Raw genomic sequence first — 72,089 nt, 5'->3', positions numbered from 1 at the left:
CATCCGACTGCGGTGCCCCATAAAGTCAGTGATGCGGCTGACTGTTATTTGTCCAAACACACAGAAGTTACACAGAGATCGTTGTATTCTTTATATAATATTGGCTACATGTTTTGTCTATCAATATTTTCCATGAAGTCATTGGCTGATGGAGGAACGAGCGAGCGATTGGTAACATCTCTTAAGGACTTCACGTTTTCGACGGTGCTGTTTTTGGATTATCTATTTTAAATACAAACTTTGAAGGCGGGTTCATGTGTTTAACGGAACGTAAATACCGGAGTGTAATCTGATATACCCTTACATGTTACGATGTAAATAGTCCTCAGATTGTATATTATATTGTATTACCAGAAGTTCATGCGAAATAGACTATATATCTATATTTCACGGATTATACGCATTTGTGGACAAAATCATTGGATGATTCACACATCTGAAACACACTGGATTCGACTTGTGATCCCCGTAAAGGTAACGTTAAAAGTCCTGTTTATTTTTGCATTTTGTCATTAATTCGGACTTCTGTAATAAAATACTACATATGATGGTAGAACCTCTGTATCTCAAAACGGCTTTACAGGGGTATGGCTTAGCTTAATGAGATGTAAATGAGCCCTATTGTCTCTCCAGCCAGGGAAAAGGGAAAGTGTTAACTTTTTTCTTTCTCAAATTTCTCAGCATTCTCTTTCTTGAATGTGTTACATTCAAATGGCCACAACTTTTTCAAATCTTATCAGATTTCCATGTGTTACACATCGTTGGAAAGCTTAGAATCTGCACTTTCAGAATCTATGAATAACTCAAAATGCCCCAGATCCGACTTGTGTCCCTACTTTCCGTGACTGGTCACATATGTGTCAATGAAATCAGCAACCACAGGATCATTAGCTTCATCATCATCATTAAGCTTTGGAGCATTTTCTACCCAAAACAGACAGTGAACATGAGGAGAACCACGTTGTTGGAATTCAACACGATAAAAATAATCTTTTATTTTACCAATAGGTTCAGCTGGAGACATAATGACATGTTTCAGAAAACAATGCCATCTGTGATCAAACATCCTCGCTGCAGTGACAGGATTTCGTCTCAAAAATGCACATTTTTCAGACCACTCAAGCTCTTCAACAATGATTTGTTTACCCTCTTGTTTAATAATGGTGTTCATCATTTCAGGCCATCTTAGATCCGCAGAACTAAAAGATGCAAAGAAAGTCGGTATGCCAAGTTGTCTAATCAGTGCAAAGAGATATAGGTGAATAGGGAGGTGTCCCTCTGACAGGTCTCAAAAACTTATATCCTTCATTATACTTCAGTATTTTTTGTAAGTTATCAGAATTTGTCAGCATATCTGGTGTTACCTTTGATAACTCATCTTTCTCATAACCTTTGCGTAATGCAATTGAGACATTAGATACAATTTGATCAACTTCTGATATATATTGTGCATAAAAAAATGAAGTCTGTGTTCTGTGCAAAACGTCTATCAGCATTTAGTATCCGTGCATTCAGGTATCTTGTCAATGTAATTTTTTCTGGTCTGGCATCATGAAATGTTGGACCACCAGTCGGATAAAGAACAGGAAAGCACTTTGCCTCATTTGTTTTATCTGATAACAACCTAACAGGACTGTTACCTTCAGCTGGTGCTACATTTAGTACATCATGAAAATGCTGATCAATAACTTCTGAACCAATATCAACAGGCTGTAGTGATGTGTCTGACAAAAGACCATTTTGCTCTGCAATAAAACTCAAATCTTCTTCTGGCTGAATTTCCAATTCTTCACCTTTTTCAACTTCATTACCACTTTTATCTGATACATTATCATCATCCATTTCATCAATAGCATTACTTTGTATATCATCTGGCTCACTCAATGAGTTGACCCACTGCTCATTAAACTCCACATCGTTATACCATTTATTGTGTTTTACGAGATACCATAAAGCATTTCTTACATGATCTGTGTGGACATATTTATATTCATAATGGCCTTTGTATGTTAATTTTCGTTTCAGTTTAATCTTTATCATATGGTCATTACATTCATTTCGTGGAAGAATGTTGGTCATCTTAGTAGTATTTACTGGAACACAGACAACAGGCCCATGAACACCTCGCTGTTGACCCCGAGGCAGACAAAGAAGACGTAAGAAAGGAATATTGAGTGCTATTAGATGTTGTTCCAATGAATTTAAACATTTTAATTCTTTTGGAATCTCCACCAAATGCATATTGTTCGCAACACTCTCTTCAGGTAGTTTTCCTCTAAGGATTTTTCGATGGCATGTATAGCAAATCCACAATTTACATGACAAATTGCCAGATAAATATCAATTAGACTTACATTCATTGTTACATGCATGGAAATACTTGAGTGTGATACATCTTTTGCTTAAATCAGCTATTTTGTGTCCTTTTTGTTCATAACAATCTCTTATACATTCAATAACCTGTTTTCTGAACAATAAACGATGACATACACAACAAACACATTCTGGGCCTCTACTGACTTCTTGATGAAACAGATTAATAGTGAAATCAATATCATTGTGTCTTTCCTTCTGTTTTGCATACATTGCACATCCTTTCTGTATTTTACTCATGCGAAACTTTTCATCAGTATAGTATTTATGCTTGGAATATTCACAAACAGTCGTTTTAAATGTTAAGTTTCCATGATATTTTTTATGAGAATACTGACATACCTTTGCTTTAAATGTTGGGTTTTCATGATACTTTTTATGAGAATACTGGAGTAGCTTTGCTTTAAATGTTGGGTTTTCATGATACTTTTTATGAGAATACTGGAGTAGCTTTGCTTTAAATGTTGGGTTTTCATGATACTTTTTATAAGAATACTGGCGTAGCTTTGCTTTAAATATTAGATTTCTGTAATACTTTTGTTTGGAATACTCACACAACTTTGATCTAAAGGCTTCATTTGATTTATACTTGGTCTTAGAATACAGCTTAACATATTTTTGAAAATTAATATTTGTGGAATACTTCATCTTAGATTTTTCACACTTTGATTGATGTACATTTAAATCAGTCTTATATTTATCTCTGAAATTTTTAAGTTTCTTTTCTCAATAGTCACTGTTTTCATACTTCTTTTTGGCGTTGTCAATCTTATTCTGTCTGTATTGACTATTTTCCAAGTATTTAGTTTTAAACTTGTCAATCTTATTCTGTCTGTATTGACTATTTTCCAAGTATTTCGTTTTGGAGTTGTTAATCTTACTCTGTCTGTATAAATCATCTTCAGCATATTTAGATTTTTGGTTATGTATTTTTCTTTGTCTGAATTCATTATCACTATTGTATCTTACACGTTCTCTCTTATTTTTGAGGTGCTCAATTGGTTCATTTGACTTTCTTTTTCGTAAACACTGTTTAATGCTATTATCATCTCCTACACTTTTGCATGCTTCTGCACAAACATTGTCCTGATTTTTAACACATGTAACAACTTCATAGTGATTACTGTTGCAGTGGTTCAGATAAATTGCATTATTTGTAAATGACTGACCAGTTGGTGCATGCACATTCCATCTGCCATTATTGAAGGTGAATATATTTATTTTCAACAAATCAGCCGTACAAAAAATGTCAATTTCTGTGGCCCAAGATCCGGAGTAATACATTTTACACTGTGTCACATAATCTTTTACTGATCTGTACTCTTCTCTTAAATACCTCACAAACTTAGAACTGTTAGCTTCAAGATGTTTCACAACTGCACGTCTTATTTTAAGGTGTTTCTCTTCATTGCCACATACTGCATGTGCTACTGATCGATAAAAACAGTTACCGTCTGCCTTGATGCTTTTTGTTTTACACGGTATTCTTAAGAAACACAAAGTTCTACCTTGTACACCATTGTATTCATTAGTCAGTTGTAAACGTTTACACAAATCATCCTGATCTGTGGAAATTAAAGGTTTGAAATTGAACTCTGTATTTACAGTTTCTAAAATAATGACATCATCCATTGATAAATTATCACACAACTTGCTCACATGTGTAAGCTTTGGTTCAGCCTGTAGTTTACTCTTCTTATTGGAATCCCCGTACGTCTGATTCAGTTTGCACAATGTTACTGGCCTGTCTGAACACGTTTGTTTACCATTACCTTTAATACACTTACTATTGTCACCAGTTGCTTTAGGCAAAACTTGACAAACGCCGCTTTGTTGACCAGACTCACAAGAAGTTCTCTCAGCAGTTGAATCCTTACCAATTACAGATGCTTTCACACCAGTCACTTCAAATGGGGTTCCCTGAGCATTCAGTGACATTGCAAGATTATTAACATGATTAAATAACACATATATGTCATCACAGTATACTACTACACTTGTTCCGTTATATTGTACCATACCTTTACTATTACGAGAATGAGAATCAACTACAGCATATATGGTACCTGCCTTTATAATGGCACAAATATAGTCTTTAATATTTAACAAACATGCATCATCATTTAACAGTGTCCTCTGAAGCGCTTCATCTAATGGCATACATACGTTTTGTATAGCTTCATCATAAAGATCAACACCAATAACACCTGAGAAAGATTCAGCACGGTTTATTGAAAATATTGTGTTGTACAGTGTGTGCACGGTTGGCAATTCAGCAATAGAAACATGTCCCCGGCCGGCAGTGATGCCACAGTTACTTTGAAAAAGTAATCTGATTACTGATTACTGATTACTCCTTTAAAAAGTAACTAAGTTACTTTACAGATTACTTGATTTTAAAAGTAACTAAGTTAGATTACAAGTTACTTTGTTAGTTACATTCCAGTAGCTGCCAACACCCCCACTGCCTCAACATTAAAAATGACAACCGGTTTTGCCAACACTCACTTTATTGGAAGTGCATTTTTAACAGTAACGTCAACAATGTATCTCCTGACATTATAAGTTGAACTGTTGTGTTTTAAAAAACTAATATATATATATATATGAGTCTTTCTTGACTTCACTTAACATAAATAGGGAAGAGCAGGGGCCATTTTCAGAAAAACTTAATTTTAAAAGCTAATGTTTTAGACAGAGATATATTTTTGCTGTGGTCAATAACTCACAAGTGTGGTCTATCAAAACCAGCTGGAATTTTGAACAAATGTAAAACGACTTCTGTATAATTTCACTTTAAACAAGAGTAGTGAATTGTTACACAATAGATTTTTTTGTTACACTTGTTTTTATTAAATATATATGATTATGACCTCTTTAATGTGTAACTGCAAACTTATTTTGTCATTTATCTTTGTAAAAAATAATTAAATTACATTTTTATTTTAAATTTCAGTTTTATCAAATGTTTCAAAAGCAACCAACAGTACAAACTTAAATTGCTGAGACAAAAAAAAATTCAATAGTTTGAACACTATGAAAATAAAATTAAATCAAATTAGAATAATATAAATTTTTTTTTAACATATTATACACAGTATTAGCAGCGGGACAAAACTAACAAGTGTTCCTTTTGACCCGACAGGATCTACTCACAAAATAAAAGTAAGTCGAGTTTAAACTCGACTTACTTTTATTTTGAAAAACTGAGAAGTCTTCAGGATGTTATATAGTAAATACCTTGTAGATTTATCAGTATTGTAACACATGAAACGAGAAACACAACGCGTTGTAAGAAAAAAAGACCGCTTTTGGAATTTACTTATGATGGTTGAAAACACAGTTCCGGATCTACACGTGGAAATTGGTGAGTAAATAACGCGATATTTGTCAACTCTTTCAGAGGTTATGTGCTAATATGATGTCATAATGAGACGCAGATGTTATCAGGGCTCGGAGAAAATCGCTTTGTTACTTTCGTTCTTCAACTCTCCCACACTTACTGGTTTTGCACTGAAGTCCAGCTTTTGTTGTTTGGGTAGTGGATGACCTCCTGCTCACTGCTTTGCACCACCGGGTGGGACTTGCTCTTAGTTTGACTGTCTGTGCCGTGCCGCGACTCCAAATGTTTTTTTTTTTAATATGACGTAGTGTTTTTGTAGCTGCATCTCTCTTCTCTCTCTATTGTACGTTGTTTACGTTTGTGTCGCTTACACGTAACCTGAATTGTCCTCGTGCTGAAAACGTGACTTGTCGAACACCTGACTTCACTTCCCGAGACGCAAGAACAAATATACAAGAAAATATACATTTAACTAAGGAAAATTTCAAAAATAGTAACGCACAGTGAATTGGATAAGTAACTTTAATCTGATTACTGGTTTGGAAATATTAACGCGTTAGATTACTCGTTACTAAAAAAAGTGGTCAAATTAGAGTAACGCGTTACCGGCATCACTGCCGGCCGGTGTCATCATTGATCTTCCCCTGCTGTTTCATAGATGTGTACAGCTCATCTCCATGTAACAGAACAGCATTCAGGTCTTCTGTTGTCCAGGTCAGCACATCCTTCATCACACTCATCATGACAGCTGTGACACTGTTTACTGCACACTGTCTGCCACTGTTGAAACCAAAGCGGGAATCACCCTGATGGAAGGAACCCTGTATGACTTTCAGTGGAAAAGGATCAGAGTTAATGACATGCAAATCACTGTTAATATCACTCCAACTTTGACAAGCTTCAGCAGCCTTTGAGCCACTATAACAATTATTTGGTGCCTTGTGGGAGGAGTTTTGGCAAGTATTTGGTGCCTCAGGGCAGTTTTGGCAAGCATTTGGAGCCTCACGGCAGTTTTGGCAAGCATTTGGAGCCTCACGGCAGTTTTGGCAAGCATTTGGAGCCTCACGGCAGTTTTGGCAAGCATTTGGAGCCTCACGGCAGTTTGGACAATTCTCTACAGAGCTGTGGGGTGCCTTTTTTTTCAGAGGAGGCACAACCTCTTCTAAGTCCAAGAAGGACCTGAGCAAATGACGCTCAGCATTTCTCCTCTTCGCCGCCTGGGCCCGACGGGAACCCTTTCCGCGTGGCATCTGCAAATACATAAAAAGACACAAAGAAAAAAAGTTTAGCACAGTGCTTTCTTATTTCATTTTACTCCCTAGCCTGTAATATTTAATTTATAACATTAATCAAATTCATTTAAACAAACAAAAACCTTTGCAAATAAATTGATGTGTGCCCTTAAAGGCACACTTCACCCATTTGCATTAAGCTTTGTATAGTTAGAACCCCAGTCATGTTTTTGAATGGTCGTGCATCATTTCCTCGGTTTCCGCTGAGACAGGAGAAATACAGATTTTAGTGTTGCACTTCCTTCTTTCAATGATGTAAAAATCATCATTTTGCATCATTGAAAGCAGGCAGTCCAATATCTTTGTTGAGGGGGTGAGGCTACAAACACCCCTTTTCTTGGTCAAATAGGCACCAAATTTGAAATGTATGTTACATTTCCACTACAAATATGACGCACTTTCAATAAAGATTAATGTTTCTACGGGTGAAATGCTCCTTTAACAATTTGCATATCATTTCATCTAAAACCTCCTGAACAAATTAATTTTTTCCAACTGTATCTCAAAAGAAGCTAATAATTATTTAGTCGCAAGTAAATATTGACACAAATTTTATTTTAAACTAAATAACTCAATTGAGTGATTACCAGAATTTATTTAATTGAATTAGAACCATTACTAATACACATCCACTAAACACGTCTAAAATTAAATTTCACCACTAGAGTTCACTTATTCAAAACAAGGGCACAGTTTGATGAAAATGCCATATTACCGTTATTAAAAATAAAGTTATTTCTTCTTATGCCATGTTACACAGTTGAAATTTGTGTTGTCTCTGAGGCACAATACAAATACGTTATTCAAACAATAAGATAATCCATGTTGTTCAGCTATATAAACATAATTAGATTTCTGTCAATAAATAATGTATTTAAACACAGCTGTTTACTGGTCTAATAAAAACAAGCTTGGTTTTACAGACATGGCTTACATTAAGTCAGCATTATATCTTAGTTCAATTAAGGCATTAAACTAGCTTTAATAACCAAGCCTCAAGAAAAAAAGAAAAAAACTACTTCTAGAATAGCTTAAGATAAAACAATGGCACTTCCATATTATAAGACATGTCTGTGAAACCAGGGATAACATTAAAGCATCTTTGGTGTTTCTATGCTTTCTATAGCAATAAAACCAGAAATCAAGAGTAGCATGCTTTCATGTAAGGCTGTGTGATATAGCAAAAAAATGACCCTGATAAATGTTTAATATCGTTTGGTTTAAATCATTATTGACAAAGTTTTTTTGTTTCGAAACTAGGGTTAATTTTTGAAGGATGAGCAAATAATACTTTGGTCAATACAGTATATAATAACATTTAAATTGGATAATATTTGATTAATATTTTGCAGTGCTGGAAAAAGTTGTTTCACATTTTGAAAGCATTTTACAATTACTGCTTAACTTCCATGGTTACAGTTAGTGTCACTAAAATAAATAAATGGTGAATTTTGCTGATCTGAGAACTTAAAGGTGCAGTGTGTAAATTTTAACGGCATCTAGTGGTGAGGTTGTGAATTACAACCAACGGCTCAGTCCACAGCTCCCCTCTTGCTTTTGAAACACATATTAGAGAAGCTATGTTAGACACAAAATAAACTTCAGTAATTATAACGTTTTGTCTTTATTTTTCCTCCGATAACATCCGCTCCCACACGAGCTCAAAAACAACAACCGGCTTTCCGCCCGGGCTTCATAATAAAAGTCCCCTTTTAGCTTCGGTAAAAGGTTATGTGAAATAATAAACAATATTTAGCATGGAGCTATAATATACATAAACACATTTTAATGTCTTAAACTTAACAGCTACGGTATCCGCCACCTGGACAAACATGTCATCATTGGAGACAACTCAGTAAAAAAGTGTGTCTGTTAAGGGCTTCTGTAGAAACATGGCTGCACAAAACGGCGGCTTTCATGTAAGGGGACCCTCTGTGTATGTAGATTCTAAGGCAATGAACACATAACGGTTCATTATGAAAGGTCTTTATACACCCCTGATAATTTAGTTTTGTATATTATTTTGCATTTCTGTCAAGAGATCCTTCTAAAAAATACACACTGCACCTTTAAAACCTATAATAACTAGTACATTAAAGGAATAGTCTACCCTTTTGTCATGTTAAACTATGTTATTACCTCAACCTAGATGAATTAATACATACCTATCTTTTTTCAATGCATGCACTGTACAGCACGTTGTGAATGTGTTAGCATTAAGCCAAGACCCATTCATTTCTATGGTACCAAAAAAAAGTTTTATTTTGTGGCACCATACTGGTATAACTCCTCATGTAACAGTCTTTAAATAGGGAAAACACAGAAGTGTTTGGTGGCTTCCCTGTTTGGTACCATAGGAATGAATGGGTCTAGGCTAAATGCTAACACATTTGGTTTTTAAACAACCAAAACAAATAATGCATAACGAAAATGACGTGGCTGTGAAATGTTCAAGCATTTGGCTTTTATTAAAAAAAAGAGGTATTTGGCTCCAAAAAATAAGCCTATTTATTTCAATTTTTACCCATTTAGTGTTTATAAGTGCCAGTGCCGACAATTAAACACTTTAATTTATTAATATGCACAACAGGTTTCATGCTGTAATCTAGCCCTGACATCAAAGTAAATATCTGGTTTATGTACATTTCTACACTTGCAGCATTTACCATTAGGCTACTAACATATATATCATTTCTGAGGTGGCCCTATTTGCTATGTTAACAACCTGTGTGTGTGCGCGCACGCGTGCTGTGCGTGAGGAAGAGTGACACCCTAGTCAGATGTTCAGTTGCTTCATTGCATTTTGGTACGGCAGAAATACATACATTCATTTTCAATAGAACGCTGCATTTGGTGTATTTTATGTTAAGAATCCGTTTGAAAAATCACAACATCACGTCCCGCTGTATACAGTGAATGCATGCTGAAAGCATTGTTATTATTTTCTTGTTGTGAGAACTTTCTCTCTCTCTATGATATGGTGTGCACGTACACATGCCGTTTCTCTCTCTCTATGATATGGTGTGCACGTACACATGCACGTAGTTGTCTGTGTAAAAACATTTTCTCTCATATTTAAAATAAAATAATAACATGATGAGAAGAGCAACAGCAGTAAGGCTTTTATGTAAATGTATCGTGATTTGTCAGAAGGTGCCGCGTTTATAAATCAGGATTTTAGCAGCACTTAAAGGGATAGTTCACCAAAAAATGAAAATTCTGTCATAATTTTCTCACCCTAATGTTGTAACAAACCTGTATACATTTCGTTGTTCTGATGAAAACAAAAGAATATATTTTAAGAGATGTTTGTAACTAAACCATTCGTAGACCCCATTTACTTACATAGTATTCTTTTTTCCTACTATAGAATTGAATGGGGTCCACGAACGTTTTGGTTTATCAAAATATTTTCCTTTGCGTTTATCAGAACAAAGACATTTATACAGGTTTGTAACAACAAGAGGGTGAGAAAATTATGACAGAATTTTCATTTTTGGGTGAACTATCCCTTTAAAGGAACAGCTGGTTCAGTCTTTGGATTAAACATGAGATGTTACTGGGTCATGTTTAGTCTCTAATTTACAGTCTACTCGTTTTATGTCTGAAAACAAAGCGGATAATATGAAAAATGTGACCGTTCAAAGAGTAAAAGTGAAACTTATTTCAGGTGCCAACACTGGATGAAACGCAAACACTTGATGACTTCAAATATATATGCTAAATAGCTTGTGATGTCATCACCACCACAAGTCTCTCTAAATCCTGTGGGAAACACTGCATGACTTACCTTAAATCAGTTCTGAATGTCTTCTGAAAAACACAACAAAAAGATAAAATTCAGTTTACCAAAAAATGTACATGCTATTAAACAGTCACAATACAATATTACTCCAATAATTCAAAACCTATGGTAAAAGGTTAACAAACATTTTCTGGTGATTAAAATGCTAAATATGTAACTACATTGAGGGTGGAAAATTAAGCTTGAACTTGGGGCTGGAAACCTAATACACAGAACAATTTAGACATGTGATTATCGGTTCACCTCCCGCTTAGAGCAACTTTTAGTTGTTAAGTAAATTCACAATGGATGTATTACAAAGAAAGTTAAAGGTTTGCTAATATTATCACTAATACTTATTTGTGTTTCATGACATATTACTGAGTAAGCTATTAAACTTCTGACATCTATTTGAAGTAAACAGATTAAATTGCAATTTTAGACTACACAATACAACATGTCACATTTAAAACGATCAAATTTAACTTATAAAACATCTTACATTTTGAGATTTAAGACTACTGTAACCTGTAAGGTTATCCTAACTTTAAGATGTTATTTAAGACTTTTTTTATTTTTCAAGAATTGGAATTCTTCTGAAGTGTTTTCTTAAGAACATACTTAAGGAAAAAATAAGAACTTTCTTAAGAAGCTTTTTTTGAGAATACAAAATATTCTTAACTTTTTCTTAACCTTGAATTTAAGATAAAAATGGCAGTTAAGAAGATTTTTCTTCTTAAGAATGTTTTGTGAATCCGGCCCCAGAATTACAATATTCATGACTCTGAACCTGGAGATGCAAACTTATTTTAGACTAATAAAGCCATAACTCGTTGGCTAACTATATGCATAATAATGCAAAACACGTTTTAATGGTATCTGCAGGTATCATCGGCACTGAAAAGCGGAACACAATAGAAATATTTACATCACAGAACAAAATGCACTCATATCTGCCACTTTTCCAGTTGTTTTCTTATCAATCATACCTTTTCAAAATAGTTACAGCACACGTCAGTGGCATTTCAACATTGTAGTTAACGCGTCTAAAGACAATTAACATTACTATCAGTTAAATTATTCCCTGACCCCAGCTGAATTTCGCCCATCATCAGAATCACATGATTGCAAAAACCTAGCGTGAATCTCATAAAACGGTGAAAATGTAAATATGAAAATCAGAGTACAATCCGCAACACAATCTGATAAACATGTAAATCTGTATATGCTTACATGAACGCAATACTAGTGATGTCCGAATCGTCTTTTGAACCGGACGAAAAAATGCACCAAATGGACTGAATCGATCTTTGCGAGATCCCGAAGCGCAGATGTGTCGAAACACTGATCCGAAGCGTGATTCAAAACACCCATGTCACGTGACTATGACCAAATGAAGCCTGGAAGTGTTTAACTAAGTGTTTCATCAGGTGTGGTCTGCCGAATCAGCGTTTGATTGGCACGGTCGGGAACAGACAACACAATCGCACATCTGTATAAAAGTGAAATAAACGCATATTGACCTTGTGGGTTTTTGTGAGAGGAGTTTTTTAAAGGCTGGAGGTTATCTGTAAAAAAAGAAGTAGGCTAATTCCTTCCACACACAGCAGATATTTATATGTGACATGGTGGCTTGATATATTTTATTAATTTATTATTGTTTATGTTGTATTTATCTCTATTCAATTTATTTATTAAATAGACCCTCTTATAGTTATTGACAATGATGAGCCTAAAAGCTCATGTAGTTGCCAAACAGATGTTAAAACAACAACAAAAAATGTGTAACTTCATTGTGACGACAGTAATATTAACGCTTTGCGCGGGGTTTGATCCAAAGGTTGTTTGCATGAGAGTCGAGGACACTGTCCACTCTCCCAACTGAACACTTGTCAATCAACATGTGGGATACAATTTGTCAGCGCTCGTTTAAAACCTTGTCAAGGCTGCTCTATGGTAATACGTGCAAATGACCACTAGGTGTCACTGCGGAGGGGGTTTCGAACGATGTTTCGAAACCTCGACACAATTGATTCAACTGTTTCAGTAGCTGTGTCCCAATTCAGGGGCTGCGACCTTATAAGCATGCGACCTTAAATATGAGCACTCGGTCTTTCAAGGTGGCAGCCTCAGAAATTCGCGAAGAGAACTGAAATGAGACGGTCTAACCTTCGGATGACCCATAATTGGCGTCACCTGCTGCGCCTGTTAGCAGGACATAGCGGAAACGTTTCTGACTTATTAAAATAAATATGAAATCAGCAAAATATTAATTAAAGGGGACAGAGAATGAAAAACCATTTTTACCTTGTCTTTGTTGAATAATGGTAGTCTACCCGCATTCACAAACATACAAAAAGTTTTAGACATTCTAAACATCTCAGTCTCATAGAAATTCCTCTTTTAGAAATGTCAGCCAGAAAACAGCCCAATCTGAAAAACTGATGCTTATGACATCACATGCATCTAACTGACCCTTCACTTTAAAATAATTGGCTACATTTTTAGAGTGGCAGCAAAGTCAGCCAATCAGTAATGAGATTGCAAGTTAAGCCATTAGGGGGAGCCAAATAGGTGCAAAACCACTCGTTTAAATTCCCCATCCTAATAGAGCTATTTGAGAGAGGTTTTTAGGAAGCTTCTAAGGCATTACAGACCCAAACAAAAACATTTTTGTCTACATGTCACACCACAGAACAAGGATAAATACCCCGTTCAATCATTCTATGTCACCTTTAAGTTTATAAAATATGACACGTTGATGTAGATTAAACTATTCAACAGTATATTAAATTTAATAAATCAACCTTAGAAATATATGCATCATAAAAATAATAATATTAACACAAAACATAACTTATAATACTAAAACAGTGACAAACTTTTTTTGATAAATACACACTTTTATTTAATGAAGGTTTTAATTGTTTATTTTATAATATCCAGCCGCCGTTGCAGGCGCGCAATGAATCTTGGGATATCCTCGGCTGTTAAGGATCCATTCGTTCTATCCTTAACAGCGCGGAGAAATGAGGACGCATTTTGAGGTTTCATTCTAAGCATCCTTCGAATTGGGACGGCCTTACCAGCCTGAAGTCGCGCTGCTGTGACGCAATCTGTCTTAAAATACGTCCTTAGAAGGTCGCAGCCCCTGAATTGGGACACAGCTAGAGTTTCACGAAGCCTCGCTCTGCCCATCACTAACGGATTCTACCATAATGCTGCCTTTAGGCCTACGTGCATTCGAAATGTCGTACATACGAGTTTCTTAGGTTAAAAAAAGTGCACATCGACGCCCTCCTATTTTTTTTTTACTTAAATGCATAAGATCGTAATCAATTACAACTTCAGAAATGGAAATTACATTTCTGATAGCACGTCCAGGCAACAAAATTACCAATACACACTCAAGCTGCAAGAAAGCATCATAATGACACAGATTATAACAGCAGACTCAATCAGATTTAAACTCGACTAATAAAAACATACAGCTAGTTAACAATAAAAGAAAGATCATTCGCACAACTGTCACATTTACGTTACCCCACAGAAGAAAATGCAGTTACATCTGTGGATTTTCCAGTTTTGTTTTTATGAATAATACCTTCTCAAAACAGTATAAACACTTCACGTACTATTATACAATTAAATGATGTCCTTAAAGAGCACATGTCATCATTCGATACTAACATTTCCGGTAAATAATAAATTACATATAGATCCTTTTCAGCAAACCCTAATATCAGGGTTTCTGCAGGTTTCAGCAAGTCTAATTTAAGACTTTTTAAGACCTTTTTAAGGCCATAATGAATGAAATTTAAGACCTATATCACGTCAATGAAGTACAATTTTGTAGTCCAGTGTACATGTATCCATGTGGGTTTTTTTTAGAAACTTTTATCTTTCATGACAAAAAACAAGATGTATTTTCTACAGGTGTGACAAGACAAGATGAAACGAGATTGGGTACACGAGAATAAGATCAGACAAGATTTTTACACTTTGCTGATATTGAGGTGAAGTTTTTCACCTTAAACGTCATACAAGGTTTTAAGAAATCAGCATTTTAATGAACTAAAATCACATTATATTAAAATGTTTTAACCAATCCCTGGGTGTTTTACTAAGTTATTTTGGTAAATGATGATGATCAAGTAATATGATATTTTTTGGTAATAAAAATAGAGCTAAATGGGAAAAAGCATTTACGATGACAATAATGAGAGAATAAAAATTAGTTCAAATAATGTATCAAAAATGAACACATGGTTTTATGTACAACAATGTTAAAATATTAGGTCTGGTTTCCCAGATAAAGTTTAGATTAATCCAGGACTATAGTCTTATTTATATTAGGACGTTTAAGGAGTTTTAATATATAACCTACAAAATACACTACTGTGGCTGGTTGCATAAACATTGCCGTGACGTTAAGACTGCGTCTTAAGAATGATTCTGACTGAATAGCAATTAGTTAGGGCTAATCAGTCTTATTATTTGAATTTAAATTAGACTGATCTACCTTTCTTTGTAACTTACTTAAAACGGTTATGATCAGCCTTAAAGAGAAAAATTCATGACTAACTTTTAAGACTAGTCTTAAGTTTTATGCAACCGGCCACAGGTGTGCATCTTGAGACAAAACAATAGCAGGGAAATATTTTAATGGCAAAAATAGAAATAGTTAAATTGATGAGATATTGGGGCGTCTAATGCACAGGATATGCAAGCAGTGGGCTTTCATGCATCACAGAGTGAAAGACCACACCATTAAATTCTTATATATCATATAATACTTAGATATTTACATAGAGTAAACAACTTAGAATTAAACAAAGCTTTTAATGTTTTAATTCAGAACTGTTAGAATTGATCAGCAAAGTATTACCTTTGTACAAACGGGACAGGCTTCGTTTTATTTGAATACAATTTTTGTGTGTATTCGGGTTAATGTGGTTTTACTTATTTATTTGTATAATCGAGAATGAAACCAGGAGTAAAAGGGAAATAGAGTGTAGTAGACCCATTATCAGATCCACCCTCCGGAACAAAGGGGGCGCTAATGCACCTATAAGCTGGATGTCAACCGCCGTTAAAAGAGAAGAACAAGACAGGCTTCGTTTGTCGGGCACGGGCACTCGGGCAGTGGAGCTAAACGTTTATCGGATGTCTGACAGAGCAGAAGCCGCGGTGCTTAAAACTGCATATTCAGATGTTTAGCATGTCGTGTTGCTCTTTAGGGCTACTCTGCTGTAGGCACAACAGAAATGAGAGGTGCTGGGTGTAACCGACAGGTTTCTGCAGCCGGTTTATGTTTATTACATTGCATGTTTGACACTAAAGCATTGATGCCCACTGTTCCGAGTTTTAAAACTTTCTTGCAAAATAAACAACGGACCCCGTACGCTAACTGGTCTTTACCACGGAGCAAGATCAGGATTAAGTAACCAAATTTCTTTAAATGTGCACTTCCCCATAGCTAAAACTCACACTTTTCTCCATTTGCTTATACCCGGTCCACGCACTTTAGCGAACTCCCCGCGAACTTGTGCTTTAGTGGATTCCACCAATTCAGTTTTGCCTCTTGGCAGTGTTGGTTGGACAACATTTTAAGACCTTTGACATGCAGATTTAAGACATTTTAATGCTAATTAAGGCCTTATTTTCATACTACAGAATTTAAGACGTTTTAAGACTTTTTAAGGATCCGCGGACACCCTGAATATACTTTCACAACAATTAAAATAAATAGTGTAACACATATCGTAAAAAATACTTTAAGGTACCTCTGATTCCTTTTATTAAGGCCATTCAACTTTACAACGACGAAAGGGTAAGCAACCGTGGTTATTTATTTAAAAAAACAATGCATATATACCTGCTTGTCAAAGAAAACCATACAAACATATCATCCTACATCTAATTAATTAAAGTAATTTCAAATATGTTATAAATGGCGACAAATTAAGCACGGATTAATCAGATTAAATAGAAAGTAGAAGGACACGTTTCTTACCTTCAAAATGTACAAAACAAAATGGCTACCTCTGCAAGTGACGTCAGTTACAATCGACACTAATAAACCGGAAATACATTTCCAGCAACAGTTCGTTCGCCTTGTCAGACACACCCTTGTATAAAATAAATATAGAATAATGAAATTTATTTGAAATACATTTATTTTATGGTAAGTATAACCTACTACACAAACATTTATGTATTTATGTAGCCTATAAAAATACCCTGCTTGTAATACTAAATTGACATATTTAAAATTTGCTAAATTGGAATTAAAATGTAAAAAATAAATTGGAATTAATTTAGTAGTTTGATTAATGCACTTTAATTGTCCGTAAATATTGCTAGTAAAAACAATATATAGACATGTAATTTAATGCTAGAACTACATTTGATTTTGCGAAACCATTTTGCAAGGCCTATCAAACAGAGATCATACTATCCTTACTAATAGTGATATTAAAACACATTTTATGCTTAACATAAAAAAATCTGAATTGGGCAATAAAGACGTTCTCAAAATAATGTTTCATTATTAAGTCTCATAAAGAATGATGAGGTTGTAGTACCTAGTATATTTTAAATACATTTTGGTATAGGTTATTTTTACTAACGAAAAAGCTGTGACAGTTAATCCGTTTTTTAGTAGAAATTTGTGCTCACTGGCAGATTGGTTTCTACGCCTAGAGAATATTGTATATCTACAATAATTCTATTGGCTGGTCTGTATTATTATTATTATTATTATTATTATTATTATTATTATTATTATTATTATAAATTACAATACTTTTGGTCTGCTTTTCTTTTCTAAGTAAATGAGCGTGATATTTACATTTTATTCCACCATTATTATAATTACGTTATTTTGACACCTAAATAAATTGTCTTAAAAAATTTCCATTTTGGTCTGTTTTTGTAGTAAACAGACGTGATATTTACGTTTTTTATTACTTTTTTGAAACACCAGTGAAGCACCTGTGTAGAACTAAATAGTGCTATGTAGAACCATATGTGGTGCTATATGGCCCCTATTTGGTTCTACACAGGTGCTTCACCGGTGCTATATGGCACTATAACCGGTTCTTCTATGATTACGAGCAAAGAACCTTTTTTGGTGCTATATAGCACCGTTTGTTTTTAGAGTGCATGGTTGTCTCAAATTGCCTCCATCTAAATCACTAAAATATTCCATTGCTAAAACTTACCAAACTACCTGCATACATGGCTATATCGCTTTCTAACTGTTTTCTTTTGTTTGTAGGGTATGCATTTTGTTGTTTGTTTTGTATAAGCTATATTTGTTTTTAACTTTAATTATTTCTCAATAAAAATAAATCTGTTTAGTAGCCAAATAGGCCAGTGAGTCAAAAAGTTAATGTCAAACCCTGACGGATTTATATGTGTGAATATTCCACAATACAGTTTAGCCATATTATGACAAAAGAAATACAATCTATTGATCATTGTGATTACATAGAGCAAGGGGCTCCAACCCTTCTCATGGAGAGCTACTGTCCTAATTTTAGCTCCAACCCCAATCAAACACACCTGGACCAGCTAATCAAGCTATTTAGGGTTACATGATAATTATAGGCAAGTGTGTTGGAACAGGGTTGGAACTAAAGTGTTCAGGACAGATAGCTCTCCAGGAGCATGGTTGGAGATCCCTTTATTAGAGGTAAACTGGTGTATAGTTGTAGAAAACTTAGTACAGCACTGGGTAAAGTAATTTGTTAATTTTACTGTAGTTGTTATAGGTTATTACTATACAACAACTACAGAATTACCACAACAAATCAATGTATTTTACTATGGTATGGTTCAGAAGAATAGAATTTACAATAAATTACTATTTTATTATAGGTCAAATTAATTAAATTAACTACATAAGAGTTTAAAAAAACACTCAAAAATACGTGGCCACTACGGTTCTGTAATTAACCCTCTAAATGTATTAATCATACCACTCACAAATGATAAAATTGTTCCCTTGATTTAACAAATTATACCCAGAAAATATAAGTAATTTATTAAATTTTTCCCGGACCATATTAAAGTACTTTAATCTTGTTATGGTAATTTGTTGTATTAAAACGTCAACTCTAGTAATTAACAAATTACTTTACCCAATAGTCTGTTCTCAGTTTAGGGTATTTAATAATAAAATGCACTTACTGTATAAAAAGTAGGCCTATTAGTATATATTGCAAGTGACGTCAGAGACTGCAGCTGTCTATTTGGAGGAGTGGCAATCGGGACTTTTCCCCGGTGTGACCCGTTTTGATTATAGTTATACATTGCAAGTTAACACCTTCTGGCGGCCTGATGTGCGGCCGCTTCCCGGTGGTCAAACTGCGAAGCCTCTCTGCTCATTAAAGTAAAAGTCCTCAACCCGTTCGGCAAGTCCAACCATGTCCAGGATTTACAAAAATACGGTGATCAGTGATAGATTAATAGGTGTGGATTAAGGATGTTTAAAATCTCTAACCTGGTGTCACATCTCACATGGCAAGATCCTCACAACATTATTATTTCTCTATGCTATTCACATAACGACAATGAACGTCTCAAATGTACATAACTTAACAGCATGAATAAACAGAGAAGAAAACAGGATTAACCTGTTAATTGTATTATTATTACCGAAAAAATAGCAATATTACTGAAATAAACAGAGGTAAATGCGCCAAACACGCTTTTAAAACCCATAGCCTAGCCGTGTGACCAACCTTGATATCTTTTGGAAAAAAATTAAATGTTTATTGTACGTTTATTGTAACTTTATTTTTTATTCATATTTTCTATTAAGGTTTGGCTACTTGAATTGGTAAGTAAAATACTTTAGTTTAACTTATTTAATAGGCTACATTTAACGTAGGCTAATAATTGAAATAATTTGGATAATACCGCTGTTTTTATATGACTATTTAAATTTGTTATTTAAATAACTTCTGCGAAATTAAACTGAAAGGCAAGCTTGATAAAGAATAAAGGAAACAATAAATTTTTATTACATACAAACTCATTTATTAAAGACCAAACAACTTATTGGCAATTAAAAAAAAAGTAAGCCTAGCCTACTAATGACAAAGTGAATCACAAACCCTAACCTTGTTTTAAATTTTAAAAGCACATTTAAATACAGGTTCAAACCGTAGAACAAAAAAAATCCAACAACATTGGATTATAACAGTATTGGGTATTGGATAATAATACCGATGCTTTTTAAATGAGCATTTAAATTTGCTAGTTATTAAGTTAGTAATTGTTTGAAGGATCAAATCTAACTTCTGCGAAATTAAACTGAAAGGAAAACCTGCTACAGAATAATAGAAACAAAAAAATTTCATTACACACAAACTCATTTATTAACAAAAGACCAAACAACTTATTGGCAATTTAAAAAAAGTAGTCCTAGCCTAATGAAAAAGTGAATCACAAACCTTGTTTTAAATTTAAAAAGCACTTTTAAATACAGTACAAACCATAGAACAAAAAAAAATCAACAACACAGAACAATTAAGTGCATACAACATACATACATGCATGCAACTTGGGTGAGTAGCCTACAATATAAAAATACAATAACATATAACAATATAATTAATTTAACTATAAATGTGCATTTTAACTAGCCTTATATATATTTTTAACATTAGCTACTTATTAGCCTATAGCCTACTGGCGTCCTGAAGAACTTGACTTGAAGGAAGATGACCGTTGGAGTAGTTTGCACGCTTCACATCTGTGCATAATAGATTTGGGGATAATATTATTCTGCAGGCTGTGGCACTTCGGGCAGCGATGTCGGGCTATAATTTTAATACCGGAGACGACACCGCGCAAGGTCGCGGAGGAAGCGCTGTCGACAGGATCGTCGTCTCTATCAGGTACGTTCAGTGGCGGGATTTCTTTAATTTTGCTGGATGGAGTTGTCGTTAGACGAATTTCTCCTTTTAGCTCTCGTGTAGACAAATTCGAAAACAAATATGATTTCGATATTTGAGCTTCAGAAATGAGGCTGTCCCAGAGTGTGAGTTTCATTTCTCCGGTCCCGTCGCTGACCCATATCTCCTTCAGTTCGCACTCCTCTTTGTTCACTAGCACGATTTTGCTAAGCGCTGCACGGGACATCACTTTTGCTTCCAGCTCGCCTACCTGCAAATATATAAAAAATTGTTTCATAAAATAAGTCTCTTTGTCAATAGCATATATTAATTTAAAACAAGATATAGAATAGGCTACTTACATTTTGTCTGGGTCCCAGAGCTTTAACATCGGCTACACTCAGCCTTGTACTGCTTGGAGGTGCGATGCGGGAGAACGGAACGCTCACAACATCAAGAGATGTGGTTCTATTACAGATCACATCGAATCCATTTGGATCGGAGTAGCCTGCAGGAAAACAACAAAAGATATTCGGTAAGCTGTAGCCTAAAATCAACCCCATTTGCGCCCAATCACTATAAAAAAATTATTTCAGAATTCTTATCTATAAATATCTTTTTTAACAGTGCATTCGTTTAAAGCAGTGTTTCTCAAACTTTTTCAGCCCAAGGACCACTTTATCTTCCAATTTTTTTCTGAGGACCACCTAACAGAATCCCACTCTTAACACGCCCCCCAATAAAAACAACAAAATAGGAAGGATAAGCTAAATATAAGTTTAATATGCAACTGTTTCAAGTCAAAAACTAATTTTTAAAACACAAATGCAATGCTATGTTCAGAAATGATTATATTAATTTTATTTCATTTGAACAAGTAAATGTGAAATGAGTTACAGCTTAATATGAACAACAAACTGCACATATGAAAAAAAACTGCAATTAAACATACTATAACAGCCAAGGTCCCACTTAATGTCATTCCAAAGAGCCCTTAGTTTAAAACTGAGGTGGTGGGTATATGAAGTCTATGGTTGTAACTATGGTAACAATAAAATGTTGAAAAATTTCCCCCTTAATGTCCAAAATCACTGAAATTACAGGGATTTTACACATGAAACAAAAACTACATCCATTACAAAACTAATAGATCTGTTTAGCTGTTTAATTTTATTTTAGTTGCTTTAAGTTGACGCTTGATTCTTCTTTTGATTCCTCTTTGGTTTAGCCAACCGATCCATTTTTACGTTATTAAAACAGAATGGCAAGAACTGATATCACAGTTTTGCAAGTGCATTAAAAATCTACTTAAATAAGTGATGATTGTATAAACACTTTCATAGTTTAGGTCATCTTTTGGCGGACCACTGGGGGGGTTTGGCGGACCACTAGTGGTCCGCGGACCACACTTTGAGAATTACTGGTTTAAAGAATAACATAAAGCAAATTATAAAATAGGCAACTTTAAAAAATAGATAGCCTACGGAAAACAACTTAAAATGGATACTCTATTTTTAGGTTACTTATTTGTGCACTTACTGAGAGACCGCCGTACGTTCTTAAGTTTCACTGCTGCCCCGGTCTTTGAAGCGTGAGAAAACGGAGATAGTTTTTCCATCGAAAAACTCACAACCTTGTGAAAATCCCTTCTCCCGGTCTGAATCACAGCAGTAAAATACTTGTGGTTCTTTTTGGAGTTTTTCGCAGGAGAAACGTTGTGTAGATACCCTTCTACGTCCCAATCCTCCTCTTTACGTTTCGCAGGGCTGGCCATCGTTACCGCAACTATAGCCTACTTCTCTCTCCAGCGTTCGATCGACAATGGTTCGGAAACTCAGCCAGCAAAGTATAATATGACCCGATGCTATTGGTTAATTACTTTGAACCTACATTTCATCAAAGGCATGTTTTATTTTACCCTAACATGAAAGGCCCGCAGAAGTTCCAAACACACTCTCGTACCTATAACATTTGTGAATGTTGAACAAAATATCCATTGAAATTAGGTTCTCATTGCAGAACGAGCAGACTTGTTATGTCTGATTCTAGTCGCTTTGATGTTAGATATTAAATCGTAGATTTAAGGCCTAGCCTATATATTAGAGCTATAATTTGTCATTAAACTACATGGAAGTGGTTTCTTTTAATAAATTCAAATTTATTACGTTTAAAATTTGTCTTTGTTTGGTTCGTATAATTTAGTCCAGATTTAGCCGATCTGCATCAATGTATACCAGGAACAATATTGAGCACACTGAACAATAATGTAACAATGCTTTAATTAAAGTATATTAATATTTGTGTTTATTTTAATCAAACAAATATACTATGTTATATGGGCTCTAAACAGGTCATTTCGGTCCGGTACAGCACTGGAAGAAGCACTTCACTTTCATCTTTTAACAGGGGCGGAGCGTAATCAATCTGCAAAAAAAAAAAAAAATTAAAAGGGAGTAACTATACAAAATGATACCTGTTTGAAAGATGGGGATGCGCACCTGGCAATCAGCTATTACATAACAGAGCGAGGCCAGAAACGAACGTGCTCTTGAATAGGGAATAATATATGGAATAATTCATCTTTGAATAACTGTAAGAATATATTTAAAGTATAATTTTTGTCATATAAAGTTTTAAGAAATAAAAATGTTTTTCCACTTTTATTGCTTATTTAGACTTGTTAGTGCGGTTAACAGTGTGTTTTGAGCAGGGGCGGAGCGAGGGCTTTTGGGGCACAAGCCCCTAATGTTTTGTCAAAAGCACCAAATGATTATTTTAAGGTCTGTAAACTGAATTCATCCACTACGCTAGATGGCAGCATTCAGCTCTAACCTCTCCGGTCCCCCACTCCAGGGAAAACGAATGAGAGATGCGAGTAGAAGGTTAATCTCCCCACAGTAAATGCAATGTTTTAAAGTGTTTATTATTACAGTGCCTTCGTTATTACGGTAAGTGTATATTTATAGTTATGTGATGTAAATACAATTAAATACCGTCAACTGATATATTATTATCTGCATGGATAACGGCTACTGTCAGCGCTCTGATCTAGTCTGCCTGCTCTGCAACACACTGTCGTTGGTTGTTTCTAAATTAGATTTAATTACAGTAAATTAAAACTTTGAAAAAAACTTGCTCATTGCACATATCCCTTTTTTATAGATGGATATACGATTTTTTTTAAGACGTCAGAATTAAGAAGGTAAGAAAGTATATATTTACATAGGCAGCTTATGTTTTGTCCATATGCATTTAACTGAAATTCGCAATTATTTCACCGCAGAAATACATTGATAGACAGTTATAAAATGTGAATTCTCAATCTCTTACATTAACATATTTTTATGTGTGATAACTGTCAGTGCAAATAGGGAGAGAGGAGGGTGGAGAGAGAGATCACATACAGAGAGAGAGAGAGAGAGAGAGAGAGAGAGAGAGAGCGAGCCAGAAAGAAAGAAAGAAAGAAAGAAAGAGAACACTTCCATAAGCAGGTAAGAAATTGTTCTGTCACTGAAGTCAAAATTGTTATTCTTTATTATATAGCTTTATAGTTACTGGATTAGGGAACAGCAAACATATTATTATTATGAGAAGTTCAAATGTAATTTTCAAAATTTCGTTATGTTACAGTTTCATGACAACACAGAGAACATAAAAAATAGTTTATAAAGCTTCTGTAAATGGAGACAAAATATCAGCAGGGGACCATACTTTGAAACCCCTAGATTTGGGCTAAGCACCCAATGTCTACAGTGTCTGGCTCCGCCCCTGCATACAAGACGTTCATTGCCGTTATATGAATACTCTCGTCTAATATTCAAATCATATGCGGAATAATGTGTGCATCTTTAAATAACTGTAAGAATATTGTTCCTTTGAAAATAATTTTTGTAAAAGTTTTGAGAAATAATAATGTTGTGAGGATATTTATTGCCATATGAGACATTTATTGCCGTTGAATACTGTCGTCTATAGTCTGTAAATCACGTAGTAGGAAATATATAACGTGGTATACTGCAAATTACCCTACTAATTATTATCTATGATATATGTGGAGATAAATAATGCTTTGCAAATCTGCTGATTGGATCCATTCATGTCCTGACCACCAGGCTTGTGATTTTAAACATCCTTAATCCACACTTAACTTACTAATCTAACAAATAATATCTGAAGTATATTGTTTTGTCAAAAAATAATGCTTTATTATATTGTTTATGTGCTTTTCCGTATGTGTGAAAGTGCAACGGGTGCTTGACGGATCCAACCGCATACGTAGCCTACTGCAATAACCAGGCATTCAGCGGCTTTATACATCATAAGCCAACAGTTTATGCCATTTAGGTAGAAGCCGCTTACAGATCTTTTCAGAAAGAAAATTAAAATGTTCTTTTCTTTTGGTCTGTCCTCATTTATTGGCCTTTTAGTAACACAGGAAAACACTCATAAACATATTTAAGCTGATCTGAACAATGTTGGTCTTGCATTTAGGTAAATAAACTTTAAAATAATTTTAGGCTATTTTTATTGAATCATGCTTTAACAGAGCAGCATAATAATGCATCATATCCTTGAATGATTGCAAAGCTCTTTTCAATAAGGCTATATAAAGTCCAACTCAAAAATGAAACAAAAACAACACTAGAGAACATTTTAAAATCTTTATTTGAACATGCAGTAAGCTTCATTTGCATTTTATTGCAGTGCATGTAATTAATGCAGCAAAATACTGCTAAACAAGACATCAACTATGGACAAGATACAACAAAAACAAGGAGGAGAAATATGTTCTCAATTCGTGCTCTACTTTGGTGTTTAGCATTATAAATGTAGGCTAAATAGTAAAACAATATTGTTTAGGCATGAAAAAGTGTTCTTACAAAATGCACACACAAAGCATAATGTAAACAATTGTACAACAAGGCATATGAGCTTTTGCCTTTATTACCTTATAGAAATATCAAAAAAGAAATGGAAAACAAACAACAATTTGCAATCCAATCGCTTTTTCCAACGCTGAGCGAACCTATGAATATGCATGAATGCCCCGCCCATTGGAACAGTTTTAACGGGAACTGAATTTCACACAACACGAGCAAGCTGACTACTGATTTAGGTCCACCTGGACAAATCGGGTGAATCTAAATAACCAAAATTATGTTAAAATGTTTTCCATTTTTGCCCACGCAAACTTGTGGGATGCATGACATCATCAAATTCAACTAAACATCTGAATTAGCATTATTTTTGCTGTCAGTCATGCATAACATTTAAATATTATTTGAACGATTTCAAAGTTAAACAAAATGCAGTTACAACTCCTAACCACTAGATGGCATGACACAGACATGACAATCTCGCATGGTACACAGACATGACAATCTCGCGAGAATCACTATTTTTGAAAATCAACATCAGCGAGTACAATAAGGTTGAGCTGCAGCAGCCAGGAGGAAATTAACCTAAAAACTACCACACTAGTCTGGTCTTGTAAGTGTATTTGATTCTTTTTTACTTAATGTATTGTAGGAACCGTGACATTCTTGCAGGTAACTTAACAGTATAGAATAAAACCCAAAACAGTATAAACTGAACCAGAAGCTGGTGCATGTATATCTCATTCACCAACAAGAAAACTTTGCAGCACAATGTTATTAACATTTCCAAAATAACCAACATGAACATGTTTTAAATCAGAATTAGATACAGCATGTTTTAGATGGTGTAGATATAGTAGTTGCTTGTTATTTTAAAAACATAAATATTGTTACGCTATTCATAAAGGAACACAAACTACATAAGCAACACAATGTTTAATCAAAATACAATATGAATCCATCAAAGTAGAATCACACCGCGTACCTACCTTTCCAAAAGAAACACTGCAACGACCCTTTAAGACCAGCAGCTCTTTCCATCTCGTGGGAAAGCAGTAAAGTTACCGATATTAATTTGGGTTTTTTCTCTTTACTGATCCAGACTTTTTTGTAGTTTCAAAAGATGTCTTTCTTTTTGTGGTTCTTCTGCAAGTTGTCAATTCAGCAATAAAGTTTTGAATGCACTGATGACGTATGATGTCTGCGTGAACAGGGTATGCAGTGGCATGCAAAACACATTCACCGAAGAGGAGCAAAAATGTAATGGGTAAAATTATACCTTATTTACACTGTCAGTCCATATCTGATTATGGTGCATATCCAATTTGACAGACTCACTGTCCATATTGTGTATCATAACTGTTCAGATCCAATCTGTATGTCCTGTAGCATTCTTCCTTGTTCTGGATTATCTGCATGATTCTATGGCAATGACGTTTCACTTGCACGACAATCTGCCCCGACGTCTGACGTGCTGTCCTTTTACAGAACACGACAGCATGATGTAACCTAAAAGCTACACAAATGCAATTAGAGCAGTCAGACTGAATTGGATTCCCAGAAATGCGATTTGAAAAGGATCTCAAACCACCTCTGGATGTAGCCTGAAACGGGTTAGAAAAAAACAGATTTCATGTGTTTTTTGGTCGTTTACACATTCTGAATCTAATTGTATTCCAATCGCATATGCATCAAAATCAGATTTCAACTGATAGTGTAAACAAGGTCTTATTGCATTTGGTCAGAGTTCAATAATTATTTTAAACAATTTTTGGTCCTACACCTTTTACAGATGACACATATTTATACAAATACATTTAGACAACTTAACATAGTCATTGCTACCAAGATGTAAGGAGACTTTCAACCAGCATAACTAAAACTGGATCAAATCAAATACCCTTCCTTTAAGCCTCTGTTGCTAGTTAGAGGTCAAGCCCGAAGGGGCGTAGAACCCTATTGTTATCGTTAGTATTATTGTTATTCCTCCTTTTTCTTCTTCTTCAGCCATTGCATCTATGGCAGTTTATACCAGCATACATAGTAATAAAGTTATATATTTTTGCACACTGATAAAGGATAGTCCAAAAAGTTCCCACAGAGTCTCTATATCAAACTCGCCAATGCCACCAACAGTCCAAATTTGCACTTGGGGTTTGCTTATAACTTCTGAGCCAAAAATCCTAGAAACAAAATTATTATTTCCTTGGATTCCTCTGCTAAAGCCGATACGATTGGACCATATGACGTAATTTTCCATCATAAAACATTTTAGACATTTTTGAATTATTTGTAAAACCTACTTTTTTAACTCATCCTAGAGCTTTTATCCGATTGCAACAAAAATTGGTATATAGACAGTCATGAAAAAAGTTATCAAAAGAATTTTAATACCCTAATCCATTGTCGTAAACCACGTCAACAAATTTTAAGTAGAGTGCAAAACAACAGATTTTAGGCTGTATCTTTACCAAACTTATGTCTATTGACACAACACTTGGTAGTTTTGATGCCAGTCAGGAACTAAGGGTGCATGAAGATTTTCGTCACAGTGGTCAGATGAATGAATTACACACATTTATACCATGGTCTGTTTAAATGCTTGATTCTGATTGGCTGGAAGGTGTGCATTAAAACCGTTTAATGCACAGGTAGTTCCAGTCAGTTTGATTACAGTTAGAAATTAATCCGCTACTATAAACATTGGCAACCATAGTAACACAGTTACACTTGCAAACTGAGTGAGAGACACATATGAAAATGTTTATTTAGGTAGACTAAATGGATGATTTTTGCATATCGTTTAATTTTTACGGTGAATATGGCAATTTTGAAACATGGGCCCAGGCACAAGACGAAATAAAATACTCTCTCTTTTAATAATGAATTTAAATAAATTTGATAATTAATTTAAATAAAAGCAAATATGATGGCACTACTTTATTTAAAGCGGATGGAGTTGGACCCTTAGATTAAGAAAATTATCACCGTCTGTTAAAAAATTACACTGTAAACATTAATTAAAACCCTTTCCTGCATGGCTAGCTGTAGATTATCCCTTACATAACTTTGGCTGCGATCGAAGTATTTTAATGTGACTTCTTTCCTTGGAGTCCTGAATAGTTGCCAAGTCCAACGATTCCAAACATGCCAGAATTTGCCTTACTGTTATCCCTGCGCAGCAAAAAAGCACTCCGATCCACTCAAAACCACAATAGTAAGATCATTACAATACCTTCTAAACAAAAATCTCTATTGGCATTATATTTAAATTTTCCAAAAATTGAAAAAAAAATCGAAAAATTACATTTTCAATTTTATGTTTTTTTTACACATAAATGGTTATAACAAAATGTAATTTTTAAACCAAATCTGATATATAAGCAGAATCTGAGGCCACAAAAAATTGTCTTCTTGCACCACCAATTGGCCTTGTAATTGAACAAAATCTTTGATATCAAGCAAGCCAATGTAACATTTTGTGACTCGAGTTTTGCCACTGCAAATACCACTCATTCCTTCAGTGTTTTAGTTTTTGCTGATAAATTTTATATTCTTTGTCTGAAATCGAAAGGTTTTCCTATGTTCTTTAATCGTCTCATCCAAACTCAACTTTACACCCTTCTGTGCCCTTTTCGGCTTGACCCTGGTGTTGCTGCTTGCAGCTATATTTATTAGGGGTCAAGCCACGAAGTGGCGTAGACACCTATTCTGCCCTACAAAGCGAAAGCGCAGTAACTACGCATTTGGTCAAAATTGAGTTAAGGGTTAAAATGGGCTTTGTGAGATCTGTTGTGTCTTGTGACAAAGTCTCCTGGTTAAATTTTGTCCCATTTCAGAGAAATGTGTGTGCCAAAATTGCAGTAAGATGTTTGACTGGCTGGTGTAAAAAACTTTAAAGCCATTTTTCTCAGTTTCAGTGTTTGCGTAGATACTGCACTTAGCCTTTGTAGGGCAGTATTGTTATTGTTAGTTTTCTTATTAGGGGTCAAGCCCCGAAGGGGCGAAGACCCCTATTGTATCCGTTAGTTTTCTTTTTATAATAATAATAATTAGGGGTCAAGCCCCGAAGGGGCGAAGACCCCTATTGTATTTGTTAGTTTTCTTTTTATAATAATTATTAGGGGTCAAGCCACGAAGTGGCGTAGACACCTATTGTTATTGTTAGTTTTCTTATTATTATTATTATTATTTATCTTCCTCGTTCTTCCGCCGAAAGTCAATGGCAGCCCATAGAACCGTACATAGGAAAGTTATGAAATTTGGCACACATGTAGAGGACAGTCTCAGAAGTTACTATAGCAACATTGGTGTGTCTGACTCAAACCCTCTAGCGCCACCAACAGTCCAAAAATCCACTTATGTTCATGCTCATAACTTCTGACCCGTGAGTCCTAGAAACTAAATTCTTGTTTCCTCTGAATCCTTTGCTCATGATGATTCAAATGCACACATTGATGACATTTGTGTCATGCAAATCTTTCCGCCATTTTGAATTTTCCGTAAAACCTACTTTTTCGAACTCCTCCTAGAGCGTTCGTCCGATTTGCATGTCCTTTGGTATATAGCATCTAGAGACACCCCAGACAAAAAGTTATCAAAAGCTTTTTGATAGACCAATGCGTTCTCGTATACAGTGACAACATACAAGGCGGCGAGCACGCTAAAATGGACGTAAGGCCGTATCTTCGCAAAACTTTATTGTATCGACACGAAACTTGGTATATGTCATTACAGTCATGACCTGAGGGTGTCTGCAACGTTTCGTCACAGCGCCACCTAGTGGTCACGAAATTCGAAAAATGCCTATTTTCGCTTAAAACTACTTCAAACTTGAGTCTAAAATCATGAAGGTGGTCTTGTTAGATTCCTTGAGGCATGCAGAGTCAAACGATGCCAAACGGTTTTCGGTCGGCCATTTTGGGTGTCGGACATTTTGAATTTTCTCATTAAGTTCAGTATTTCACAAACAGAATGGCCTATCGCTACAAAATTTGGCATGGTTCATCAGTGACATGTTCTGAGCGCACCTATAAATCTTTAGAACGGCGCCACCTAGTGGTCAGGATATGTAAAGAAATTGTTTCAAATCTTTATATCATTTGATTAAATTGCCACTATGACATAAGACTTCACTCTATTGATTCCTTGGCTCATGCTGAGTCAGACTGTACCAAATATGTCTGAGTCAAACCTACTTCCTGTCGGCCATTTTGAATTATATTGAACACCTACTTTTTCGAACTCCTCCTAGAGTGCTCGTGTGATTGGCTTGATTTTTGGTATGCATCATCTAGAGACACTCTAGACTAAAAGTTATCAAAAGCTTTTCGGTAGACCTATCCGTTGTCGTATAACGCATCAAAGAATGCGAGGGCGAGCACGCCAAAATGTGTTTGAGCCTGTATCTTCGCAATACTTTTGCGTATTAATATGAGACTTGGTATATGTCATAATAGTGATGACCTGAGGGTGCATGCACCATTTCGTCACACTGCCCCCTACTGGTCACGAGATATAAAATATGTCTATTTTTGCTTATAACTACTGCAAACTTGAATGTAAAATTATGAGACTGGTCTTGTTAGATTTCGTGAGGCATGCCGAGTCAAACCATACCAAATGGTTTTTGGTCGGCCATTTTGTGTGTCGGCCATTTTGAATTTTTTCTTTAATTTCAAGTATTTCAGAAACGCAATTGCGTATTGTTATGAAACTTGGTATGGTTCATCAGCAACATGTTCTGAGAGGACTTGTAAAATTTTCGGCGCCCCCTAGTGGTCAAAAGAGATTTGAAGCTATATCTCTGCATCTCTTTATCGTATTTACACCAAATTTGGTGGGTGTCATCACAATCAAGACCTGAGTCACAATTTATTGTTTGGTCAGTGCCCCCTAGTGGTCAAGTCATTTAAGGCTATATCTTCGTATCGCTTTATCGTATTTACACTAAATTTGGTATGTGTCATCACAGTCATGACCTGAGGCACCATCTATTGTTTCGGTACAGCGCCACCTAGTGGTCTCAAGATACAAAAAAATTGCTATTTTTTCATAAAACTAATGCAAACTTAGATCTTAAATCATGACAGTCATCACGTATGAATAATTTTTGCCATGTTTGGTTGACCCCGGTATTGCTGCTTGCAGCTATATTTATTATTAGTTATTCTTCTTCCGCCATTGCGGTCTATGGCAGCCCATAGAACCGTACGTAGGAAAGTTATGAAATTTGGCACACTGATAAAGGACAGTCCAATGTGTCCCCACAGCAAATTTGGAGTCTCTATCTCTAACCCGCTAGCGCCACCAACAGTCCATAATTGCACTTATGTTTTTGCTTATAACTTCTGATCCGTAAGTCCTAGAAACACAATTCTTGCTTTCTCTTATTCATTGGCTCAAGACGATTCGATTGGGCCCTATGCCGTCATTTTCCGTCATGAAAATTTTCCGCCATTTTTAATTATTCGTAAACCCTACTTTTTCGAACTCGTCCTAGGGCTTTTGTCCGATTGCCACAAAAATTGGTATGTATCATCTAGAGACACTCATGGCAAAAAGTTATCAAAAGAATTTCGATACATCAATCCGTTCTCGTAAACCGCCTTAACGAATTTTATGTAGAGCGCAAAAAAACAGATTTTAGGCTGTATTTTCGTCAAACTTGGGCCTATTGACATGACACTTGGTACTTGTAATGCCAGTCAGGAACTAAGGGTGCATGCAGAGTTTCGTCACAGCGCCACCTAGTGGTCAGACATATGCTTTACACGCCTATAACTTTGGCTCTGATTGAAGTGTTTTCACGGGACTTGTTTCTTTGGAGTTCTGAATAGTTGCCGAGTCCAACGATACTAAACATGCCAGAATTCGCCTTACGGTTAACCCTGCACAGTAAAATAGCGCTTAAAAAACACGCGTGAATATCTCTGCGAGCGTTTATCCGATCGACTCGAAAACACCATAGGAAGAAACTAACCTTACCCGCCGAACAAAAAGTTCTATTGGCGTTATATTAAAATTTTCATCAGAAATGGCCGAAAATTGCAAAAAACGAAAAATTACATTCAAATTTTGTGTTTTTTACACATAAATGGTTGTAACTTCGTAACGTAAATATATTTTTTCACCAGATTTGATACGCTGATGCATGAGCACATTCTGAGGCTACACAAAAAAAATTGTGTGCTTGCACCACTAGATGGCCTTATAATTGAACAAAACCTTTGATAACAAGCCAGCCTTATGGTCATACAACTGTTTCTTAACTAAACTAAAGTGTATTGTCATAAAACTAGCTAGATGTAACACAATCATGACCTGATGTTGCATGCACAATTTTTTCATTGCGCCACCTACTGGTTTTGAGATAGAATATGGTATTTTTGCCTAAAACTACTGCAACAACACATCTAAAACCATGAGTCATTATGGATTATTCCTTTCATGGCTTTGACTATGATCACTGGTGGTTGCCAATTTACTCCCTAGCAACCATTGAGAACACCTTATCAACCGTTTTTGCAAAAGCTATATCTCTGCATCAGAACATTGTAAAGACACGGGGATACTCTTTTGAGTTATTAAACTTGTTATAACATGATGTGACCCATGTTTTGCCACTGCAAACACCACTCACATGTCCATCAGTGCTCTAATGTTTCATGATTGTCAATAACAGAAGGACGATTGCAGTAGACAAGAACTTAGATTATTTTTGTTGATAACTTTTTTGTGTTTTCATCTAAAATTATTAGGTTTACCTAGGTTCTTCAATCTGCTTATCCAATCTCAATTTTACATCCTTTTGTGCCCTTTTCGGCTTGACCCCGGCATTGCTGCTTGCAGCTATATTTATTAGGGGTCAAGCCCCGAAGGGGCGAAGACCCCTATTGTATTTGTTAGTTTTCTTATTATTAGTTAGGGGTCAAGCCCAGAATGGGCGAAGACCCCTATTGTATCTGTTAGTTTTCTTATTATAATAATTATTATTCTGCTTCTTCTTCTTCTTCTTCTTCTTCCGCCATTGCGGTCTATGGTAGCCCATAGAACCGTACGTAGGAAAGTTATGAAATTTGGCACACTGATAAAGGACAGTCCAATGTGTCCCCATAGCAAATTTGGAGTCTCTATGTCTAACCCTCTAGCGCCACCAACAGTCCAAATTTGCACTTACGTTTTTGCTTATAACTTCTGACCCGTACGTCCTAGAAATTAAATTCTTGTTTCCTCTTATTCCTTGGCTCAAGACAATTCGATTGGACCCTATGACGTAATTTTCCGTCATGAAAATTTTTCCGCCATTTTGAATTATTCGTAAAACCTACTTTTGCGAACTCGTCCTAGAGCATTTGGCCGATTTCCACGAAAATCGGTATGTAGCATCTACAGACCCTCACGGCAAAAAGTTATGGAATTCATGTCAATTTGTCAATCCGTTTCCGTAAACCGCGTCAACAAATTTTACGTAGAGCGCAAAAAAACGGATTTGAGGCTGTATCTTCGGCAAACTTAAGCCTATTGACACTATACTTGGTACTTGTAATGCCAGTCAGGAACTACGGGTGCCTGCAGAGTTTCGTCAGAGCGCCACCTAGTGGTCAGACTTATGCTTTACACGCCTATAACTTTGGCTCCGATTGACGTATTTTCACTGGACTTGTTTCTTTGGAGTTCTGAATAGTTGCCGAGTCCAACGATACCAAACATGCCAGAATTCGCTTTACGGTTAACCCTGCGCAGCAAAATAGCGATTAAAAAACACGCATGAATATCTCCGCAAGCGTTTTTCCGATCGACTCGAAAACACCATAGGAAGAAACTAACCTTACCTTCTGAACAAAAAGTTCTATTGACGTTATATTAAAATTTTCATCAGAAATGGCCGAAAATTGCAAAAAACGAAAAATTACCTTCAAATTTTGTGTTTTTTACACATAAATGGTTGTAACTTTGTAACGAAAAGAGATGTTTTCACCAAATTTGATACGCTGATGCATGAGCACATTCTGAGGCTACACAAAAAAAATGGTATGCTTGCACCACTGGATGGCCTTATAATTGAACAAAACCTTTGATAACAAGCCAGCCTTATGGTCATACAACTGTTTCTTAACTAAACTAAAGTGTATAGTCATAAAACTAGCTAGATGTAACACAATCATGACCTGATGTTGCATGCACAATTTTGTCTTTGCACCACCTACTGGTTTTGAGATAGAATATGGTATTTTTGCCTAAAACTACTGCAACAATACATCTAAAACCATGAGTCTTCATGGATTATTCCTTTCATGGCTTTGACTATAATCACTGGATGTTGCCAATTAACTCCCTAGCAACCATTGAGAATACCTTATCAACCGTTTTTGCAAAAGCAATATCTCTGCATCAGAACATCGTAGAGACACGGGGATGGTCTCTTTTGACTAATTAAACTTGTTATAACATGATGTTTTCCCACTGCAAACACCACTCACATGTCCTTCAGTGCTCTAATGTTCCATGATTGTCGATAACAGAAGGACGATTGCAGTAGACAAGAACTTAGATTATTTTTGTTGATAACTTTTTTGTTTTTTCATCTAAAATTATTAGGTTTACCTAGGTTCTTCAATCTGCTAATCCAATCTCAATTTTACATCCTTTGTGCCCTTTTCGGCTTGACCCCGGTATCGCTGCTTGCAGCTATATTTATTCTTCCGTTTCTTCTTCCGCCATTGCGGTCTATGGCAGCCCATAGAACCGTACGTAGGAAAGTTATGAAATTTGGCACACTGATAAAGGACACTCCAATGTGTCCCCACAGCAAATTTGGAGTCTCTATGTCTAACCCACTAGCGCCACCAACAGTCCAAAGTTGCACTTATGTTTTTGCTTATAACTTCTGATCCGTAAGCCCTAGAAACAAACTTCTTGCTTCATCTGATTCCTTGGCTCAAGACGATTCGAATAGACACTATGACGTCATTTTCCGTCATGAAAAATCTCCCGCCATTTTGAATTATTCAAAAAACCTACTTTTTCGAACTCGTCCTAGAGCTTTTGTCCGATTGCCACAAAAATTGGTATGTATCATCTTGAGACACTCATGGCAAAAAGTTATCAAAAGAATTTCGATACAGCAATCCGTTGTCGTATACCACCTTAACGATGTTTACGTAGAGCGTAAAAAAACAGATTTTAGGCTGTATCTTCGTCAAACTTAGGCCTATTGACACAACACTTGGTACTTGTGATGCCAGTTAGGAACTGAGGGTGCATGCACAGTTTCGTCACAGCGCCACCTAGTGGCCAGACAAATAATTTATACACCTATAACTTTGGCTGCGATCAACGTATTTTCACGGGACTTGTTTCATTGGAGTTCTGAATAGTTGCTGAGTCCAACGATACCAAACATGCCAGAATTCGCCTTACGATTAACCCTGCGCAGCAAAATAGCGCTTAAAAAACACGCGTGAATATCTCCGCCAACGTTTTTCCGATCGATTCGAAAACACCATAGGAAGAAACTAACCTTACCTTCTGAACAAAAAGTTCTATTGGCGTTATATTAAAATTTTCATCAGAAATGGCCGAAAATTGCAAAAAACGAAAAATTACCTTCAAATTTTGTGTTTTTTACACATAAATGGTTGTAACTTCGTCACGAAAATATATTTTTTCACCAGATTTGATACGCTGATGCATGAGCACATTCTGAGGCTACACAAAAAAAATTGTATGCTTGCACCACTAGATGGCCTTATAATTGAACAAAAGCTTTGATAACAAGCCAGCCCTATGGTCATACAACTGTTTCTTCACTAAACTAAAGTGTATTGTCATAAAACTAGCTAGATGTAACACAATCATGACCTGATGTTGCATGCACAATTTTGTCATTGCGCCACCTACTGGTTTTGAGATAGAATATGGCATTTTTGCCTAAAACTACTGCAACAACCCATCTAAAACCGTGAGTCATCATGGATGATTCCTTTCATGGCTTTGACTATGATCACTGGTGGTTGCCAATTCACTCCTTAGCAACCATTGAGAATACCTTATTAACCGTTTTTGCAAAAGCTATATCTCTGCATCAGAACATTGTAGAGACACGGGGATGGTCTCTTTTGACTAATTAAACTTGTTGTAACATGATGTGACCCATGTTTGGCCACGGCAAACACCACTCACATGTCTTTCAGTGCTCTTATGTTCCATGATTGTCAATAACAGAAGAACGATTGCAGTAGACAAGAACTTAGATTATTTTTGTTGATAACTTTTTTGTTTTTTAATCTAAAATTATTAGGTTTATCTAGGTTCTTCAATCTGCTTATCCAATTCAACTTTACTTTCTTCTGTGCCCTTTTTGGCTTGACCCCGGCATTGCTGCTTGCAGCTATATTTAGGGGTCAAGCCCCGAAGGGGCGAAGACCCCTATTGTATTTGTTAGTTTTCTTTTTATTATTATTAGTTATTCTTCTTCCGCCATTGCGGTCTATGGCAGCCCATAGAACCGTACGTAGGAAAGTTATGAAATTTGGCACACTGATAAAGGACAGTCCAATGTGTCCTCACAGCAAATTTGGAGTCTCTATGTCTAACTCGCTAGTGCCACCAACAGTCCAAAGTTGCACTTATGTTTTTTCTTATAACTTCTGATCCGTACGTCCTAGAAACGAAATTCTTGCTTCCTCTGATTCCTTGGCTCAAGACGATTCGATTGGACCCTATGATGTCATTTTCCGTCATGTAAATTTTCCCGCCATTTTGAATTAATCAAAAAACCTACTTTTTCGAACTCGTCCTAGAGCTTTTGTCCGATTGCCACGAAAAATTTTATGTATCATCTTGAGACATAAAAAAAGTTATCAAAAGAATTTTGCTACAGCAATCCGTTGTCGTATACCACCTTAACGAAGTTTACATAGAGCGCAAAAAAACAGATATTAGGCTGTATCTTCGTCAAACTTAGGCCTATTGACACGACACTTGGTACTTGTGATGCCAGTCAGGAACTGAGGGTGCATGCACAGTTTCGTTGCAGCGCCACCTAGTGGCCAGAGAAATGTTTTATACACCTATAACTTTGGCTCCGATTGACGTATTTTCACAGGACTTGTTTCTTTGGAGTTCTGAATAGTTGCCGAGTCCAACGATACCAAAGATGCCAGAATTCGCCTTACGATTAACCCTGCGTAGCAAAATAGCGCTTAAAAAACACGCGTGAATATCTCCGCAAACGTTTGTCCGATCGACTCGAAAACACCATAGGAAGAAACTAACCTTACCTTCTGAACAAAAAGTTCTATTGGCGTTATATTAAAATTTTCATCAGAAATGGCCGAAAATTGCAAAAAACGAAAAATTACCTTCAAATTTTGTGTTTTTTACAAATAAATGGTTGTAACTTCGTAACGAAAATATATTTTTCACCAGATTTGGTACGCTGATGTATGAGCACATTCTGAGGCTACCCAAAAAAAATTGTATGCTTTCACCACTAGATGGCCTTATAATTGAACAAAACCTTTGATAACAAGCCAGCCTTATGGTCATACAACTGTTTCTTAACTAAACTAAAGTGTATTGTCATAAAACTAGCTAAATGTAACACAATCATGACCTGATGTTGCATGCACAATTTTTTCATTGCGCCACCTACTGGTTTTGAGATAGAATATGGTATTTTTGCCTCAAAACTACTGCAACAACACATCTAAAACCATGAGTCGTCATGGATTATTCCTTTCATGGCTTTGACTATAATCACTGGTGGTTGCCAATTCACTCCCTAGCAACCATTGAGAATACCTTATCAACCGTTTTTGCAAAAGCAATATCTCTGCATCAGAACATCGTAGAGACACGGGGATGGTCTCTTTTGACTATTTAAACTTGTTGTAACATGATGTGACCCATGTTTTGCCATTGCAAACACCACTCACATGTCCTTCAGTGCTCTAATGTTCCATGATTGTCAATAACAGAAGGACGATTGCAGTAGACAAGAACTGAGATTATTTTTGTTGATAACTTTTTTGTTTTTTCATCTAAAATTATTAGATTTACCTAGGTTCTTCAATCTGCTTATCCAATCTCAATTTTACATCCTTTTGTGCCCTTTTCGGCTTGACCCCGGCATTGCTGCTTGCAGCTATATTTATTAGGGGTCAAGCCACGAAGTGGCGTAGACACCTATTGTATCTGTTAGTTTTCTTATTATTATTCTTCTTCCTTCTTCCTCCATTAAAGTCAATGGCAGCCCATAGAACCGTACATAGGAAAGTTATGAAATTTGGCACACATGTAGAGGACAGTCTCAGAAGTTACTATAGCAACATTGGTGTGTCTGACTCAAACCCTCTAGCGCCACCAACAGTCCAAAAATCCACTTATGTTCATGCTCACAACTTCTGACCCGTGAGTCCTAGAAACTAAATTCTTGTTTCCTCTGAATCCTTGGCTCATGTTGATTCAAATGCACACATTGATGTCATTTGTGTCATGCACATCTTTCCGCCATTTTGAATTTTCCGTAAAACCTACTTTTTCGAACTCCTCCTAGACCATTTGTCCGATTTGCATGTCCTTTGGTATGTAGCATCTAGAGACACCCCTGACAAAAAGTTATCAAAAGCTTTTTGATAGACCAATGCGTTCTCATATAAATTGACAACATATATGGCAGCGAGCACGCCAAAACGGACGTGAGGCTGTATCTTCACAAAACTTTATTGTATTGACACGAAACTTGGTATATGTCATTACAGTCATGACCCGAGGGTGCCTGCAACGTTTCGTCACAGCGCCACCTAGTGGTCACGAGATTCGAAAAATGCCTATTTTCGCTTATAACTACTTCAAACTTGAGTCTAAAATCATGAAGGTGGTCTTGTTAGATTCCTTGAGGCATGCCGAGTCAAACGATACCAAACGGTTTTCAGTCGGCCATTTTGGGTGTCGGCCATTTTGAATTTTCTCATTAAGTTCAGTATTTCACAAACAGAATGGCGTATCGCTACGAAATTTGGCATGGTTCATCAGTGACATGTTCTGAACGCACCTATAAATCTTTAGGACGGCGCCACCTAGTGGTCAGGATATGTAAATAAATTGTTTAAAATCTTTATTTCATTTGATTAAATTGCCACTATGACATAAGATTTCACTCTACTGATTCCTTGGCTCATGCTGAGTCCGACTGTACCAAATATGTCTGAGTCAAACCTACTTCCTGTCGGCCATTTTGAATTATATTGAAGACCTACTTTTTCGAACTCCTCCTAGAGCGCTTCTTTAGATGATGCCTAATAAAATTCAAGCCAATCAGAGACACTCTAGACAAAAAGTTGTAAGATTAAAAATATAGGAATTGAATACTTGGTTACAACTTGTCAAAACCTCCTGTGTTGATAGTGATCAAAGACTTTACAGTGGGGGTTAAAGATGGTCTTCTGATTGGTCAGTTTGAATGTATTATGTTGGGTTTGGTCAAGTACAGTGGGGGTTAAAGGTGATCTTCTGATTGGTCAATTTGAATGTATCAAGTTAGGCTTAGTCACATGGTCAAGAGATAGTGGATAAAGGTCAAGGTTTTTATGAGCTCTGGGCCTTTGCATTTTAGCTTTGCCTTTGCATTGGCCTTTTCCCCTTTCCTTTCTTTCTTCACCTAAGTTCTGGGGTTCGGGCCATTAGGCCTAGATTTCAGTTCTCAAGTGTGAATCTCTTTCTTCTAAACTTTCTTTCTCTGTTCTCTATCTTATCAGGTAATATCTCACATACATTGGAAACAGTCAATTGTTTGTATTATTTACCATTTCATGCATTTACAGTGTAACCATTTCAACTGTAACTTTAAGTCAGTACTGTAATTAAACCTTTTCATTTACAAATCTGTTGTTTAGTTTTGATTTAGTGTTAATACTTAAACGCTCCATATTTCAATACAATATATTCGTACTCTAGCAACGCTCTCAGACATATTGTGTCCGAAACCGGGGAATGATTGCAGTTTTATTCTCCTTCCGAAACCTGAGATCCCTTACAGTTTGGTGGCCCCTACGGGGATCCCTTGCGGTGAGTTTTCTGAGTTTTACTCTGATTGATCAACTGAATGAGGACTTTATCACAGTTAATCCTGTGAATGGATTAAAGGCCTTCTGACCACACAGTGGGTAAGTCTGTTTTCATTGTTTCATGGCATGGTTAGTGAAATCTCCATTTGCTTGAATTGTGTGAAACAGAAATAAGAAGGACCTTAAATATCCTATTTGTTGTATAGTTAGAGATTATTTCAGATTATCTCCTCGGGGATGGAAGGGAATAACTCCAGTAATGATATATTGTTTGATTTATGGAGCGAGAAAGTTGAACCTACACTTTCTAAATTATATAGAAAGGGTCTGGATTACTACGCTACCACTAATGATATTCTCACATGGTGGCGCATGGTTGGTAGTGAACAAAGAAAATCCAAACATGCTGAAATCATTGAGGCTTTGAATTACATGAAGTGCTTGGAGCTACATAAAATGGATGGACAGGTTAAGTCTATCCTGAATTCTAAGTGTGTTGAATTGAATACCAAAAATGCTGAATTACAAAAGTCAGAGGCAAAGATCCAAAATCTTCAAACTCAGATAGATCAACTATCATCTGAGCAGTTAGCCCTGGCCAAACAGTGTGAGAAGTATAAAGACATTATTGCAGATGTCAGGGCTAAACTAATTGTGCGAGACACTAAGTCTCCCCAAACGCTTAACAGCTATGGGACTAAAAAAGATGCTACTTGTACTAAAGAGAATGTATTTTCCAGAACCCAGAAAAGTGTTCCTATTTCAGCAATTGGGGTGATGCATCAACATGCTGGAACAGAACCGCATGATGTGAATGAAGCATTAGAGAGTCACAGACCTCCTGAAACTCCAGTAGAACCAAGCTACAGACCCGGTGGTAAAATGAACAGGCTTTGTAGTTCCTGTCATAAAATAGGCCATACAGAGGAGAAATGCTGGTCACTGGGCAGGGGCAGACCTCCACCTTATTATTTGAAATGTAGGAAATCACTTTCTAAGGGCAGATGTAAGCAATCTAGTTTTGCTGGTAAAACCATTACTGAGTTAACTGCATTGTTCATGCAAGGACTCCAGCTGTTAACCTCACTTGCTAGTGGTTTAGCAGCCAGTTAGCATGTGTTTAACATTCTCATTGCAATGATCCTGTTTGCATTTCCTGATTTGTAATTGTTCGTAATGCATTGTTGTTTCTATAGAACACAAATTGTAGTTGTTTGTTGTACTATATGTACACATAGGCTAATGAAGTTAATTTCTTGTAACACTTGACTGTTTCCACTGTAAGTGTTAGACAAAACATTTAAGTGAGAGGTTGTTGAAGCTATATGTATTCTAGACCAGTTGTCTTGTGTTAATGGAATAACTTTTGCTCTTGAAATTGTCTACCAGTTTCAAGTTGTATGTGTTTCTATGTTGAAAGATTTGTCTCCTAAGTGGTAAACTCTGCTATTCCTTGTATAGCTGCAGTAAGACCCTAAAGAGGAGCACAAAAATGCCATGTGGCTACATTGTGTTATATAATTGCATTAATGAAAATGTTTTACCTCACAACAGGATCCAGTAGCACTTTTACCATGCTTAACTAAAAACACAGGTGTGAGAAGATTTACAGAGCCAGATTACAATCTCATACTTATATCAAAATGGCTCCCTGTTTTCAACAACAGGACTAAATTTGCATCACAATCTTAACTTCCTCACCTTTGTTGCAGCATGGTATTCACACATAGCCTCAGTTAAATTCACACATAGCAAACACAATTAGCCTCAATTTAGTCATTATTTCAAACGGTCTGATTTTAAGCATCTGTTTTGGTTTCTTTTCAAAAAGTTTGATTAGTTTAATGTCTCAAATACTGAAATCTTGATGAAGAGTTATTTTCTATGTGTAATAATATCATTAATTTTGCTATTATGTTTTACATTTCATTTGCTCTTTATCCAAGACATTTAAAACTGTCATGTTCTTTGTTCTCATTTTGTTCATTTAATTTATAATGATTATACTGGAAAATTAAGATCTTTAAATATCATGTATTTGGTTACACCATATTGTTGTTGTTGCTTCTAATGACAAACTGGGTTGTTAAAAATAACATTTACTAAGTTAAAAAAGCATTGTAGTGACATGTTTCCAAAAACAATGTAAGAGCTTTTATTGTTTTTTCTTTTATTCTCACCTTGACCATGTTTTAATGTATTTGACAGGGATTTAAGGCTGAAGACCAATCTGACCATTTAAAACTTGAGTAACAAATGCCATATGCTTTGCTGTTTGTTGTGCCATTTGCTTAAATCACAGGATTCCTGCTGTTTCACATCTTGGGTGTTGCCTCAAAGAGAAGGACAAAAGAGAAACCCCCTTCAGGGCCTGTTCTTGTGAAAGTGTGAAGTATCGATGGACATCTGCATAACTATGAAAGGTGCAATTCCATTCGGTGAAGCCTTTCATGCAGGGCTGAAAGGAGAAGGACGTCTTCAAGTCTCATCAACCAGCAACCAGTTTGGACAATAAGTCTGAAGATGACCACTGCACACAACTGAAAGCATAATCTTATGAACTGTGTCATCATGGATCTTCTTACGTGTGGCCCATGTTGCCAAAGGGCGGATTGTAAGATTAAAAATATAGGAATTGAATACTTGGTTACAACTTGTCAAAACCTCCTGTGCTGATAGTGATCAAAGACTTTACAGTGGGGGTTAAAGATGGTCTTCTGATTGGTCAGTTTGAATGTATTATGTTGGGTTTGGTCAAGTACAGTGGGGGTTAAAGGTGATCTTCTGATTGGTCAATTTGAATGTATCAAGTTAGGCTTAGTCACATGGTCAAGAGATAGTGGATAAAGGTCAAGGTTTTTATGAGCTCTGGGCCTTTGCATTTTAGCTTTGCCTTTGCATTGGCCTTTTCCCCTTTCCTTTCTTTCTTCACCTAAGTTCTGGGGTTCGGGCCATTAGGCCTAGATTTCAGTTCTCAAGTGTGAATCTCTTTCTTCTAAACTTTCTTTCTCTGTTCTCTATCTTATCAGGTAATATCTCACATACATTGGAAACAGTCAATTGTTTGTATTATTTACCATTTCATGCATTTACAGTGTAACCATTTCAACTGTAATTTTAAGTCAGTACTGTAATTAAACCTTTTCATTTACAAATCTGTTGTTTAGTTTTGATTTAGTGTTAATACTTAAACGCTCCATATTTCAATACAATATATTCGTACTCTAGCAATGCTCTCAGACATATTGTGTCCGAAACCGGGGAACGATTGCAGTTTTGTTCTCCTTCCGAAACCTGAGATCCCTTACAAAGTTATCAAAAGCTTTTCGGTAGACCTATCCGTTGTCGTATCACGCATCAAAGAATGCGAGGGCGAGCACGCCAAAATGTGTTTGAGCCTGTATCTTCGCAAAACGTTTGCGTATTAATATGAGACTTGGTATATGTCATAACAGTGATGACCTGAGGGTGCATGCACCATTTCGTCACACTGCCCCCTACTGGTCACGAGATATAAAAAATGTCTATTTTTGCTTATAACTACTGCAAAATTGAATGTAAAATTATGAGACTGGTCTTGTTAGAGTTCGTGAGGCATGCCGAGTCAAACGATACCAAATGGTTTTTGGTCGGCCATTTTGTGTGTCGGCCATTTTGATTTTTTCTTTAAGTTCAAGTATTTCAGAAACGCAATTGCGTATTGTTATGAAACTTGGTATGGTTCATCAGCAACATGTTCTGGAAGGACTTGTAAACTTTCCGATGCCCCCTAGTGGTCAAGAGATTTGAAGCTATATCTCTTCATCTCTTTATCGTATTTACACCAAATTTGGTGGGTGTCATCACAATCAAGACCTGAGTCACAATTCATTTTTTGGTCAGTGCCCCCTAGTGGTCAAGTCATTTAAGGCTATATCTCTGCATCTCTTTATTGTATTTACACCAAATTTGGTGGGTGTCATCACAATCAAGACCTAAGTCACAATTTATTTTTTGGTCAGTGCCCCCTAGTGGTCAAGTCATTTAAGGCTATATCTCCATATTGCTTTATTGTATTTACACTAAATTTGGTATGTGTCATCACAGTCATGACCTGAGGCACCATCTATACTTTCAGCACAGTGCCACCTAGTGGTCTCAAGATACGAAAAAATTGCTTTTTTTCATAAAACTAATGCAAACTTAGATCTTAAATCATGACAGTCATCACGTATGAATCATTTTTTGCCATGTTTGGCTTGACCCCGGTATCGCTGCTTGCAGCTATATTTAGGGGTCAAGCCCCGAAGGGGCGTAGAACCCTATTGTTATTGTTAGTTTTCTTATTATTATTATTATTATTTTTCTTCCTCGTTCTTCCGCCGAAAGTCAATGGCAGCCCATAGAACCGTACATAGGAAAGTTATGAAATTTGGCACACATGTAGAGGACAGTCTCAGAAGTTACTATAGCAACATTGGTGTGTCTGACTCAAACCCTCTAGCGCCACCAACAGTCCAAAAATCCACTTATGTTCATGCTCATAACTTCTGACCCATGAGTCCTAGAAACTAAATTCTTGTTTCCTCTGAATCCTTTGCTCATGATGATTCAAATGCACACATTGATGTCATTTGTGTCATACACATCCTTCCGCCATTTTGAATTTTTCGTAAAACTTACTTTTTCGAACTCCTCCTAGACCGTTTGTCCGATTTGCATGTCCTTTGGTATGTAGCATCTAGAGACACCCAAGACAAAAAGTTATCAAAAGCTTTTTGATAGACCAATGCGTTCTCATATAAATTGACAACATATATGGCGGCGAGCACGCCAAAATGGACGTGAGGCTGTATCTTCGCAAAACTTTATTGTATCAACACGAAACTTGGTATATGTCATAACAGTCATGACCTGAGGGTGCCTGCAACGTTTCGTCACAGCGCCACCTAGTGGTCACAAGATTCGAAAAATGACTATTTTCGCTTATAACTACTTCAAACTTGAGTCTAAAATCATGAAGTTGGTCTTGTTAGATTCCTTGAGGCATGCCGAGTCAAACGATATCAAACGGTTTTCGGTCGGCCATTTTGGGTGTCGGCCATTTTGAATTTTCCCATTAAGTTCAGTATTTCACAAACAGAATGGCGTATCGCTACGAAATTTGGCATGGTTCATCAGAGACATGTTCTGAGCGCACATATAAATCTTTAAGCGGCGCCACCTAGTGGTCAGGATATGTAAAGAAATTGTTTAAAATTTCATTTGATTAAATTGCCGCACTGACATGAGACTTCACTTTATTGATTCCTTGGCTCGTGCTGAGTCCGACTGTACCAAATATGTCTGAGTCAAACCTACTTACTGTCGGCCATTTTGAATTATATTGAACACCTACTTTTTCGAACTCCTCCTAGAGCGCTCGTTTGATTGGCTTGATTTTTGGTAGGCATCATCTAGAGACGCTCCAGACAAAAAGTTATCAAAACCTTTTCGGTAGACCTATCCGTTGTCGTATAACGCATCAAAGAATGCGAGGGCGAGCACGCCAAAATGTGTTTGAGCCTGTATCTTCGCAAAACTTTTGCGTATTAATATGAGACTTGGTATATGTCATAACAGTGATGACCTGAGGGTGCATGCACCATTTCGTCACACTGCCCCCTACTGGTCACGAGATATAAAAAATGTCTATTTTTGCTTATAACTACTGCAAATTTGAATGTAAAATTATGAGACTGGTCTTGTTAGATTTCGTGAGGCATGTTGAGTCAAACGATACCAAATGGTTTTTGGTCGGCCATTTTGTGTGTCGGCCATTTTGAATTTTTTTTAAGTTCAAGTATTTCAGAAACGCAATTGCATATTGTTATGAAACTTGGTATGGTTCATCAGCAACATGTTCTGGGAGGACTTGTAAACTTTCCGGTGCCCCCTAGTGGTCAAGAGATTTGAAGCTATATCTCTGCATCTCTTTATCGTATTTACACCAAATTTGGTGGGTGTCATCACAATCGAGACCTGAGTCACAATTTATTGTTTGGTCAGTGCCCCCTAGTGGTCAAGTCATTTAAGGCTATATCTCCGTATCGCTTTATTGTATTTACACTAAATTTGGTATGTGTCATCACAATCATGGCCTGAGGCACCATCTATTGTTTCGGCACAGTGCCACCTAGTGGTCTCAAGTTACAAAAAAATAGCTATTTTTTTCGTAAAACTGATGCAAACTTAGATCTTAAATCATGACAGTCATCAGGTATGAATCATTTTTTGCCATGTTTGGCTTGACCCCGGTATCGCTGCTTGCAGCTATATTTAGGGGTCAAGCCCCGAAGGGGCGTAGAACCCTATTGTTATTGTTAGTTTTCTTATTATTATTATGTTTTCTCTTCCGCCATTGAAGTCAATGGCAGCCCATAGAACCGTACGTAGGAAAGTTATGAAATTTGGCATACATGTAGAGGACAGTCTCAGAAGTTACTATAGCAACATTGGTGTGTCTGACTCAAACCCTCTAGCGCCACCAACAGTCCAAAAATCCACTTATGTTCATGCTCATAACTTCTGACCCGTGAGTCCTAGAAACTAGATTCTTGTTTCCTCTGAATCCTTTGCTCATGATGATTCAAATGCACACATTGATGCCATTTGTGTCATGCAAATCTTTCCGCCATTTTGAATTTTCCGTAAAACCTACTTTTTCGAACTCCTCCTAGAGCGTTCGTCCGATTTGCATGTCCTTTGGTATATAGCATCTAGAGACACCCCAGACAAAAAGTTATCAAAAGCTTTTTGATAGATCAATGCGTTCTCGTATACAGTAACAACATACAAGGCGGCGAGCACGCAAAAACGGACGTGAGGCCGTATCTTCGCAAAACTTTAATGTATCGACACGAAACTTGGTATATGTCATTACAGTCATGACCTGAGGGTGCCTGCAACGTTTCGTCACAGCGCCACCTAGTGGTCACGAGATTCGAAAAATGCCTATTTTTGCTTATAACTACTTCAAACTTGAGTCTAAAATCATGAAGGTGGTCTTGTTAGATTCCTTGAGGCATGCCGAGTCAAACGATACCAAACGGTTTTCGGTCGGCCATTTTGGGTGTCGGCCATTTTGAATTTTCTCATTAAGTTCAGTATTTCACAAAGAGAATGGCGTATCGCTACGAAATTTGGCATGGTTCATCAGTGACATGTTCTGAGCGCACCTATAAATCTTTAAGACAGCGCCACCTAGTGGTCAGGATATGTAAATAAATTGTTTAAAATCTTTATTTCATTTGATTAAATTGCCACTATGACATAAGAATTCACTTTATTGATTCCTGGGCTCATGCTGAGTCCGACTGTACCAAATATGTCTGAGTCAAACCTACTTCCTGTCGGCCATTTTGAATTATATTGAACACCTACTTTTTCGAACTCCTCCTAGAGCGCTCGTGTGATTGGCTTGATTTTTGGTAAGCATCGTCTAGAGACATTCTAGACAAAAAGTTATCAAAAGCTTTTCGGTAGACCTATCCGTTGTCGTATAACGCATCAAAGAATGCGAGGGCGAGCACGCCAATATGTGTTTGAGCCTGTATCTTCGCAAAACTTTTAGGTATTAATATGAGACTTGGTATATGTCATAATAGTGATGACCTGAGGGTGCATGCACCATTTCGTCACACTGCCCCCTACTGGTCACAAGATATAAAAAATGTCTATTTTTGTTTATAACTACTGCAAACTTGAATGTAAAATTATGAGACTGGTCTTGTTAGATTTCTTGAGGCATGCCGAGTCAAACGATACCAAATGGTTTTTGGTCGGCCATTTTGTGTGTCGGCCATTTTGAATTTTTTCTTTAAGTTCAAGTATTTCAGAAACGCAATTGCGTATTGTTATGAAACTTGGTATGGTTCATCAGCAACATGTTCTGGGAGGACTTGTAAACTTTTCGGTGCCCCCTAGTGGTCAAGAGATTTGAAGCTATATCTCTGCATCTCTTTATCGTATTTACACCAAATTTGGTGGGTGTCATCACAATCAAGACCTGAATCACAATTTATTTTTTGGTCAGTGCCCCCTAGTGGTCAAGTCATTTAAGGCTATATCTCTGCATCTCTTTATTGTATTTACACCAAATTTGGTGGGTGTCATCACAATCAAGACCTGAGTCACAATTTATTGTTTGGTTAGTGCCCCCTAGTGGTCAAGTCATTTAAGGCTATATCTCTGTATTGCTTTATCGTATTTACACTAAATTGAGTATGTGTCATCACAGTCATGACCTGAGGCACCATCTATTGTTTCGGCTCCGCCCCACCTAGTGGTCTCAAGATACAAAAAAATTGCTATTTTTTCATAAAAATATTGCAAACTTAGATGTGAAATCATGACAGTCATCACGTATGAATCATTTTTTGCCATGTTTGGCTTGACCCCGGTATCGCTGCTTGCAGCTATATTTATTAGTTATTCTTCTTCCGCCATTGCGGTCTATGGCAGCCCATAGAACCGTACGTAGGAAAGTTATGAAATTTGGCACACTGATAAAGGACAGTCCAATGTGTCCCCACAGCAAATTTGGAGTTTCTATGTCTAACCCACTAGCGCCACCAACAGTCCAAAGTTGCACTTATGTTTTTACTTATAACTTCTGATCCGTAAGCCCTAGAAACAAAATTCTTGGTCCCTCTGATTCCTTGGCTCAAGACGATTCCATTGGACCCTATGTCGTTATTTTCCGTCATGAAAATTTGTCCGCCATTTTGAATTATTCATAAAACCTATTTTTTCGAACTCGTCCTAGAGCTTTTGTCCGATTGCCCCCAAAAATGGTATGCATCATCTTGAGACAGTCATGGCAAAAAGTTATCAAAAGAATTTCGATACAGCAATCCGTTGTCGTATACCACCTTATTGAATTTTACGTAGAGCGCAAAAAAACAGATTTTAGGCTGTATCTTCGCCAAACTTAAACCTATTGACACGAAACTTGGTACTTGAGATGCCAGTCAGGAACTGAGGGTGCATGCTGAGTTTTGTCACTGCGCCACCTAGTGGCCAGACTTATGCTTTACACGCCTATAACTTTGGCTTCGATTGACGTATTTTCACGGGACTTGTTTCTTTGGAGTTCTGAATAGTTGCCGAGTCCAACGATACCAAACATGCCAGAATTCGCCTTACGGTTAACCCTGCGCAGCAAAACAACACTTAAAAAACACGCGTGAATATCTCCGCGAGCGTTTTTCCGATTGACTCGAAAACACCATAGGAAGAAACTAACCTTACCTTCTGAAAAAAAAGTTCTATTGGCGTTATAATAAAATTTTCATCAGAAATGGCCGAAAATTGCAAAAAACAAAAAATTACCTTCAAATTTTGTGTTTTTTACACATGAATGATTGTAACTTCGTAACACAAATATATTTTTTCACCAGATTTGATACCCTGATGTATGAGCAGAGTCTGAGGCCACACAATAAAATTGGTATGCCTGCACCACTAGATGGCCTTATAATTGAACAAAACCTTTGATAACAAGCCAGCCCTATGGTCATACAACTATTTCTTAACTAAACTAAAGTGTATAGTCATGAAACTAGCTAGATGTAACGCAGTCATGACCTGAGGTTGCATGCACGATTTTGTCATAGCGCCACCTACTGGTTTTGAGATAGAAAATGGCTATTTTTGCCTAAAACTACTGCAACAACACATCTAAAACCATGAGTCATCATGGATTATTCCTTTCATGGCTTGGACTATAATCACTGGTGGAAGTCAATTTACTCTCTAGCAACCGATGAGAATACCATATCAACTTTTTTGCAAGAGCTTTTTCTCTGCATCAGAACATCGTAGAGACACGGGGATGGTCTCTTTTGACTCATTTGACTTGTTGTAACATGTGGTGACCCATGTTTTGCCACTGCAAACATCACTCACATGTCTTTCAGTGCTCTAATGTTCCATGATTGTCAATAACAGAAGGACAATTGCAGTAGACAAGAACATAGATTATTTTTGTTGCTTACTTTTGCGTTCTTCATCTGAAATCATTAGGTTTACCTAGGTTCTTCAATCTGCTTATCCGATCTCAATTTTACATCCTTTTGTGCCCTTTTCGGCTTGACCCCGGCATTGCTGCTTGCAGCTATATTTATATATTATTATTCTTCTTGTTCTTCCGCCATTGAAGTCAATGGCAGCCCATAGAACCGTACATAGGAAAGTTAGGAAATTTGGCACACATGTAGAGGACGGTCTTAGAAGTTACTATAGCAACATTGGTGTGTCTGACTCAAACCCTCTAGCGCCACCAACAGTCCAAAAATCCACTTATGTTCATGCTCATAACTTCTGACCCATGAGTCCTAGAAACTAAATTCTTGTTTCCTCTGAATCCTTGGCTGATGATGATTCAAATGCACACATTGATGTAATTTGTGTCATGCACATCTTTCCGCCATTTTGAATTTTCCGTAAAACCTACTTTTTCGAACTCCTCCTAGATCATTTGTCCGATTTGCATGTCCTTTGGTATCTAGCATCTAGAGACACCCCTGACAAAAAGTTATCAAAAGCTTTTTGATAGACCAATGCGTTCTTGTATACCGTGACAACATATACTGCGGCGAGCACGCAAAAACGGACGTGAGGCCGTATCTTCGCAACACTTTAGTGTATCGACACGAAACTTGGTATATGTCATTACAGTCTTGACCTGAGGGTGCCTGCAACGTTTCGTCACAGCGCCACCTAGTGGTCACGAGATTCGAAAAATGCCTATTCTAGCTTATAACTACTTCAAACTTGAGTCTAAAATCATGAAGGTGGTCTTGTTAGATTCCTTGAGGCATGCCGAGTCAAACGATACCAAACGGTTTTCGGTCGGCCATTTTGGGTGTCGGCCATTTTGAACAGAATGGCGTATCGCTACCAAATTTGGCATGGTTCATCAGTGACATGTTCTGAGCGCACTTATAAATCTTTAGGACAGCGCCACCTAGTGGTCAGGATATGTAAATAAATTGTTTAAAATCTTTATATCATTTGATTAAATTGCCACTATGACATAAGACTTCACTCTATTGATTCCTTGGCTCATGCTGAGTCCGACTGTACCAAATATGTCTGAGTCAAACCTACTTCCTGTCAGCCATTTTGAATTATATTGAACACCTACTTTTTCGAACTCCTCCTAGAGCGCTCGTGGGATTGGCTTGATTTTTGGTATGCATCATCTAGAGACACTCCAGACAAAAAGTTATCAAAAGCTTTTCGGTAGACCTATCCGTTGTCGTATCACGCATCAAAGAATGAGAGGGCGAGCACGCCAAAATGTGTTTGAGCCTGTATCTTCGCAAAACTTTTGCGTATTAATATGAGACTTGGTATATGTCATAACAGTGATGACCTGAGGGTGCATGCAACATTTCATCACACTGCCCCCTACTGGTCACGAGATATAAAAAAAATTCTTTTTTTGCTTATAACTACTGCAAACTTGAATGTAAAATTATGAGACTGGTCTTGTTAGATTTCTTGAGGCATACCGAGTCAAACGATACCAAATGGTTTTTGGTCGGCCATTTTGTGTGTCGGCAATTTGGAATTTTTTCTTTAAGTTCAAGTATTTCAGAAACGCAATTGCGTATTGTTATGAAACTTGGTATGGTTCATCAGCAACATGTTCTGGGAGGACTTGTAAACTTTTTGGCGCCCCCTAGTGGTCAAGAGATTTGAAGCTATATCTCTGCATCTCTTTATCGTATTTACACCAAATTTGGTGGGTGTCATCACAATCAAGGCCTGAGTTACAATTTATTGTTTGGTCAGTGCCCCCTTGTGGTCAAGTCATTTAAGGCTATATCTCCGTATCGGTTTATCGTATTTACACTAAATTTGGTATGTGTCATCACAGTCATGACCTGAGGCACCATCTATTGTTTCGGCACAGCGCCACCTAGTGGTCTCAAGATACGAAAAAATTGCTTTTTTTTCATAAAACTAATGCAAACTTAGATCTTAAATCATGACAGTCATCACGTATGAATCATTTTTTGCCATGTTTGGCTTGACCCCGGTATCGCTGCTTGCAGCTATATTTAGGGGTCAAGCCCCGAAGGGGCGTAGAACCCTATTGTTATTGTTAGTTTTCTTATTATTAGGGGTCAAGCCACGAAGTGGCGTAGACACCTATTGTTATTGTTAGTTTTCTTATTATTATTCTTCCTCTTCCGCCATTGAAGTCAATGGCAGCCCATAGAACCGTACATAGGAAAGTTATGAAATTTGGCAAACATGTAGAGGACAGTCTTAGAAGTTACTATAGCAACATTGGTGTGTCTAACTCAAACTCTCTAGCGCCACCAACGGTCCAAATGTCCACTTATGTTCATGCTCATAACTTCTGACCCGTGAGTCCTAGAAACTACATTCTTGTTTCCTCTGAATCCTTGGCTCGTGATGATTCAATTGCACACATTGATTTCACTTCTGTCATGCACATCTTTCCGACATTTTGAATTTTCCGTAAAACCTACTTTTTCGAACTCCTCCTAGAGCGTTTGTCCGATTTGCATGTCCTTTGGTATATAGCATCTAGAGACACCCCAGACAAAAAGTTATCAAAAGCTTTTTGATAGACCAATGCATTCTCGTATACAGTGACAACATATACGGCGGCGAGCACGCCAAAATGGACGTGAGGCTGTATCTTCGCAAAACTTATGTGTATCGACACGAAACTTGGTATATGTCATAACAGTCATGACCTAAGGGTGCCTGCAACATTTCGTCACAGCGCCACCTAGTGGTCACGAGATTCGAAAAATGCCTATTTTCGCTTATAACTACTTCAAACTTGAGTCTAAAAACATGAAGTTGGTCTTGTTAGATTCCTTGAGGCATGCCGAGTCAAACGATATCAAACGGTTTTCGGTCGGCCATTTTGGGTGTCGGCCATTTTGAATTTTCCCATTAAGTTCAGTATTTCACAAACAGAATGGCGTATCGCTACGAAATTTGGCATGGTTCATCAGAGACATGTTCTGAGCGCACTTATAAATCTTTAGGACGGCGCCACCTAGTGGTCAGGATATGTAAAGAAATTGTTTAAAATCTTTATATCATTTGATTAAATTGCCACACTGACATGAGACTTCACTCTATTGATTCCTTGGCTCGTGCTGAGTCCGACTGTACCAAATATGTCTGAGTCAAACCTACTTCCTGTCGGCCATTTTGAATTATATTGAACACGTACTTTTTCGAACTCCTCCTAGAGCGCTCGTTTGATTGGCTTGATTTTTGGTAGGCATCATCTAGAGACACTCCAGACAAAAAGTTATCAAAAGCTTTTCGGTAGACCTATCCGTTGTCGTATAACGCATCAAAGAATGCGAGGGCGAGCACGCCAAAATGTGTTTAAGCCTGTATCTTCGCAAAACTTTTGCGTATTGATATGAAACTTGGTATATGTCATAACAGTGATGATGTAAGGGTGCATGCACCGTTTTGTCACAGCGCCCCCTAGTGGTCACGAGAAATGAAAATTGACTATTTTTGCTTATAACTACTGCAAGCATGTGTGTAAAATTATGAGAGTGGTTTTGTTTTATTTCCCGAAGCATGTCGAGTCAAATGATACCAAATGGTTTTCAGTCGGCCATTTTTGGTGTCGGCCATTTTTAATTTTTTCTTTAAGTCAAGTATTTCATAAACGCAACTGTGTATTGTTATGAAACTTGGTATGGTTCATCAGCAACATGTTCTGAAAGCACTTGTAAACTTTTTGGTGCCCCCTAGTGGTCAAAACGATTTGAGGCTATATCTCTGCATCTCTTTATCGTATTTACACCAAATTTGGTGGGTGTCATCACAATCAAGACCTGAGTCACAATCTATTGTTTTGGTCAGTGCCCCCTAGTGGTCAAGTTATTTAAGGCTATATCTCCGTATAGCTTTATCGTATTTACACTACATTTGGTATGTGTCATCACAGTCATGACCTGAGGCACCATCTATTGTTTCGGCACAGTGCCACCTAGTGGTCTCAAGATACAAAAAAATAGATATTTTTTTCCTAAAACTAATGCAAACTTAGATCTTAAATCATGACAGTCATCACGTATGAATCATTTTTTGCCATGTTTGGCTTGACCCCGGTATCGCTGCTTGCAGCTATATTTATTATTATTTTTCTTCCTCGTTCTTCCGCTGAAAGTCAATGGCAGCCCATAGAACCGTACGTAGGAAAGTTATGAAATTTGGCACACATGTAGAGGACAGTCTCAGAAGTTACTATAGCAACTTTGGTGTGTCTGACTCAAACCCTCTAGCGCCACCAACAGTCCAAAAATCCACTTATGTTCATGCTCATAACTTCTGACCCGTGAGTTCTAGAAACTAAATTCTTGTTTCCTCTAAATCCTTGGCTCATGATGATTCAATTGCACACATTGATGTCATTTGTGTCATGCACATCTTTCCGCCATTTTGAATTTTCCGTAAAACCTACTTTTTCGAACTCCTCTTAGAGCGTTTGTCCGATTTGCATGTCCTTTGGTATCTAGCATCTAGAGACACCCCTGACAAAAAGTTATCAAAAGCTTTTTGATAGACCAATGCGTTCTCGTATACCGTGACAACATATACGGCGGCGAGCACGCCAAAACGGACGTGAGGCCGTATCTTCGCAACACTTTGGTGTATCGACACGAAACTTGGTATATGTCATTACAGTCTTGACCTGAGGGTGCCTGCAACGTTTCGTCACAGCGCCACCTAGTGGTCACGAGATTCAAAAAATGCTTATTTTCGCTTATAACTACTTCAAACTTGAGTCTAAAATCATGAAGGTGGTCTTGTTTGATTCCTTGAGGCATGCCGAGTCAAACGATACCAAACGGTTTTCGGTCGGCCATTTTGTGTGTCGGCCATTTTGAATTTTCTCATTAAGTTCAGTATTTCACAAACAGAATGGCGTATCGCTACGAAATTTGGCATGGTTCATCAGTGACATGTTCTGAGCGCACCTATAAATCTTTAGGACGGCGCCACCTAGTGGTCAGGATATGTAAAAAATTTTTTTTAAATCTTTATATCATTTGATTAAATTGCCACTATGACAAAAGACTTCACTCTATTGATTCCTTGGCTCATGCTGAGTCCGACTGTACCAAATATGTCTGAGTCAAACCTACTTCCTGTCGGCCATTTTGAATTATATTGAACACCTACTTTTTCGAACTCCTCCTAGAGCGCTTGTGTGATTGGCTTGATTTTTGGTATGCATCATCTAGAGACACTCTAGACAAAAAGTTATTAAAAGATTTTCTGTAGACCTATCCGTTGTCGTATAACGCATCAAAGAATGCGAGTGCGAGCACGCCAAAATGTGTTTGAGCCTGTATCTTCGCAAAACTTTTGCGTATTGATATGAGACTTGGTATATGTCATTACAGTGATGACCTGAGGGTGCACGCACCATTTCGTCACACTGCCCCCTACTGGTCACGAGATATAAAAAATGTCTATTTTTGCTTATAACTACTGCAAATTTGAATGTAAAATTATGAGACTAGTCTTGTTAGATTTCGTGAGGCATGGCGAGTCAAACGATACCAAATGGTTTTTGGTCGGCCATTTTGTGTGTCGGCCATTTAGAATTTTTCTTTAAGTTCAAGTATTTCAGAAACGCAATTGCGTATTGTTATGAAACTTGGTATGGTTCATCAGCAACATGTTCTGGGAGGACTTGTAAACTTTCCGGTGCCCCCTAGTGGTCAAGAGATTTGAAGCTATATCTCTGCATCTCTTTATCGTATTTACACCAAATTTGGTGGGTTTCATCACAATCAAGACCTGAGTCACAATTTATTTTTTGGTCAGTGCCCCCTAGTGGTCAAGTCATTTAAGGCTATATCTCCGTATCGCTTTATCGTATTTACACTAAATTTGGTATGTGTCATCACAGTCATGACCTGAGGCACCATCTATTCTTTCGGCACAGTGCCACCTAGTGGTCTCAAGATACGAAAAAATTGTTTTTTTTTCATAAAACTAATGCAAACTTAGATCTTAAATCATGACAGTCATCACGTATGAATCATTTTTTGCCATGTTTGGCTTGACCCCGGTATCGCTGCTTGCAGCTATATTTAGGGGTCAAGCCCAGAATGGGCGAAGACCCCTATTGTATCTGTTAGTTTTCTTCTTCATTATTCTTTATTATTCTTCCTGTCACCTTGCGGTCTATGGCAGCCCATAGAACCATACGTAGGAAAGTTATGAAATTTGGCACACTGACCGAGGACAGTCCAAATAATATCCATAGCAATTTTGGAGTCTCTATCTCAAACCCGCTAGCGCCACCATCAGTCCAAAGTTGCACTTATATTTTTGCTTATAACTTCTGAACCGTACGTCCTAGAAACGAAATTCTTGTTTCCTCTGATTCCTTGGCTCAAGCCGATTCGATTAGACCCTATGACGTCATTTTCCATCATGAAAATGTTTCCGCCATTTTTAATTATTCGTTTAACCTACTTTTGCGAACTCCTCCTAGAGTTTGTACCCGATTGCCACGAAAATTGGTATGTAGCATCTAGAGACCCTCACGGCAAAAAGTTATTAAAAGAATTTTGATAAACCAATCCGTTGTCGTATGGCGCGTCAACAAATTTTACGTAGAGCGCAAAAAAACTGATTTTAGGCTGTATCTTTGCCAAACTTAGACCTATTGACACAAAACTTAGTACGTGATATGCCAGTCAAGAACTGAGGGTGCATGCACAGTTTCGTTGCAGCGCCACCTAGTGGCCAGACGAATGTATTATACGCCTATAACTTTGGCTGTGAATGACGTATTTTCACGGGACTTCTTTCCTTGGAGTTTTGAATAGTTGCCGAGTCCAACGATACCAAATATGCCAGGATTCGTCTTACGGTTAGCCCTGTGCATCAAAATAGCGCTTAAAAAACATGCGCGAATATCTCCGCGAGCATTATTCCGATCGACTCAAAAACACCATAGGAAGAAACTAACCTTACCTTCTGAACAAAAAGTTCTATTGGCGTTATATTAAAATTTTCATCAGAAATGGCCGAAAATTGCAAAAAACGAAAAATTACCTTCAAATTTTGTGTTTTTTACACATAAATGGTTGTAATTTCGTAACGAAAATATATTTTTTCACCAGATTTGATACGCTGATGCATGAGCACATTCTGAGGCTACACAAAAAAATTGTATGCTTGCACCACTAGATGGCCTTATAATTGAACAAAACCTTTGATATCAAGCCAGCCCTATGGTCATACAACTGTTTCTCACTAAACTAAAGTGTATAGTCATTAAACTAGCTAGATGTAACATAATCATGACCTGATGTTGCATGCACAATTTTGTCATTGCGCCATCTACTGGTTTTGGCTTGACCCCGGTATTGCTGCTTGCAGCTATATTTAGGGGTCAAGCCCCGAAGGGGCGTAGAACCCTATTGTTATTGTTAGTTTTCTTATTATTATTATTATTATATATTATTCTTCTTCTTGTTCTTCCGCCATTAAAGTCAATGGCAGCCCATAGAACCGTACGTAGGAAAGTTATGAAATTTGGCACACATGTAGAGGACAGTCTCAGAAGTTACTATAGCAACATTGGTGTGTCTGACTCAAACCCTCTAGCGCCACCAACAGTCCAAAAATCCACTTATGTTCATGCTCATAACTTCTGACCCGTGAGTCCTAGAAACGAAATTCTTGTTTCCTCTGAATCCTTGGCTCATGATGATTCAAATGCACACATTGATGTCATTTGTGTCATGCACATCTTTCCGCCATTTTGAATTTTTCGTAAAACCTACTTTTTCGAACTCCTCCTAGACCGTTTGTCCGATTTGCATGTCCTTTGGTATGTAGCATCTAGAGACACCCCAGACCAAAAGTTATCAAAAGCTTTTTGATAGACCAATGCGTTCTCATATAAATTAACAACATATATGGCGGCGAGCACGCCAAAACGGACGTGAGGCCGTATCTTCCCAACACTTTGGTGTATCGACACGAAACTTGGTATATGTCATTACAGTCATGACCTGAGGGTGCCTGCAACGTTTCGTCACAGCGCCACCTAGTGGTCACGAGATTCGAAAAATGCCTATTTTTGCTTATAACTACTTCAAACTTGAGTCTAAAATCATGAAGGTGGTCTTGTTAGATTCCTTGAAGCATGCCGAGTCAAACGATACCAAACGGTTTTCGGTCGGCCATTTTGGGTGTCGGCCATTTTGAATTTTCTCATTAAGTTCAGTATTTCACAAACAGAATGGCGTATCGCTACGAAATTTGGCATGGTTCATCAGTGACATGATCTGAGCGCACCTATAAATCTTTCAGACAGCGCCACCTAGTGGTCAGGATATGTAAATAAATTGTTTAAAATCTTTATATCATTTGATTAAATTGCCACTATGACATAAGACTTCACTCTATTGATTCCTTGGCTCATGCTGAGTCTGACTGTACCAAATATGTCTGAGTCAAACCTACTTCCTGTCGGCCATTTTGAATTATATTGAACACCTACTTTTTCGAACTCCTCCTAGAGCGCTCATGTGATTGGCTTGATTTTTGGTATGCATCATCTAGAGACACTCTAGACAAAAAGTTATCAAAAGCTTTTTGGTAGACCTATCCGTTGTCGTATAACGCATCAAAGAATGCGAGAGCGAGCACGCCAAAATGTGTTTGAGCCTGTATCTTTGCAAAACTTTTGCATATTAATATGAGACTTGGTATATGTCATAACAGTGATGACCTGAGGGTGCATGCACCATTTCGTCACACTGCCCCCTACTGGTCACGAGATATAAAATATGTCTATTTTTGCTTATAACTACTGCAAACTTGAATGTAAAATTATGAGACTGGTCTTGTTAGATTTCGTGAGGCATGCCGAGTCAAACGATAACAAATGGTTTTAGGACGGCCATTTTGTGTGTCGGCCATTTTGAATTTTTTCTTTAAATTCAAGTATTTCAGAAACGCAATTGCGTATAGTTATGAAACTTGGTACGGTTCATCAGCAACATGTTCTGGAAGAACTTGTAAACTTTTCGGCACCCCCTAGTGGTCAAGAGATTTGAAGCTATATCTCTGCATGTCTTTATCGTATTTACACCAAATTTGGTGGGTGTCATCACAATCAAGACCTGAGTCATAATTTATGGTTTGGTCAGTGCCCCCTAGTGGTCAAGTCATTTAAGGCTATATCTCCGTATCGCTTTATCGTATTTACACCAAATTTGGTGGGTGTCATCACAATCAAGACCTGAGTCATAATTTATGGTTTGGTCAGTGTCCCCTAGTGGTCAAGTCATTTAAGGCTATATCTCCATATCGCTTTATCGTATTTACACTAAATTTGGTATGTGTCATCACAGTCATGACCTGAGGCACCATCTATTGTTTCGGCACAGCGCCACCTAGTGGTCTCAAGATACAAAAAAATTGCAATTTTTTCATAAAAATATTGCAAACTTAGATGTGAAATCATGACAGTCATCACGTATGAATCATTTTTTGCCATGTTTGGCTTGACCCCGGTATCGCTGCTTGCAGCTATATTTATTATTATTATTATTCCTCTTCCGCCATTGAAGTCAATGGCAGCCCATAGAACCGTACATAGGAAAGTTATGAAATTTGGCACACATGTACAGGACAGTCTTAGAAGTTACTATAGCAAATTTGGTGTGTCTAACTCAAACTCTCTAGCGCCACCAACAGTCCAAAAGTCCACTTATGTTCATGCTCATAACTTCTGACCCATGAGTCCTAGAAACTAAATTCTTGTTTCCTCTGAATCCTTGGCTCATGATGATTCAATTGCATGCATTGATGTCATTTGTGTCATGCACATCTTTCAGCCATTTTGAATTTTCCGTAAAACCTACTTTTTCGAACTCCTCCTAGAGCGTTTGTCTAATTTGCATCTCCTTTGGTATATAGCATCTAGAGACACCTCTGACAAAAAGTTATCAAAAGCTTTTTGATAGACCAATGCGTTCTCACATAAATTAACAACATATATGGCGGCGAGCACGCCAAAATGGACGTGTGGCTGTATCTTCGCAACACTTTGGTGTATCGACACTAAACTTGGTATATGTCATTACAGTCATGACCTGAGGGTGCCTGCAACGTTTCGTCACAGCGCCACCTAGTGGTCACGAGATTCGAAAAATGCCTATTTTCGCTTTTAACTACTTCAAACTTGAGTCTAAAATCATGAAGGTGGTCTTGTTAGATACCTTGAGGCATGCCGAATCAAACGATAAAAAACGGTTTTCGGTCGGCCATTTTGGGTGTCGGCCATTTTGAATTTTCTCATTAAGTTCAGTATTTCACAAACAGAATGGCCTATCGCTACGAAATTTGGCATGGTTCATCAGTTACATGTTCTGAGCGCACCTATAAATCTTTAGGACAGCGCCACCTAATGGTCAGGATATGTAAATAAATTGTTTAAAATCTTTATATCATTTGATTAAATTGCCACTATGACATAAGACTTCACTCTATTGATTCCTTGGCTCATGCTGAGTCCGACTGTACCAAATATGTCTGGGTCAAACCTACTTCCTGTAAGCCATTTTGAATTATATTGAACACCTACTTTTTCGAACTCCTCCTAGAGCGCTCGTGTGATTGGCTTGATTTTTGGTATGCATCATCTAGAGACACTCCAGACAAAAAGTTATCAAAAGCTTTTTGGTAGACCTATCTGTTGTCGTATCACGCATCAAAGAATGCGAGTGCGAGCACGCCAAAATGTGTTTGAGCCTGTATCTTCGCAAAACTTTTGCGTATTAATATGAGACTTGGTATATGTCATAACAGTGATGACCTGAGGGTGCATGCACCATTTCGTCACACTGCCCCCTACTGGTCACGAGATTTAAAAAATGTCTATTTTTGCTTATAACTACTGCAAACTTCAATGTAAAATTATGAGTGTGGTTTTGTTAGATTTCGTTTGGCATGCCGAGTCTAACGATACCAAATGGTTTTTGGTCGGCCATTTTGTGTGTCGGCCATTTTGAATTTTTTCTTTAAGTTCAAGTATTTCAGAAACGCAATTGTGTATTGTTATGAAACTTGGTATGGTTCATAAGCAACATGTTCTGAAAAGCTTGTAAACTTTTCGGCGCCCCCTAGTGGTCAAGAGATTTGAAGCTATATCTCTGCATCACTTTAATGTATTTACACCAAATTTGGTGGGTGTCATCACAATCATGACCTGAGTCACGATCTATTGTTTTGATCAGTGCCCCCTAGTGGTCAAGTCATTTAAGGCTATATCTCCGTATCGCTTCATCGTATTTACACTAAATTTGGTATGTGTCATCACAGTCATGGCCTGAGGCACCATCTATTGTTTCGGCACAGTGCCACCTAGTGGTCTCAAGATACAAAAAAATTACTATTTTTTTCCTAAAGCTAATGCAAACTTAGATCTTAAATCATGACAGTCATCACGTATGAATAATTTTTGCCATGTTTGGCTTGACCCCGGTATCGCTGCTTGCAGCTATATTTATTATAATAATTATTCTGCTTCTTCTTCTTCCGCCATTGCGGTCTATGGCAGCCCATAGAACCGTACGTAGGAAAGTTATGAAATTTGGCACACTGATAAAGGACAGTCCAATGTGTCCCCACAGCAAATTTGGAGTCTCTATGTCTAACCCGCTAGCGCCACCAACAGTCCAAAGTTGCACTTACGTTTTTGCTTATAACTTCTGACCCATACGTCCTAGAAATTTAATTCTTGCTTCCTCTGATTCCTTGGCTCAAGCCGATTCGAATAGACTCTATGACGTCATTTTCCGTCATGAAATTTTTTCCGCCATTTTGAATTATTCGTAAAACCTACTTTTGCGAACTCGTCCTAGAGCTTTTGCCCGATTTCCACGAAAATCGGTATGTAGCATCTACAGACGCTCACGGCAAAAAGTTATGGAATTCATGTCAATTTGTCAATCCGTTTCCGTAAACCGCGTCAACTAATTTTACGTAGAGCGCAAAAAAACGGATTTGAGGCTGTATCTTCGGCAAACTTAAGCCTATTGACACGATACTTGGTACTTGTGATGCCAGTCAGGAACTACGGGAGCATGACACTCATGGCAAAAAGTTATCAAAAGAATTTCGATACAGCAATCTGTTGTCGTATACCACCTTAACGAATTTTACATAGAGCGTAAAAAAACAGGCTTTAGGCTGTATCTTCGCCAAACTTAGGCCTATTGACACGACACTTGGTACTTGTGATGCCAGTCAGAAACTGAGGGTGCATGCACAGTTTCGTTGCAGCGCCACCTAGTGGCCAGACAAATGTTTTATAAACCTACAACTTTGGCTGCGATCAACATATTTTGAGGGACTTGATTTTTAGGAGTCCTGAGTAGTCGCCGAGTCCAACGATACCAAACATGCCAGATTTCGCCTTACGGTAAGTCCTGCGCAGCAAAACAGCACTTAAAAAACATACACGAATATCTCCGCGAGCGTTATTCCGATCGACTCGAAAACACCATAGGAAGAACTTAACTTTACCTTCTGAACAAAAAGTTCTATTGGTGTTATATTAAAATTTTCATCAGAAATGGCCGAAAATTGCAAAAAAACAAAAAATTACCTTCAAATTTTGTGTTTTTTACACATAAATGGTTGTAAACAAAAAGTTCTATTGGTGTAATATTAAAATTTTCATCAGAAATGGCCGAAAATTGCAAAAAACGAATAATTACCTTCAAATTTTGTGTTTTTTACACATAAATGGTTGTAACTTTGTAACGAAAAGAGATTTTTTCACCAGTTTTGATTCGCTGAGGCCACACAAAAAATTGTATGCTTTCACCACTAGATGGCCTTATAATTGAACAAAACCTTTGATAACAAGCCAGCCCTATGGTCATACAACTGTTTCTTAACTAAACTAAAGTGTATAGTCATAAAACTAGCTAGATGTAACACAATCATGACCTGATGTTGCATGCACAATTTTGTCATTGCGCCACCTACTGGTTTTGAGATAGAATATGGTATTTTTGCCTAAACTACTGCAACAACACATCTAAAACCATGAGTCATCATGGGTTATTCCTTTCATGGCTTGACTATAATCACTGGTGGTTGCCAATTCACTCCCTAGCAACCATTGAGAATACCTTTTTAACCGTTTTTGCAAAAGCCATATCTCTGCATCACAACATCATAGAGACACGGGGATGGTCTCTCTTGACTAATTAAACTTTCTTGTAACATGATGTGACCCATGTTTTGCCACTGCAAACACCACTCACATGTCCTTCAGTGCTCTAATGTTCCATGATTGTCAATAACAGAAGGACGATTGCAGTAGACAAGAACATAGATTATTTTTGTTTCTTTTTTGTTTTTCATCTAAAATTATTAGGTTTACCTAGGTTCTTCAATCTGTTTATACAATCTCAATGTTACATCCTTTTGTGCCCTTTTCGGCTTGACCCCGGCATTGCTGCTTGCAGCAGCTATATTTTATCTTATCTCTTTTGTTAATGAGATAATGCAGCTAAAGAGATAGTGCAGGTGTTGGAGAGCAGATTCAATAGGACAATGCTAAGCAAACATCTTTGAGTAGCCCCTGTGTTAAGCTTGATTTTGCTAAATGTGTTACTGCCAACACTTATTTCCTGAGGACTCACAGTCAGAAAGTCCAGCAGCCAGTTGCATAACAAGATAGTAAGGCCAAGCTGAACCAGTTTGTGAATGAGCTATTGGAGGATGATGGTATTAAATGCTGAAGTGTAGTCTATGAATATCATTCTACGTACAAGTCTTTTTGTCCAGAAGACAGAAGGCAGTGGAGAAAGGTTGGACCATTAACAAACTGGAACGGATTTGGGACAGGGGTTCCTACAGTCCCAAAAGCAGTGATAAACCATTTATGGAAATTGTCCTTTAACGATTTTCTGTAATTTGCATTAAATAAGAATACATGTAGTCAAAGCTGTGTGTCATTTTCATCTTGTGATGTCCTCAGAGCACAATTCAATTCAATTTTATTTATATAGCGCTTTTCACAAGTGTTAATTGTTGCAAAGCAGCTTTACACGAGAAGATGTAGAGGAGAACACAGAAAATCAATAGGTAATATAAGAAGTAGATATAGCGGCTAAGGTTAAACCGTACAAGCGAGCATATTAATAATATAACGTATACAGTAAAGTGCTAAGTTAAGCCAAAGTTGGCTGACTCGACCTGGGATGAAAAAAACACATTTCTACTTACTTACTTAGGCCCATTGCACCTCCTGGTGCATAGCCCATCAACGACTTCCCTTCCGCTCTTTCGATTCTGTGCTAATCTGACCAGTTCGCCCCAGGACAGGCCAGTCACTTTGATGTCTGCTTCAAGGTCACGGCGCCAGGTGTTTCTTGGCCTTCCCCGTTTTCTTTTCCCTTGAGGATTCCAGGTGAGTGACTGTTTGGTGATGTTATCTGTCGGTTTTCGCAGAGTGTGGCCTAACCAGGCCTATCTCCGTCTTACAATCTCCCCTTCAGCAGGACACTGGTAAGTTATTTGCCACAAATAAGTTTTTCATATAATCTTGGGCCAGTGGATTGAGAGGATTCTTCGCAGACATCCGTTGACAAAAGTTTGGATCCTCTTTAAAGTGGTCCTTGTAAATCTCCATGTCTCAGCTCCATGAAGCAAATCTGCCTTAACATTTGAGTTGAATAAGCAAATTTTGGTGTGGCGGCTGATTTCTTTTGAATTCCAAATGTTTTTAAGATGGATTAATGCTGTGCGTGCTTTTCTTATCCTGATTTTAAAGTCCGCCTCTGTTCCACCCTGCTTGTCCACCACACTACCGAGGTATGTGAAAGAGTCCACTTCTTCCAGGGCTTCCCCTTCTAGCATCACTGGCTCCTGACTTGTGGCATTCACTTTAAGAATTTTTGTCTTTCCTCTATTGATCTTGAGTCCAACCTGTGCTGACACACAGAGCAGTTTTGTTCTCTTCTCCTGTATTTGCTGATGGCTGTGTGACAAGAGGGCAAGGTCATCTGCAAAGTATAAGTCCTCCAGGTTGTTCTACATTGTTCATTGAATACCGTTCCTCTTTCCGTCAGTGACAGACTTCATTATCCAATCTATGGTCAAGAGGAACAGAAACGGTGACAGTAGACAGCCCTGCCTCACCCCTGTCTTTACCTGGAAGCTCTTTGTTAGCTGTCCTTCACAAAGCACCCTGCATGCCATGCCCTCATAAGAGTTCTTGATCAAATTGACAAGCTTTTCATTTCTACAGGGTAAACAAAACAACAAATATTTTCTATAATTATGTTAAGCTATTTTAATGATAATAAATACTAGGGATGAGCGAGTACAGCATTATCTGTATATGTATCTGTATCTGTTAACCATATGAATTATCTGTATCTGTACTCGGAGTGGGAAGTAGGCGGGGTTTGTCGTGAAATGGGTGGGGCTTTAACCAGTATTTTATTTTAATCATGCAATTAATATATGGGTTGATCAGAAATTGTTATATTTATTGCGGAATACAAAAATATTTACAGGACAGCATCCGGATTGAGCTTCAGAGCAATGGTTTTGATCACGATAGCAAACAAACTATATTACAGAACAAGTTTTGCAACAATGGAATCAAAACAATGCAGTGCTGCAGTATGCAATTATGAAGTAAAATGTAATGAACAACATAACTTTCTTTTTTAACTTTTATTTTTTTATGATCAGTGTTATTTTATTTTTATTGATTTTTTGGTTCATTTTTATTTTTTATTTCCACACCAGGTGAGTGTGTGTGTGTGTGTGTGTGTGTGTGTGTGTGTGTGTGTGGCTTAACTCATTCCCCGCCATTGACGAGTTATCTCTTATCTCTTTATTAGTTATCTCGTCAATTATGAGGTAATATTGAACTAATTAATATGCCTTTCTGGACGAATTTCAAAGTGAAAGTGTAATACCGCTTGTATCCACTGGATGGCGCCAAAACCGAGTTTATCAAAAACGGAAGTTAAAAAGAAGTAATGACTGATTTTAAATGCCTTTATGTTTGATAGTCATTCTGAGTCTGGTATCTAATATAAATTCCTTTACAAAAACGCAATTTTTTAAGCTTTTTCCTCAAAATGTTGTATTTTTGAAGAGAAATATCCATATTTCAGTGGTTAAATTAAGTGGAAAAAGTAAATATATAATAAAACGTTTTTTCCCCATTTTGTTTGTTTGTTTGTTTGTTTATTGTTTGTTTGAAAGCAGAGGGTGTGTTCTTTAATTTGATATAATTTGTATGTTTATATATTTATAGAAGATAATTTTTCCTGCAAGGAATTTTGTGAAACTTTTGTTAAAATCACAAAAATGCAGGTGGGCAACTTTTCTCAAAAAGGCTGGCGGTGAATGAGTTAATAATTAATTTGTAATATATAACACTATATAATATATAACATTTATAACACTAGCTTAATACCTTTATTTTTTTATGAAATACAGCAAAAACGTGTCAGACACTCAGTGTCTGGTTACTGGTTAGAGACAGCTGATCTGCCAGCTCAACCAAACGGTTGAGCACATTTTGAGTCCCTATATGTTATTGAGAGGAGTACCTAACTTAACTCAAGCTGATTGAGCCATCTCTACTTTTTTGTGTAAGATATGTTTTGCCAAAAAAATCCACTAGATATCAATGTGTCAATCAACAGCACTTGTCACAACACATCTTGTTATGTGGATTTTAGAAAGAAAAAAATCACTTCTGTTATATGACCTGTTCTTGGTGAAATTTTGCAAGGAAACCATATTTTTTTTACATATTACACTGTAAGAGCCCTAACTTTACATAATTATGTTACTTGGTGCCATGAAAAAACTTTCGTATGTTTTGAATAATTTTTCAAAAACATGCTCAACCAAACGGTTGATTTGTCACTTAATGGTAAAAGTAGAAAAGCTAGGGTAATGTTTTCAGATCATCCATTTCTGCAGTCAGAGTGTACTATTTGCTATGAAATATACATTTCTAATCATTCACAGCTATGAATATGACACCGCTATTGTTATTTCTTATTTAATATATTGAGATCATTTCTTAAGTATGTATTTTTGCCACTTCTGGATATTTTTTTGAAATAACTATAATGAATTCATATAATTAATGTATGGAAATCATAATTACTGATTAATTAATCAATCATTATTTTTTAAATGATGTTTTAAATTGTTTGAAGGATTGTTTGCAACGTTGGCTTACTCTAAACAGCATTGCTGGTTTACAAAGAAATGTTAAAGGGGCCATGTCACCAGACTTTTTTAAGATGTCAAATAAATCTTTGGTGTCCCCAGAGCACATATGTGATGTTTTAGCTCAAAATATCAAATAAATAATTTATTATAGCATGTTAAAATTGCCACTTTGTAGGTGTGAGCAAAAATGTGCAGTTTTGGGTGTGTCCTTTAAAGTGCAAATGAGCGGACGAAGTGCAAACCCCGATCACAATGATGGTGGTTTGTTGAAATTGAAACTTAGTTGTGCTGTGAATTATTTTCTCTGTCTCTCCCTCTCTGGATTAAAACACTGGAAATGGCAGTGCTGTGGTTGGAAAGTGCAAATTAAGGGGTGGTATTATTATAATAAGGGCTACTTCTGACATCACAAGGGGAGCCAAATTTCAATTACCTATTTTTTCACATGCTTACAGAGAATGGTTTACAAAAACTAAGTTACTGGGTTGATCTTTCTCACATTTTCTAGGTTGATAGAAGCACTGGGGACCCAATCATAGCACTTAAACATGGAAAATCTCAGATTTTCATGCCCTGACCCCTTTAATTTATCTAAAAAAAGACAAAAAAAATTATGTTGCACTACCAAACTTGACAGTGTGTTTCTTAAATCATAAAATACTAAAGTGCCATTGTATTACTATCTTTGGCCTTCTTTTATTTTAGGTTTTAAATGCAGAAAGTCCTTATTTTTGTTACTTTTGGTCATTTTTATTGCAAAAAACATGAAAACATTTCATGTCCTGCGTTAAAATGAAAACCTGAAATATTTTAATATGTTATACTTCAATAAATAAAGAAGATTTAATATACAAAACCATTTTATTTTGATTATGTTTGTAAAAAATTAGTATTATAGTTCATATTTTCTAATTTCCATAGTATGTGTTTGAATTCCTTTAAGTGACATATCAACCATTTGGTAGAGGCCGATTTTTAAAAAATGATGGGATGTGTTGAAAAAAAATACAGTGATTGTGTTAAGTAGTGACATAAGGAGATAAGAAATGCAAACAAAAAAATTTTCAAATGCCTGTTTCTTGGTGTGGCAGTTAAAGGGTTGAAAAAGAAAAAAATTCCCTGACAGGCAGAGACGCAATGCGAGTCGCATTCACGTCTGAACGAACCCACGTTTACCAAAACTCTGCTGGTTAGTAAGTACGTATTATTATCGTTACAACCCGAAGTAAAAAGCTGAAGAAACCCTAAACCAGGGGTCTCAAACTCAAACTGGCTTGGGGCCATTTCTGAGACTGACATTTCATCGGGGGGCTGCAGAGCTATTTTAACTAGAGCCCGACCGATATGCGTTTTTTTGGGCCGATGCCGATACAGATATTAGGGAGTAAAAAAAGACCGATAACGATATATCGGACGATATCTTTATTATAGTTCAGTACACATATACTGCAGTATATTATACTACAGTACTGTACATAGAATACACTATATACTTTAACATAATATACTGTATATGAATAAATACAATGCAATGCAATGATCACTCACAAATGTGGTGATCCAACACTTATATTGATGTGATAAAGATATGTACTATAGGCAAGAAGTTAACAATAAACTTTATTATCCAAAATGAGTCGGATATCAGTGCACTAAACAGTAAACTTGACTTATTATAAATAACTTTAAAACACAAAGAGAACAAAATACATAAAACTTGCATCGGTAACACTTTATTACAATGTTCATTAGTCAACATTAGCCAACTACATTAGTCAACATGAACTAATGATGAACTGCACTTGTGCAGCATTTATTAATCTTTATTAATGTTAATTTCAACAATTACTAATACTTTATTAAAATTTGGTTAACGTTAGTTAATGCACCGTGAACTAACATGAACAAACAATGAACAGCTTTATTTCTATTAACTAACATTAACAAAAATGAATAAATACTGTAACAAATGTATTGCTCATGGTTTGTTCATGTTAGTTAATACATTAACTAATGTTAAATCATGAACATTATAATAAAGTGTTACCCTTGCATCATTTGCAGTTTTGACAAGAATAACGTTATAAACTTATGAAGTCATTGATTATTAGCTTTACAGTAAGTTGTGTACTTCACAAATTTGTTAGCCACTCACCGTTACGAAGACAATGCTTGACGGAGCACATACTAATGTACACTATGTTTAATGTTGTGCACGTTTTTATAACACAAACCCAGGGTTCCGTGCAAACTTTAGACTTTTATAAAACTAAAGCGTCTTCGCTCCGCCTCTTTTATTTAGCAAGGGTGTAGAGTTGCGCGAGCTTATTGAATCAATTGCTCTGAAATTAGCCTGTTAACTAACAACACAAGCAGCAGTAATCTCATATAGTGATATATAAGTGCACGGCTGCGCGTAGTTTAAACGTGTCATTTCTCCATCTCGCGTCATTTCTCCCGCTTGCGTTTTAACTCGCAAGTCGACAAAGAGACAGATTAAAAACACCAAATGTAAACGGGAATGCGTCTCTCTTGTCCATTTATAATCCAATCGACCAAAGCGCGTCTTAATACCAGGTGTAACAATGTTGTGAAGAAGACACTGCATGACTGCCGTTACCTGAACTGAGAGACTGACTGAAGTGAAGGGGGTGGGGGATTGGCTGGTGTCACTACAGTGAGTGACCTGGGTCACCATTAGCAACCAGTAGGGCGCACTCTGCTGGACAAACAAGTACTTACATCTTTCAAATGCATTTAATGTGTTCTGTAACAAACGTTCATATCGGCGCATATCTGCGGCTTATACGCCGATACAGATATATCTGCGACATGCTCATATCGGCCGATAAAATCGGCAAAACGATAAATCGGTCGGGCTCTAATTTTAACGTTCAAAAAAGTACAATATTTCTGTAAATGTCATGTTTAATTTCTATTATTTAATGTATAATAATACTGTCACGGTAGGATAAGTCCATCGTGACTTTCTGTGTTGTGTTTGTCTGTATGACTGAAGTGTGTGTGTGTGTGCGTGTCTGATCGCTAATGATCTGAGTGAGTGCAGGTGTGCGTGATTGCTTTGCTCCAGCTGGTGGTAGTTACTCAAACGGCATATATACTCACCCATTCTCTCTTCCCACTGACAGATGATTATGCTACGTGTCTTACCTGTGTTTATCGTGTCGTGTATTCCTGTGGTCTCGTCTTCGCTTGGAGCTCTGCCTGTCTGTGTATCCGGTTTCATCCGTCATCCTGACTTCACTCACGAGCACTAGGATTCGTCACTGCAGCCTTTGTCTGTCCTACATACCATCATATCATCTGTGTCATCTGTTCAATAAACCTTGTTCATTTAACTTGCATTTGCTTCCTGATTTTTCAAACCAGTCATCACAAATACTTGAAAATATATAAGCAGTGGTTTTATCTTTTTAATATACATTATTTTATAAAAGTAGCCTAAGTAAATATTTTCTTAACCTTATCTTAACTAAGACTTATTATAACCTTGCACTAAACTAACAAATTTCATCCCTTTATACATTTATAAACTATTATAAAAAATTACCACTAAAGTTAAGTGTTTCTTTTTTTATTTATTTTGGATTGTTTTCAGTCATAGTATTGACTTCATTATGTTCTTTGTTATTTCAGTTTTAATGAATTTTCTATTATATGTGGGAAAATATTAATAAGTGAAAGTGATCACATAACTTTTGAATGGGTAGTCAATTTTACATAAGCTACCCAGATAGCAAGGTGACATTGATTAAATGTTGAAATTCCATCAGAATCATCATGGTCAAGGTTGAAATTTCAATGCTAAATAATATTGAATCAATGTTGCTAATGTATTGCTTTCTCAATGTTGAAAATCCAAACATTGAATCAATGTTTATAATAAATTTATTTTTCAATGTTGAAAAGCCAAAACATTGACTCAATGTTGATTTTTGGTCAGCTTCATCTGCACACTTTAACACAAATCAAATTGGGTGAATTTCTGTATAATTTAGTGAAAATATTTATGATCCTATAAAGTCCTGTTCATTTTATGACCTAAAGACCTTTCCCCCCAGGACCACCATCAGACAAGTTTTTTGCTTTTATACAGCAAGTAAAAATTATC

The 72,089-nt window shown here is 36.9% G+C and overlaps 2 long non-coding RNA genes across 2 annotated transcripts; one reads left to right on the top strand and one right to left on the bottom strand.

Moving 5' to 3' along the window:
• Window positions 1–4,670: 4,670 nt before the first annotated feature.
• Window positions 4,671–12,735, bottom strand: LOC141365920 (uncharacterized). Its single transcript, XR_012370879.1, has 3 exons — window positions 12,026–12,735; window positions 10,799–10,821; window positions 4,671–6,966 (listed from the first exon to the last, which is right to left on the bottom strand). It is a non-coding gene; the product is annotated as an uncharacterized lncRNA (long non-coding RNA).
• A 9,179-nt stretch (window positions 12,736–21,914) lies between these two features.
• LOC141365919 (uncharacterized) lies at window positions 21,915–71,299 on the top strand. The gene is made up of 3 exons (XR_012370878.1): window positions 21,915–23,648; window positions 24,063–24,191; window positions 71,107–71,299. It is a non-coding gene; the product is annotated as an uncharacterized lncRNA (long non-coding RNA).
• Window positions 71,300–72,089: the final 790 nt, after the last annotated feature.

Source organism: Misgurnus anguillicaudatus, chromosome 8 (genome assembly GCF_027580225.2).
Source record: "Misgurnus anguillicaudatus chromosome 8, ASM2758022v2, whole genome shotgun sequence".
In the NCBI taxonomy this organism is placed as follows: Eukaryota; Metazoa; Chordata; class Actinopteri; order Cypriniformes; family Cobitidae; genus Misgurnus; species Misgurnus anguillicaudatus.
The sequence above is the reverse complement of the archived record's forward strand: the minus strand, read 5'-3'. Positions and strand labels throughout refer to the sequence as shown.